Genomic DNA, 72,089 nt, shown 5'->3' on the forward strand with positions numbered 1-72,089 from the left:
AGGACATCATCTCAGAGTGAGGGGAACACCCATTTATGGCAGAGATGAGGAGGAATTCTTTCTCTTGGAGGGGAGCGAATCTGCGGGATTCTTTACCACAGAGAGCTGGAACATGAAGTATATTCAAAACTAAGATGGACAGATTTTTCATGAGTAATGGAATCAAGGAAAGTGAAGTTGAGGATTATCACGTCAGCCACGATCGAACTGAAATGTCAGACCCCTCTTCCCATTAAAAACAAGGCTGCAAAGCAGCTGGGGGTGGTCTCGGTGAGAATGGGACCTCTGCTCCTCAGCAGCGCCACACCTCAGTAAGGACCACTGCCAGGACTGCAACAAAGTGCATGGTTGAAGAAGACATGGGTCTTAGAGCGAGGCAACACGAAGGTGTTGGAAATTGGTGGGGGTTGGAGGGGAGGGGGAGAGTCACAGAGGTGGGGCTTTGGAGGAGAGGTGGTAAGGACAGTGGATAGGTATTATCCTGGTTGGGGGTAAGGTGGACCCCCCGATTACAGAGGACACTCTCCCCAAACAATGATCCTCCACTTTCTTTGAAACAGTGCAATTTAAAAAAAACACTCAATCCTGCCCATGTGCCCGTGCCCATGCATTGTGGTGTGGGCAACAATTGATTCACTCATTTGACTTGGTAACAAATCTATTCACCATTTCTCATTAATGTAAAATTGGTGGGCGGACAGTCGATTTCATGTTACGGGGGCATCTGTTGGGAGGGAGTGGAAGGGAAGGGGGTGATGTTGCCAACTCCCGTATCTTACTTGTCAGTGGAGAACTGGAGATGACACAGATATTATTCCCAGTGGTGGATGGGTCGGGGAAGAGGAGGAGGTGACAGGAGATCTGGCAGAGGTGGAAGTAGGCAGTTTGTGTGATTGAGTGGGAAGTTCACCCAGGATTGAGCCTGGTTCAGTCTCTGTGGGGGGGCTGGAGCGACACTAAGGGAGCCTTGGTAATGAACTTGAAGCAGAGGTACTTAAACACCCTCATCATGATGATGAGCTGATCTTTGTTGGAAGTAGACACAGCAGACAAGAATGACTCAGACAATATTGGGTGGAACAGTAATATCTGTCTCTGAATTCTTAATGTTTTTAGAACTTCACAATGATCAAAAGAGGGGAACATTGGTGAGGTAAAACAACCATTTCAAAAGAAAAAGTGAATTACAATTTTAAAAGTTCTGAATGAAATATGGCAATTTAGTGCCTAAGCCTTCTGCAAGGGTACAGGGGTTGTCAGAAAACATAGTGAGAAATTAAATGTCCTTTTGTAAAGTGACGCGAATGTTACTGAATAATTTGCCCAGGGCTTCATAAAAGGGGTCACAGAAGGTGTGAATGCAGAGAGAGTAGAGCCTACTGAAGCACTGCATTTCAATCACAAAACTCTTGAGGCAGGGCACAATGGTCCAGATGTGGCAGAAGGAGAGGCAGGCAAAGTAGAGACCCCAGCACACAGACAGGGGGACTCCACAGAGAGCAGAGAGTATCCGATAGCACCAGTATTTTGACACAGTGAAGGTTGTGACGCTGAATTTCCACACACCATCTAAGCTGTGAATTCCTTCGGGCTCCGCAATCACATCTTCAAAATCTATCTGCAGACACAATAAAAATCACATTTTCAGTGTTAAACTCTGAGCCTCCGTTCAATCTGTTTGGTCCAAGTTTAGTTTTAAAACAATGGACTGTTTTGGCCAGATGAGCATACACGTTTGGTTTGTTTAAGTACTTGAATGCATTTTGATGGCAATGAGAATCAAGCAAGTTGATTGAGGGAATTGGAGTAATTTTCTTATTTTATTACCAGTTAAGGCCAACTTTCCTGGGAAACAATGACCTGCTGATTAAATTATATTTCAAATTTTAAAGCATTTTAAATGTTAGAAGAGATGGATAGTTCTGTTTATTTTGCGGAGCCAACTACTTCTAGGTAATGACTGGGTCAGTGCTGTAATCAATTCTTTTTACATTGGTTTAAGGTTCTGTTTGGTTAAGAGACACAGAGGATTAGCCACTGGTGAGTCTTAATAAGAAGAGGCACTTGTCTTAACAAAGTGTAGTTTATTGCACTGGAGCAGTGGGTGGAAGTTGCATTGTCTAGTATGACAGATCCAGATCTGACCCCATCATGAGAGTTAATAGTAGAATAATTAATGTAGTAAGCACAACTAAGGACAACAGCCAGACCCCACTGTTGGCATTGCATTTGGTAGAAAAGAAACTTTACTTTGGTTAAACTCCCATTGACTGTAGCCATTGGGTGAATTTCCACGCTAGCACTTTATTGAACTGTGTTAAGTTTGCCTGTTTTCTGATGGACCTATTTGATTGGGTATGATAACCTTGCTTGAGCAGCTATCAAATAGTTTGGTCACCAGGGAAACGATGCTCCTTTTGCTAATTTACTCAAGTTACCTCTGAACTTGGTTTATGAAGTGTTCCAGAATCTTCCTGGGTTTGCAAAAGTACAATGAATTTGATTTCTTCCTTAACATGATGCTTCATTCTGTATTGAATTAAATACAATCATAGAATCCCTACAGTGCAAATAGAGGACATTCAGCCCATTGCATTGGTGCAGAAGAGCATACCATCCAGATCCAGCCCTCTCCACCCTGTCCGTTCTAAACCTGCATTTCCCATAACTAATCCACCTAGCCTGCACATCCCTGGACACTATGAGGCATCGCCAATCCACCTAACCTGCACATCCCTGGACACTATGAGGCATCGCCATTCCACCTGACCTGCACATCCCTGGACACTATGAGGCATCGCCATTCCACCTGACCTGCACATCCCTGGACACTATGAGGCATCGCCAATCCACCTGACCTGCACATCCCTGGACACTATGAGGCATCGCCAATCCACCTGACCTGCACATCCCTGGACACTATGAGGCATCGCCAATCCACCTAACCTGCACATCCCTGGACACTATGAGGCATCGCCAATCCACCTAACCTGCACATCCCTGGACACTATGAGGCATCGCCAATCCACCTGACCTGCACATCCCTGGACACTATGAGGCATCGCCAATCCACCTAACCTGCACATCCATGGACACTATGAGGCATCGCCAATCCACCTAACCTGCACATCCCTGGACACTATGAAGCATCGCCAATCCACCTAACCTGCACATCCCTGGACACTATGAGGCATCGCCAATCCACCTAGCCTGCACATCCCTGGACACTATGAGGCATCGCCAATCCACCTAGCCTGCACATCCCTGGACACTATGAGGCATCGCCAATCCACCTAACCTGCACATCCCTGGACACTATGAGGCATCGCCAATCCACCTAACCTGCACATCCATGGACACTATGAGGCATCGCCAATCCACCTAACCTGCACATCCCTGGACACTATGAAGCATCGCCAATCCACCTAACCTGCACATCCCTGGACACTATGAGGCATCGCCAATCCACCTAGCCTGCACATCCCTGGACACTATGAGGCATCGCCAATCCACCTAGCCTGCACATCCCTGGACACTATGAGGCATCGCCAATCCACCTAACCTGCATATCCCTGGACACTATGAGGCATCACCAATCCACCTAACCTGCACATCCCTGGACACTATGAGGCATCGCCAATCCACCTAACCTGCACATCCCTGGACACTATGAGGCATCGCCAATCCACCTAACCTGCATATCCCTGGACACTATGAGGCATCACCAATCCACCTAACCTGCACATCCCTGGACACTATGAGGCATCGCCAATCCACCTAACCTGCACATCCCTGGACACTATGAGGCATCACCAATCCACCTAACCTGCACATCCCTGGACACTATGAGGCATTGCCAATCCACCTAACCTGCACATCCATGGACACTATGAGGCATCGCCAATCCACCTAACCTGCACATCCCTGGACACTATGAGGCATCGCCAATCCATCTAACCTGCACATCCCTGGACACTATGAGGCATCGCCAATCCACCTAACCTGCACATCCATGGACACTATGAGGCATCGCCAATCCACCTAACCTGCACATCCCTGGACACTATGAAGCATCGCCAATCCACCTAACCTGCACATCCCTGGACACTATGAGGCATCGCCAATCCACCTAGCCTGCACATCCCTGGACACTATGAGGCATCGCCAATCCACCTAGCCTGCACATCCCTGGACACTATGAGGCATCGCCAATCCACCTAACCTGCATATCCCTGGACACTATGAGGCATCACCAATCCACCTAACCTGCACATCCCTGGACACTATGAGGCATCGCCAATCCACCTAACCTGCACATCCCTGGACACTATGAGGCATCGCCAATCCACCTAACCTGCATATCCCTGGACACTATGAGGCATCACCAATCCACCTAACCTGCACATCCCTGGACACTATGAGGCATCGCCAATCCACCTAACCTGCACATCCCTGGACACTATGAGGCATCACCAATCCACCTAACCTGCACATCCCTGGACACTATGAGGCATCACCAATCCACCTAACCTGCACATCTTTACAATGTGGGAGAAAACCACAGCATTCTGAGGAACCCACGCAGACAAGAGGAGAATGTGAAAACTCTACACAGTCACCCAAGGCTGGAATGGATCCTGGCTCCATGGCGTTGTAAGGCAACAGCGCTAACCACTGTCCCACTGTGCTACCCCAAATTTGCCTAAAATTTAGGGTATACCACCTCAAAGGAACTTTCACTCCTCAGTTCCTCTTTTTTCTCGACTGTTTGATTATAATTGAAGGCAAAACACATCTTCCTGCTCAAGATTGAGGTTTCCTGATAATGAATATGTATTCTATCTGAAATCCCTTTATGTTGTAATGTTAATATTGGTGCATATGTTTAATGTTGACAGTTATGCCATCTGTACCATGTAGCTTCATTTCTGTAGATTTCAATTCCTGTTTCTTCAACCATGGTTTTTGATATTCATCCTGTCAAACTCCAAATTTCCCCTAAGGATGACTCGGTAATCTTTTCTAATGTTATAGCTTCATCGGGATCTCCAGCACAGAAAAAGACCTTTTGGCCACTCCATCCACCTCGGTCAAAAACAACTGCCTAATTATTCTAATCCCGTTTTCCAACACTTGGCCCATAGCCGTGTATGCCTTGTCTTGCAAGTGTATGTCTAAATACTTCTTAAATGTTCTGAGAGTTGAGTGGTGATTGCTGTGCTGAATTGAGTTCTTTGCATATCTAGTCACCACCATTTTTGCTTCCCTGAAAGTGTGCCCTACGTCTGTTCATCTCCTAGGGGTGACCTATCATTTTACAGATGCTTTAGTCTTTTGTCATAACTGACCATTGCTTCTGCTGTGGGGACTGTTTGTGCCACAGTGCTGGCATTGACTCTTAGTATCTGCTGTTTGATCTATCTCTGTGTTGCCTTGTCACATGCATCCTCAGAGCTTTTGTACAGGTTCTGTTGGTTTCCTGGGAAAGGTTGTTATTTTTCCATTAGCATTTGTGTGTGAGTCTTCCTGGCTTTTGCATTCAGCACAACCTGAATAGCTTTCTGAGGAGTCAAATCTTTTTGGACCGTCGTATGTCTTACAAAGACTCATCAATAATTTCAACAACAACTGTTGAATCAACACTTATAAATTCTGACTTCAAACAGCCAGTTTTCCATCAATCTGTAGATGCCATCAATGAAATTCTTCAGATTTTGAACTCTCGTTTGTTCTGATTAAAGTAGTTACCAAAATCTTGAAGAATCTCTTCAAAAGCATCTGTGCCTTCATTTATGTGGTGCCATGTACCATCTACATCTATCTGAGGGTGCTGACAGGTCTTAGCTTAACAATTCATCCCAAGGACAGCATCTGTGACAGTACAGCACTCCTTCGGTATGTCACAGGAGTATCAGCATAGATTATAAACTCTATTCTCTCAGAGTGTGGTTTGAAACCACAATGCTCTCACTTAGCTATGAGAGTGCAAATACTGAGCCAAAGGTATCAACTTGAAGTACCAATTAGTTGCTTCAGAAGATACATTTAGTTTGAAATTCTAGCAGGCCCTAGTTTCTAATATCGGCTTCATGGACTCATAGAGTTGTACAGCAAGGAAATAGACCTTTCAGTCCAATTCATCCAAGCCAGCCTGACACCTTAAATTAATCTAGTCCCATTTGCCAGAAGTTGGTCCTTATCCCTGTAAACTATTCAGTTCAAATTAACCCTGTTGTGTTTCTCTGGGATCCTTAAACCATGGCACATGTTTCTTGCTCATCTTCTCTTTCAATGAACTCCTTGTCATGTCCCAATGATTTAAGCCCTGATACCGACTTGCTGGCTTCTTCAAAGACACTCCCTATTCTTTTGTATACAGTATCCCAAACGCGATACGGTGTTTCATTCTTCTCCCTACTAGTTCCCCTCCAATAGGTATTCTTCTGTATTGCTGAACTAGCAAGAATTTTTATTTAAAGGGGCTAAATTTGCACATTCTCCCCGTGTCTGTGTGGGTTTCCTCAGGGTGCTCTGGTTTCCTCCCACAGTCCAAAGATGTGCATGTTAGGTGGACTGGTCAAGCTAAATTATCCATACTGTCCAGGGATGTGCAGGCTAGATGGGTTAGCCATGGGAAATGCAGGATTACAGGGATGGGGGTGGATGTCTTTGGAGGATTGGTGATGACTCGATGGGCCAAATGGCTTGCTTCCGCGTGGTAGGAAGTCTATGAAATTAAACATAATCTTGGTGCAGTGGAGCTGAGACCCTGATGGAATGATAAAAATGCCAGCTCACGTCCGCAACTCCCCTTCCACCATCAATTCCCACCCTTCCAAGCAAGTCAATTCACTTTCAAAACTAAAAACAAACACTGCAACAAAAGCCATGTCTGATCTTTTTGAAAATTAGAAGCTTTAACCAAAGGGTGCACAGATCAATTCCAGAGGTAAGTAAATTCCAGAGACTTATACCAATCTCAGAATGATCTTGGACAGAGTTGTATAATTTGACCATTTATGCCTAAAGTTATGAATCAGGGATGACTACTTCCTTTGCCTGAAGGTGGAAGGAATCTAATTGTTATATGTACACAGCTTCACGATCACTTTTCCTGACAGTGATTCATTTCCAGAATATAAAGTGAATGAGACTATGTTGTAAGCAAGTGGTTTATAATGTTGCATGTTGCTAGGCGACCCAAACATCGGTGAAAGTGCTGAGCTCTGGCTCCAAAAACAGTAGGTTCACTGGGGTCACGCTGCGGCTCAGTGGCTCAGTCAATTCCACTTGCTCAGAACCTGTGTAATGCCATTGGGCACTGCAATGTGTGTGACTGAAACATTCCACCAGCTCATGAGAAAGCCCAATCCCTTGGCTGACAGTGAACTGTGCACCTGCATGCATTTGCCCTCACCCACCTCGCTGCACCCTCACCCCAAACCGCTTGACAGGAAATGACAAGCTGCCGGTGGATTACAGACTGGGGTCTAAGTGTATTTTTGTCCTTCCTGACGTCAGATGTTGCTGGGATATGATGTGCTAGCTGTGTTACAGGGTCAGCAGCTGATGAAAGTTTAAAGAGACTAATCCAATAAAATGAGAGTTCAAAACCTTCCTCCCTCAACACCACCTGATGGATGACAATCTAAATGCTGTTTTCAACAAGCATCTGGCAATTAAAGACCATAAAAGTGGCCAGAAGCTGCAAACAAAAAAACAACAGGTCCTGAAGAGGAGGGAACCCATGCCCATTAACCTTGTTTGGTCAATAGCCCTTGGGGGGAGAGGGAGGCTTGGTGATTGGTTCCACTGCCTCACAGTGTCAGGGACCCGGGTTTGATTCCAGCCTCGGGCAACTGTCTGTGTAGTATTTGATTCCAGCCTCGGGCGACTGTCTGTGTAGTGTTTGCATGTTCTCCCTGTGTCTGCTTGGGTTCACTTCAGGCGCTCCAGTTTCCTCTGACAGTCCAAAGTGCAGGTTAGCAGGACTGGCCGTGCTAAATTGCCCATAGTGTCCAGGGATGTGCAGGCTAAGTTGGTTAGCCGTAGGATATGCAGGGTTACAGGGATGGGGTGTGGCTGGGTGGGATATTCTTCAGAGAGTCAGTGTGGACTCAATGGGCCAAATGGCCTGCTTCTACACTGCAGGGATTCCATGATATGTGATTCCAGTCCCACACCAATGTGTTTGAGTGCTTCTGATATAGTCTAAGTAAGAAACTTTGTTGCACCACCATCTGCTCAGGGCGGCTCAGGATGGGGAATAGAGGTTGGCCGTACCAGTGACGCTCACGTACAGGGGAGGAAATTTTTGAAAATCAGATTTCTACACTGCCCCCTTATCTCTCCCAAATGATGACAGAATCATCGAATTAGAGAATTATACAACCAGAGGCCTTTTTATCTTATTGTGAATGTGCTGGCTCTTCAAGTCAGCTGTCATTTAGCCCCAGTCTCCCCCCTTTAGTCCTACATCTTGTCCCTTTTCAGGTAGATATTTAATCTGAAGATTAAATCAACGCCCAACACTTTTCAAACAGTGCGTTCCAGATCACAAAAACATGGCGGACAGATGGTGGTTTAGAGGTATCAATGCAAATGAAAACATGAAACAATATCAGAAATTGGTTGAAAGCTCCCACTTCGTTGTTTAAATTTTAGAATTATCTTTCCTGGCCCATTGCCAATCACAAATCACCATAATTTCAGGAAGGATTCAAATCAGCATTAACCAGGCCAGAATTCTTAGAAATCACATCCTTGTATTGTGTGGACCCTGTCATCAAACCAGAACAGCAGAGTGTCATGCCTGCCCAGCAGAAATTGAGAATTTGCTTAAAGTGGTGCAAATGGCTCCTCATTGATCTCACACATACCCACAGAAGTGGGCATTAATCTCCTAAAGTGAGCGCGAGAATAGGCTAACACATTGCAGCATGTACTGAATACTGCATTCAATTCTGGTCTCCCTGCAATAGAAAAGATGTTGTGAAACTTGAAAGGGTTTAGAGAAGATGTGCAAAGATGTTGCCAGGGTGGAAGGTTTGAGCTATAGAGAGAGGGACTGAACAGGCTGGAGCTATTTTCCCTGGAGCGTTGCAGGCTGAGGGGTGACCTTGTAGAAGTTTATAATCTAATGAGGGGCATGCACAGGGTGAATAGTCACGGTCTTTTCCCCAGGGTAGGGTTATTCAAAACTAGAAGTGTAAGGGGAAAGATTTAAAAAGAACCTAAGGAGCGACTTTTTCATGCGGAGGGTGGTGTATGAATGGAATGAACTGCCAGAGTAAGTGGTGAAGGCTGCTTCAGTTTGAAAGGCATCTGGATGGGTACATGAATAGGAAGGGTTTAGAGGGATATGGTCCAATTACCAGCAAATGGGACTAGATTGAGTTGGGATATCAGGTCAGCATGGACGGGTTGGACTGAATGGTCTGTTTCCGTGCTGTACATCTCTATGACTTTGGAAAGACATGGTTTGACTAGGAATAGTCAACATGAATTTGTGCATGGGAGATCATGCCTCACAAATTTATCAGAGTTCTTTGATGAAGTGACCAGGAAGGTTGATGAAGGCAGGGCAGTAGGTGTAGTCTACATGGATTTCAGTAAGGTCTCTGATAAAGTTCCACATGGTAGGCTGCTCAGGAAGGTTAATTCGCATGGAATCGAGGGGGAGCTGGCAAACTGGATACACAATTGAGAAAATGCTAGAAAATCTCAACAGGTCTGGCAGCATCTGTAAGGAGAGAAAAGAGCTGACGTTTTCAGTCAAACTGATCCTTTGTCAAAGCCCTTTTCTCAGGTAGGGTCCTGACATTGTTACAGAGACAGGGAAGTATTTCAGGTCTGGACGGGGTTACACAGATCGGGACAGCTCAGTGGACTGAAGAATTTTTCACAGATAAGGAAAGGTTGTAGGAGCTGGAGACGTTTACCCAGATAGGGATGGATAGAGAGGTTAAAGGGGAAAAAAAGAAACAGTAATTTGCTTTTATCCAGTGGATAATTGGCTTAATGGCAGGAAGCAGAGTCTAATAGTGCAAGGATGCTTGTCGGACTGGAGGCCTGTGACTAGTGGAGTGGCTCATGGGTCAGTGCTGGACCCATTGCTGTTTGTTATCTATATCAATGATTTGGATGAGACTGTACAATGCATGGAGAAAGGTTGCAGATGACACTAAAATAGGCAGGATTGTGGACAGTGAGGAAAATTATCAGAAATTGCAGCTGGGGAAGTTGGTCAAGAAATGGCAAATGCAGTTTAATATAGGTAAGTGTGAGGTCTTGCATTTTGGAAAGTCAAATCAAGGTAGGAGTTTCATGGTGAATGGTGGGGCCTTAAAGAGTGTCACGGAATGGAGGAACCTTGGAGTTCAGGTGCACGGTTCTCTGAAAGTGGAGTCACAGGTTGACAGGGCAGTGAAGAAGGATTTTGGCACATTGGCCTTCATCAGTCAGGGCACTGAATACAGAAGTTGGGAAATTATATTGCAATTGTGCAGGACATTCATGACACTGCTGTTGGAGCATTGTGTACAGTTTTGGTCACCTTGCTATTGGAAGGATGTTATTAAACTGGAAAGAGTACAGAAGAAATTCACAAGGGTGTTGCCAGGACTCAACGGTCTGAGCTACAGGGAGAAGTTGGACAAGCTAGGACATTTTTCTTCAGAACATAAGAGACAGAGGCACAATTTCTTATACAAATGTATAAGATGATGATGTGGATCGGGTGAATGGACTCAGTCTTTTTTCCCAAGGTTGGGGAATTGAGGAGTAGAGGTAACCAATTTAAGGTTAGAGGGAAAGAATAAAAGGGAACCTGAGGGACAACTTTTTTACACAGAGGGTGGTACGCATATGGAATGAGTTGCCAGTGGAAGTGGTTGCGGTGGGTACATTAACAACATTTAAAAGGCATTTGGACAAATACATGGATAAGAAACGTTTAGAAGGATATGGGCCAAGTGCAGGGAAATGGGGTTAGCGTGGATGGGCATTTTGGTCGGCACGGAACAGTTTGGGCCAAAGGGCCTGTCTCTGTGCTGTAGAACTCTATGACTCTATAACACAAAATATAATCTTAAACTGAGCCCTTAATGGACCTATCAAAAGGTCAATCCTCACATAGCCTTCCCCTCGTTCATGCCTTTTGAAGAAGTTAACTATAACTCCTGCACCTCACTGCATCAGTCTGCTAAAAAGATAGTTTGGCCGACTAATCTGAAAATTCCCAAACTTTCCTGGTCTCAGAATCTAAGCAGACTCAGACCTTGGAAAGACTTGGATGAGTCCTGGGTATACCAGGGCAATAGGTTTGGGGCCCTCTTGTGCACAGTAGTGATGTCCCTACCTCAGGACTGAGAGGCTAGGGAGTTGGAATCCCACCTGTTTTAGAGGTGTATAATTACACGTCTGAAAAGGTTGGTTTGGATAAATAGGTTAAATTATAATTAAAGGTTGCCTGCAGTTAACAACACTGCCTGCAAGACCCTCAACCGAGAAACCAGACTCTGGGCTGAAGTTCTGACGAAGAGTCACTGAACTCAAAACATTCCTCTCTGCACAGATGCTGTTAAGTTTCTCTGCCAGTTTCTGTTTTTGTTTGTTTCAGATTCCAACCTTCAGGTTCCAACCCCTTCAAACCCCACCAGTTTGAATGTATGAGTAAGCCAAATTTCAGTCTTTGTTGCAGGTCACTTGAAGAAAATGGATTTGACAGAAAGAGATTAGGTGGAAATACAACACAAGCTTCTTTCAAGAGGGAAGCGGTATAAGATAAACTAAAAACACCTCTGCTTATTGGCAGGAGAGGTACAAAATAAAATAATTTAAGCCACCTCTTCTTCTTGTCTGTAACATGGTAAAGTCACTGGACTCATAATTCAGAGACCCAGACCAATGCTAGATTGGACCAATGATTTCAAATAGCACTGTGGCATTCGGCGGATGTTAAGTTCAATTAGTAAGTCGAGAGAAAAAGCTAGTTTCAATTATGGTCTTAACTATCATCATTTATTGTTAAAAAAAAATCTAGTTCATCAATGTCCTTTAGAGAAGGAAATCTGCCATCCTTACCTGACGCAATTTACATGTGTTTACCAATCCACCTTTTTCTGAAATGTCTTAGAAGGGATAATTAGAATCAATAACAAATACTAACAGCAACATCTACAGCCCATGAAAGAACAAAGAAAACATAACCAGGCATGTGAGACTGGATAGCACTCCAAGGATAATAAATGGATCTTGCCGTCATCTGTTACCAATAATGGATTCTGGAAAGGGATACTTTGTAGGAACCCTGGCAAGACTCTATAGTATAGTGGCTCAGTGATCAATACTGCTGCCTCACAGCACCAGGGATCCAGGTTCAGTTTCAGCCTATAGTGTCCAGGGATGTGCACGCTAAGTAGGTTAGCCACAGGAAATGCAGGGTTACAGGGATTGGGTAGGGATGTTGCTTTTGAGTGGGATGCTCTTCGGAAGGTCAGTGTTGACTTGATTGTCCAAATGGCCTACTTCCACACAGTAGGGATTGTGTGGTTCATGCCTCAGCCAGTGAAAGCACACTATGGACCCACAGCTAACATGGTTCTGTACCAAACCATGTGGTGCCTTTGTCCAGTGAACTTACTGGTTGGATTAGAACTCTGAACGTTGAGGGTGCTTGTGTTGTTCTTTCCAGCCCAAGGAGAGAGCAGCATGTGAGCAAAGACCAAGTGCAAACTCGCTGTACAAAAGTAATAAAATGTTAACACCCAATGGGTTTGGGGTAAGCAGGGTAGGATGGAATTGGAGGAGAGGTTGGGGAGAAGTGGGGTCGAGCACCAAGTGCTCTTACTAATTCAGACCGGTGTCACGAAGTACATTAACTCTGAGCGTTCAAGGGCACACTGTTGTTCTAATGGCTCATGGAATGAGCAGAAAGTGGCAGCCAGTAGAAAGGAGTAAAGGTTTAGATGGTAAAGACACTGCTGGTTAGCAACAGAGGAACACATGCAAGGACATAATATGCCACTGGAAGAGAGTTTCAGGAAACCTATGGAGTAGGTTAGCAGAGTGCAGGATATAGAAGTCACAGCATTCCTCATGGGATTCGGTAGAGGAAATTTTGAATTTCCTGTCCTTAGAAAGGAGGGATTTTCCACTTATCCTGCAGGGCTTTTTCTGTTGACAGGTCAGCTGCAGACCTGTTTCAGGCTGTAAAGAGGATTACAGGAACATGAGTAGGCCATTCAGCCCATCAAGCCTGCTTTGCCATTCAAGGGGAACATGGGTAATCTGTATCTCAGCTTTGTTTACCTATCTAGATTGTGTAACAACTAAGACCCATACCTAATAAAAATCTGAAGAATGTTGAGGCAGATTCCTTACTTAGGGCTCAGGTAAAACAGAATCAGGGTCCCATGGATACATTAGAACTTGGACTTACACAATCTCATGAAGCCACTAGCTGCTTTATTTGGGCAACTCATCCAAATTAAAACAAACAACATCAGGAAAGAGTTGACTACTAGCTAACAATCAAGCCCACAGTTCTTGAAATGTTTGAAAGCCATGCCCAATATGTTTTAATCAAAATGGTGAAAGGTATAATTGCAGACACAGAGGGTAAACCCACTAGAAATACTCCATAGATCAGATGGCATTAGCAAAGAAACAGCAAGTCATGTCCATCAAACATTTCAGACCTCATATGCTTTCCTCAGGACTCATGTTTCACCTATTGTCCCCAACCAGAGTGGATGTTCAGTCGTATTTCACTGGTCTTTGGCTCCTTCATGACTATTCAGTGTTAGCTTATTGGATTGTGTACTCAGATCAGTTACATGAGAGGTCATTTCTAAATAGTTGATGAATACAATTGGCAAAACACAAAGAAATTTTCAGGCTCTCTACAATTTGTTGAGTAATCATTGGCTTGACAACATTCCATTCTCTACAATACCATAAGAGATAGGAGCAGAATTAGACCATTTGGCCCATTGAATCTGCTCCACCATTCAATCATGGATGCTATGTTTTCTCAACCTTATTCTCTTGTCTTCTCCCAATAACCCTTGATGCTTTTACCAAGGAAGAACCTATCTATCTCTGTCTTAAATGCACTCAATAACTTTGTTCCACAGCTTTCTACAGCAATGAGTTCCACAGATTAACCACCCTCTGGCTGAAGAAATTCATTCTCATTCAGTTCTAAAGGGTCGTCCCTTCACTCTGAGGCTGTGCCCTGAGGTCCTGGTCTCTCCTACTAATGCATACATCTTCTCCCACGCCCATTCTATCCAGGCCTCTCAGTATTCTGTAAGTGTCAAACAGATCCCTCCTTCTAACTCCATCGAGTACAAAACCAGAGTCCTCAACCGCTCCTCAAATGCAATCCTTTGTCCCTGGGATTGTGCTTGTAAACCTCCTCTCGATCTCCTCCAAGGCTAGCAAGTCCTTCCTTAAATATGGGGCCCAAAATAATTCACAAAATTTCAAAAGCACTCTGCCAAGAGCCTTATACAGCCTCAGCAATACATCTTTGCTCTTGTTTTCTAGCCCTTTTAAAATGAATGTGAACATTATACTTACTTCCTAACTGCCAACCGAACCAGCATGTTAACCCTTAGAAATTCCTGAACTAGGACTCCCAAGTGCTTCAGCTTCCCAAAAGCCTTTCCCTATTTAAAGTGTAGTCTACACCTTCCTTCTTGCCAAAGTGCATAACCTCATACTTTCCGACATTACATCCTGTCTGCCACAATTATGCACTCTCTCCTAGCCCATCCAAGTCCTTCTGCAGCCTCCTCAATTCCTCAACACTACCAGTCTCTCCATGTGTCTTAGTGAGATCCGCAAATATAGTAACAATGCCATCAGTTCCTTCACCCAGATTGTTAATGCAGCCTCTAACTCATCCTTAAGATGATCAATTTCTTGAATCAAGAATGTTGCACAGACTTTAGCTTATTGCTGACTCTACTCTAAGTCGTCGTCATTCTTGAGTTGCTGACAATCTCAAAGCCTCCTTCTTGGTGCGATTATAAAGTATTTGTTTGGTCAGCCTGTTTGGACACGTTATTAAATACCTCCAGGTGGGTAGGAATTAAACATTGACCGTCTAGCTTAAAGGTAGGCACACTACCACTGGGCTACAGACTTCTGTTGTGTGGTTATACAGTGTATTCTGTACACTGATATGCATAAGTGGGACTGGGACACTAAGGCTAGACTAGAAGCTAGACAGTTGTGGATTCAGGCTCCCATCTAGAGTTTAAAAAACAGCTAGAGATATCTGTGGTGAAACATGGACACTGGAGGAAAACCTGCATTCTGAGATCATTTCTCTGAAAAATGTCAAACTGAGACCCCTATGTTCCTCCAGGTAAATTTGAAAAGATCCCACAGCTCTAAGGCAAGCAAGTTAAAGGGCGCTCTCCCTGGTGCCTAACACCATAGCACTGGAACAGATAATCCACGTGTCATCAATACATTGTCATTGTATGCAAATCGATTCTGAATTTTCCCATATTACAACTTCAACAAAGAACGGACTCAAATGCATGGAAAAGCTTGGAGACATCCTGTGTTTGTGACAATTAGTAGGTACAAATGCAGGAAAGAAAGCTGATTTTTATTTTGTGACCTTTTTCAAAAAAAACTGCCCTGCAACTATTTCTGAAAAAGAAGCTCCATTCAGCCTTCAGCTCAAAGCAACTCGTACAGATAGGATGTTCAAAGGCGTTTTGATTTAACAACTGTGTGACCACTATCAAAGCGTCGACAGTGAGTACAATGCAATGCAGAGCCTGTACATTCATAACACAGCGCAGAGCCTGTACATTCATAACACAGCACACAGCCGGGTAAATATAGAGCGGTTGTCAACACCTCAGGCTCGGGATATTTAAAGCAGACACACATTTCACCTTACCTCCCAAAATAAATAAATTGGAGTGGATTGGATATTAAAAGGGGTTAACCAATTGGGCAGCGTGGATTTCTTTTTTTTTAAAAAAAGTATTTTTGGAAAGGATTTAAACCAAACTTCAGCTATTTTTTAAGTGAGCAAATTCAAGGGACTTTATTGGACTTTGTGCATTCTAAGGATAGTTGTGCTGCCAAAGTCAAGGACTGGTTGCACTATATGCACGTTGCAAGATAAAAAGAGAAGGGAAATGTTTTACCTTAACCACATCCTCGTTGATTTGTTTGGGATCCCGGTTGACCAGATCGATTTCTTTAGTGATTCCGTTCTTGAACTTGGGGGAAGAATCAGTCCCAGTCTCAGTCATGGCCTGCAGGGGAAGGGGTGGGGGAGGAGAATTAAAAAAAAGCTTACAACTCAAATGGCTTGAGCGTTCTGCTGCAATCTGCCAAAGTGAACGGGAAATGTCTTGGGTTTGTGGGTGGGGCAGGTGAGAGAGAGAGGAGTCTGTGTGACAGAAGTGGACGGGCTTTCTCAACTCTCATAGCTCCACCCTGGATGTCAGGCTGACATTAGAGCAGCCCCCCACCCCACCTCACACTGCTCTGAGAAGACACTGACAATCCGCTGCTCGCTCGCTGTTACCACCAGCCCGTGGCATTCCTTCCAGAGTCCCAGTGTCTATTGCACAGGGAGAGGGACATCACCGACCCCTCACACTATACAATAGCACACTCCCCGCCGCTGCTTTGATAATAACACTGGAGTCCCAAAACAGTACTGCACCCGTGATTTTTTATTTCCATAATTCCCGAAAAACAAACTAGGATATAGCCAGCAAACTACCTCGATTAATTAAACTCGGACGGGGAAATTCTCGGAGACCGATTGCTGGTAATCGATACAGGGTATTTGGTATTGGATATTGGTATCTGAGATTGGGTTTAGCGTTAGGACGGGATTGGAGTATTGGTTAGACGGTGTGGGATACGAGGCAGTGTTTTGGGTAATGGATGTGGGGTTGTGGGCTTGGGTACAGTGGGATTGGATATTGGATTAGACACGCTGGGATTGGACATAAAATGTTTGGTATTGGATGTAGGATGTTGGGATTGGATTTAGGGTGTTGAGTATTGGATGTAGGTGTTGGGTATTGAATGTAGCGTGCTGGGTATTGAATGTAGCGTGCTGGGTATTGGATGTAGGGTGTTGGGTATTGGATATAGGGTGTTCGGATTGGATTAGGGTGTTGGGTATTGGATATAGGGTAAAAACAATGACTGCAGATGCTGGAAACCAGATTCTGAATCAGTGGTGCTGGAAGAGCACAGCAGTTCAGGCAGCATCCAACGAGCAGCAAAATCGACGTTTCGGGCAAAAGCCCTTCATCAGGAATAAAGGCAGTGAGCTGGAAGCGTGGAGAGATAAGCTGGAGGAGGGTAGGGAGGGGAGAGAGTAGCATAGGGTACAATAGGTGAGTGGGGGAGGGGATGAAGGTGATAGGTCGGGGAGGAGAGGGTGGAGTGGATAGGTGGAAAAGAAGATAAGCAGGTCGGACAAGTCCGGACAAGTCATGGGGACAGTGCTGAACTGGAAGTTTGAAACTAGGGTGAGGTGGGGGAAGGGGAAATGAGGAAGCTGTTGAAGTCCACATTGATGCCCTGGGGCTGAAGTGTTCCGAGGTGGAAGATGAGGCGTTCTTCCTCCAGGCGTCTGGTGGTGAGGGAGCGGCGGTGAAGGAGGCCCAGGACCTCCATGTCCTCGGTAGAGTGCGAGGGGGAGTTGAAATGTTGGGCCATGGGGCGGTGTGGTTGATTGGTATTTCGGAGATGTTCCCTTAAGCGCTCTGCTAGGAGGCGCCCAGTCTCCCCAATGTAGAGGAGACCGCATCGGGAGCAACGGATACAATAAATGATATTAGTGAGTGTGCAGGTAAAACTTTGATGGATGTGGAAGGCTCCTTTAGGGCCTTGGATAGAGGTGAGGGATATAGGGTGGATATTGGATATAGGATGTTGAGATTGGATATAGGGTGTTGGTTATTGGATATAGGGTGTTGGGATTCGATGTAGGGTGTTGGGTATTGGATATAGGGTGTTGGGATTGGATTAGGGTGTTGGGTATTGGATATAGGGTGTTCAGATTGGAAATAGGGTGTTGGTATTGGATGTAGGGTGTTGCGTATTGGATATAGGGTGTTGAGATTGGATGTAGGGTGCTGGTTATTGGATATAGGGTGCTGGGAATGGATGTAGGGTGTTGGGTATTGGATATAGGGTGTTGAGATTGGATGTAGGGTATTGGGTATTGGATATAGGGTGCTGGGATTGGATGTAGGGTGCTGGGTATTGGATGTAGGATGCAAGAGAAGCAGTTCAGCCCATCAAGTCTGCTCCACCATTCTAGGTCATGGCTTATCATTTGACTAAATGCCAGAATTCTATGCTATCCACATATCCTTTGATGTCATTGTTCATCTGAAATCTGTCAAGCTCTGTGTTGAACTACCTTAATGACTGAGCTTCCACAGCCCTCTCCAAAGATTCACCAGTTCTGATTGAAGTAGGTCCTCACCACCTCAGTCATAAATGTTGTGCATTTTATTCTGAAACTGTGTCTCCTGGATCTAGACCCCACAGCAAGGGGAAACATCTTTTCTGCATCCACTCTATCTATCCCTTTAAGAACATTAGAAGTGTCTATGAGATCTCCTTCTTCTAAACTTCGGAGAATACAGGGCCAATCCCACCATCCCAGGAATCAGTCTGGTGAACATCTGCTGCACTCCCTCTGTGGCAAGTACAGGCGCTGCCTCGGTTGCAAACAGGTCCCATTCTGGAGACCATTTGCAAATTGACTTGTTTCAGAACACGATGCAGGACAATGTAAAGCAGCTGTTCGTAATTCAGGGAAATATTTGCATGTCAGGACTTTAACATTAAATCCCTGTATGGGACTGTGTTCCTCAGTATAAGTAGTCCTAAATCAGACGTTCGTAAATAGGGGACCAGAACCACAAAACTCCAGGTCCAGTCTCATTAGTGTTCCAAACAGTTGGAGCAAAATGTCCTTAATCCTGTACTCAAATGCTCTTGTGTTAAAGGCTAACACACCATTTCCCTTCCAGGCTGCTTGCTGTACTTGCATGTTTGCTTTCAGTGACTTTTGATCAAGGACACCTATTTTGATATCAACATTTGGACATCAATAGTTTTAGAACTCTGAATCATTTATGAAATATACTGGGTCTTTGTTCCTCCTGCCAATATGGATAACCTCACACTTCTTCACACTGAAAGTGTCATACAGTGGGCCACTCACTCAGCCTGACAAAATGCACGTGAAGTTTCTTTACATCTTCCTCACAACTCACATTCCTGTCAGGTTTTGGATCATCTGCAAACCTAGAAATATTACAATTGATTCCCACATCCAAATGTGATGAAGCTGCTCCATTAACAAGATTATCCAACCCTTGGTTTTTTTTCAGAGAGGTTGTAAACGACACACACTCCGAAAAATCTGGAGGTTGGAGGGTTTTAGGGCCGATTTGATAATAGCTAACAGATACTATCTCAGGCAGGAGGCTTTCAAGTTAAAAAATAAACACGTGTACATTGAAAGGGGTGTGGCCAGTTTTCCCGGCTGATCTTTTCTCTGGTTTGGTTTTGTTTCAGTAGAGTAGTGTGGTAAAGCTGCTGAACCCAGAAGCAGGTCCAGCCTGGCATTCTCTCTCTGACTTCTATCCTGGAAGAACTTGGGTTTGATTGTGTCAAAGGGTGTTTATGGGGATTGTTGCATGTATTTAGAACAGCACTATTAAGTAGGAATAGTCTATTGTGTTTTCAGATAGGTTAAGTTATTCGGTATTCTGCTTTCTGTTCTTCATGTTTCATTTAGCAATCTTGTAAATAAATTCTGTTTTGTTTAAAACCAAGTGGTTTGAGCAGCTGATTCTCTCCTGGAATATCCACTTTACACCTGCCGAAAACAACTAGCAAATTTAGGGTCTGGGCTACGTTCTTGAAATGCTTTGAGGGGGGCATGGTCTGGTCCGTAACACAAATCATTAATATAGATTGTGAACAGCTGGGGTTCAAGCAGTAATCCTTGCAGAGCCCCACTGGTCACAGCCTGTCAATCCAAGGACAAACCATTTATACCTACTCACTGCGTTCAATTCTGATCTCCTTACTATAGGAAAGATTTGTGAAACTTGAAAGGGTTCAGAAAAGATTGACAAGGATGTTGCCGGGATTGGAGGTTTTGTGTTATAAGGGTGGCTGAATAGAGTTATTTTCCCTGGAGCGTCGGAAGCTGAGGGATGACTTTATAGAGGTTTAAGAAATCATGAGGGGCATGGATAGGGTGTACACACAAGGTCTTGTCCCTGGGGTGGGGGAGTCCAGAACTAGAAGGCATTGGTTCAAGGTGAGAGGGGAAAGGGATGTAAGGGGCAACGTTTTCATGCAGAGGGTGGTGCATGTATGGAATGAGCTGCCAGAGGATGTGGTGTAGGCTGGTGCGATTACAACATTTAAGCGATATCTGATGGGTATATGAATAGGGAGGTTTTCAAGGAATATGGGCAAATGAGACTAGATTAATTTAGGATATCTGGTTGGCATGGACAAGTTGGACCAAAGAGTCTGTTCCATGCTTATATCTCTATGACTCTATGACTCTGTTTTCAACCTGTTAATCAATCCTCAAACCATCATGTACCTAGCACATAGGGAAATGGTTGTGGCTGTCGGAGGTCAGTCATCTTAGATCCAGGAATTCTTCAGTGTAGTGTCCTAGGCCCATCTTCAGCTGCTTCATCAATGACCTTCCACCCATCATAAGGTCACAAGTGGGGATATTCGCCGATGATTGCACATTGTTCAGCACCATTCGTGACTCCTCAGATACTGAAGCATTCTGTTTCCAAATGCATCAATGCCCAGGCTTGGGCTGAAAAGTGGCAAGTAACATTCACACTTTACAGATATCAGACAATGACCATCCCAAATAAAACACAATCTCACAAACACTCCTTGCCATTCAAAGGCATTACCATCAATGAATTGAAATAACTCCACAGAGGCCAGTATCCTGTCACCAAATCACCCTTTATTTATAGTGGAAAGCTTTTGACACTTATCCATCTCCCTCAGATGTCTGAAACTCCTTTCTTTTTACTTAACCCCCACACTACCGCCTAACTGCGGTAGTGCTTTTTTTTCCCCAGCACCCATGGTGTATGTGTGCAGATGTGAGACACAGTGAGAGACACAAAGTGCATGAATCTTTATTCAATTTCCATCACCAGGAAGATAGGAAAACACCCGAGTGGCCAGTGACAAGCAGTGCCCTTCACATCAAAGGGCAATGCTGTGTGATCAAACAGTGAAGGGGAGGGCAGGGACTAAATCAAAATAGAGTTGGTGGGGGAAATAATGCACTTCACTCCCTGCGGCGCCCACCTCTCCCTGAACAACTCCAGGGTGTTGGTGGACACCGTGTGTTCCTTCTCCAAGGACACCCGGGCTCTAATGTAACCGCGGAAGAGGGGCAGGCAGTCGGCCCTCATGACCCCCTCCATGACCCGCTGCCTGGACCTGTTTATGGCCAGTTTGGCCAGGCCCAGGAGCAGACCCACGAGGAGGTCTTCAGACCTGCCCTCCCTCCTCCGTACCGGGCGCCCGAAGATCAGGAGCGTGGGACTGAAGTGCAACCAAAAGCAGAGGAGGAGGTTTTTGAGAAAATTAAAAAGGGAGTGCAGACTCCCACACCCAATATACCCATGGTCCATGGACTCCACAGCGCCACAGAACAAGCAGTTGGGCTGGGAGTCCGTGAACCATGCAGTCTGCAGTTGCAGGGGACTGCTGCGTGCAGCACCCTCCACCCCAGATCCCCGAGAGAAAGGGGGAGGACTCCCGAGTAGAGAGCCCTCCACTGGGGATCCCCACCGCCCGGTGGCAAATGGGGAAACTCTCCTTTTTTTTTCTATCTTTTTTTTCTTTTTTTTTAACCCCAGCACCCATGGTGTGTGTGCGCAGGTGTGAGACACAGTGAGAGACAAGGTATACAAATCTTTATTCAATTTCCACCACCAGGAAAAGTAGGAAAACACCCGAGTGGCCTGTGACAAGCAGTGCCCTTCACATCAAAGGGCAATGCTGTGTGATCAAAACAGTGAAGGGGAGGGCAAGGACCAAATTAAAATAGCGTTGGAGGGGGAAATGATGCACTCCACTCCCTGCGGCGCCCACGAAACTCTCCTTTTTATCTGTCAGCCGGGGGTCCCTGATTGGATCAGATTAATGGAGATTCAATAATTAGAGGAATAGACAGGAGATTCTGTGGTCGCAAACGTGAGTCCCAGATGATATGTTGCCTCCTGGGTGCCAGGGTCAGAGATGTCTTGGATCGAGTCTACAAGATTCTTAGGGGGGAGGGTGAGCAGCCAGAAGTCGTGGAACACATCGGTACCAATGACATTGCTAAGAAAAGGGATAAGGACCTGAAAAGTGAATATAGGGCATTAGGTTGGAAGCTAAAAGGCAGGATGAGCAGAGTAATCTCAGGATTGCTACCACTGCCACAGGCTAGTAAGGCTAGGAACAGAGAGTGAGTGCAACTGAACATGTGGCTGTAGGAGGGAGGGCTTCAGATATATGGATCATTGGGATACCTTCTGGGGAAGATGAGACCTGGACAAGGAGGATGGGTCGCACCTGAACTAGAGGGGCATCGATATCCTGGGCGGAAGATTTGCTAGAGCTCTTCGAAGGGTTTAAACTGGTTTAGTAGGGGGATGGGAACGGGAGATATGGATCAGAGGATAGGGTAGGTGATGAACAGGCAGATACAGTTTGCAGAGAGTCTGTGAGGAAGGATGGACAGTTGATAGGTCCAAGTTGCAGTCAGTGTGGTGGTTGCGGTGTGTGTATTTTAAGGCAAGATGTGTTAGGAATAAGGGTGATGAACTTAGAGCATGGATCAGTACTTGGAACTACGATGTTGTGGCCATTATGGAGACATGGATGTCACAGGGGCAGGAATGTTTATTGGATGTTCCCAGCAGTTAGATAGAGTCATAGAGATGTTCAGCATGGAAACAGACAGTCCAACCCGTCCATGCCGACCAGATATCCCAACCTAATCTAGTCCCACCTGCCAGCCCTACCCAGCCCATAGCCCTCCAAACCCTTCCTATTCATATACCCATCCAAATACCTCTTAAATGTTGCAATTGTACCAGCCTCCATCACTTTGTCTGGCAGTTCATTCCATACACATACCACCCTCCGCGTGAAAAAGTTTTCCATAGCACCCTCCCTCACCTCCCCCCCCCAACCAATAGCAACAGAGATGGGGGGGAGAAGGGGAGCAGATTGGGAGACAGATTTTGGAAAGGTGCAGAAGTAACAGGGTTGTTGTCATGAGTGACTTCAACTTCCCTAATATTGATTGGAACCTTCTTCATGCAAATAGTTTGGATGGAGCAGCCTTTGTCAGGTGTGTCCAGGAAGGGTTCCTGATTCAAAATGTAGATAGACCGACTAAGGGGAGGCCATTTGGACTTGGTGCTTGGCAACGAACCAGGTCAGGTGTCAGATATCTCGGTGGGAGAACATTTCAATGATAGTCATTACAACTCCCTGTCATTTACTATAGTCATGGAGAGGGATAGGAGCAGAGGTATGGGAAAGTATTTAATTGGGGGATGTGGAATTACAAAACTATTAGGCAGGAACTGTGGAGCATAAATTGGGAACAGATATTCTCAGGGAAATGCACGACAGAAATGTGGAGGTTGTTTCGGGAGCACTTGTTGTGAGTGCTGATAGGTTTGCCCCACTGAGGCAAAGAAAGGATGGTAGGGTGAAGGAACCGTGGGTGACAAGGGATGTGGAACATCTAGTCAAGAGGAAGAAGAAAAGTTACTTAAGGTTGAGGAAGCAAGGATCAGACAGGACTCGAGAGGGTAACAAGGTAGCCAGGAAGGAACTGAAGAATGGACTTAGGAGAGGTAGAAGGGGGCATGTAAAAGCTTTGGTGGGTAAGACTAAGGAAAACCCCAAGGCTTTATACACTTATGTGAGGAACAAGAGGATGGCCAGAGTGAGGATAGAGGCGATTAGGGATAGTGGAGGGAACTTGTGCCTGGAATCAGAGGAGGTACTGGAGGTCCTTAATGAATATGCTTCAGTATTCACTAGTGAGAGGGACCTTGTCATTTGTGAGGACAGCGTGAAACAGGATGATACGTTTGTTGGGTTGATGTTAAGAAGGAGAAGGTGCTGGAAATTTTGAAAAACATGAGTATAGATAAGTCCCCTGGGCCAGACGGAATATATCCAAGGTTACTATGGAAGCGATGGAAGAGATTGCTGCGCCTTTGGCAATGATCTTTGCATCCTCACTGTCCACTGGAATAGTACCAGATGATTGGAGGGTGTTCAAGAAGGGAATAGAGATAACCCTGGGAATTACAGACCAGTCAGTGTTACGTTGGTGGCGGGCAAATTATTGGAGAGGATTCTAAAAGACAGGATTCATGATTATTTGAAAAAGCAAAGCTTGATTAGAAATAGTCAGCATGGCTTTGTGATTGGCAGATCATGCCTCATGAGCCTTATTGAATATTTTGACAAAACACGTTGATGAAGGTAGAGCAGTGGATGTGGTGTATATAGAATTTAGCAAGCCGTTAGATAAGGTTCCCCATGGTAGGCTCAGTCAGTAAGAAAGGAGGTATAGGATACAGGGAAACCTGTCTGTCTGGGTACAGAATTGGCTAGCCCATAGAAGACAAAGGGTGGTGGTAGATGGAAATTATTCACTCTGGAGCTCGGTGACCAGTAGCGTCCCACAGGGACCTGTTCTGGGACCCCTGGTCTTTGTGATTTTTATAAATGACTTGAATGAGGAAGTGGAAATGTGGGTTAGTAAGTTTGCCGATGACACAAAGGTTGGTGGAGTTGTGGGTAGGAGTGTTGGAGAGCTGTTGTAGGTTACAATGGGACATTGACAGGATGCAGAGCTGGGCTGAGAAGTGGCAGATGGAGTTCAACCTGGAAAAGTGTGAAGTGATTTATTTTGGAAGGTTGAATTTGAATGCAGATTACAGGGTTAAGGAGGTGGCAGTGTGGAGGAACAGAGGGATCTTGGGGTCCATGTCCATAGATCCCTCAAAGTTGCTACCCAAGTTAATAGAGTTGTTAAGATGGTGTAAGGGGTGTTGGCTTTCATCAGCAGGCAGATTGAGTTTAAGAGCCACAAGGTTATGCTGCAGCTCTATAAAGCCTGGTTACACTTGAAATATTGTGTTGAGTTCTGGTCACCTCATTATAGGAAGGATGTAGAAGCTTTAGAGAGGGTGCAGAGGAGATTTACCAGGATGCTGCCTGGACTGGAGGGTATGTCTATGAAGAAAGGTTGAGGGAGCGAGGGCTTTTCTCATTGGAGCGAAGACGGATGAGAGGTGACTTGATAGAGGTGTACAAGGTGATGACAGGCATAGATAGAACGGATAGACGGAGACTTTTTCTCAGGGCGGAAATGGCTGTCATGAGGGGGCATAATTTGAAGGTGATTGGAGGAAGGGTTAGGGGAGATGTCAGAGGTAGGTCCTTCACCCAGAGAGTGGCAGGTGCGTGGAATGCACTGCCAGCTGTGATAGCAGAGTCAGATACATTAGGGACATTTAAGTGACTCTTGATAGGCACATGGATGATAGTAAAATGTAGGCTATGCAGGTTAGTTTGATGTTAGAGTAGGATAAAAGGTCATCACAACATCAAGGGTCGAAGGGCCTGTACTGTGCTGTACTGTTCTATGTTCTTAATAGCCCCAGTGAAGGAACTCATGTTCTATAGGGTCCACCAGGCTGACTTCAGTACAATCACTAGATTCCTCCCTCTCTGAGTCGGAGGACATTGACTGGTTCTTTTTTTCCCAGCTCCTCTTGGGGTGTTTTAGCACTGGGCCATGCTCCTCCAACTCTGCCTCGGATAAGGGCAGCTTGTAATGCACAATAGTTTGTGTCTTGCACCCAGTAAGTCTCGGAAGAAATAATTCTCTTCTTCAGGAGGCAAAGGCATCAAGGTGGCGACATCTGCCATGTCCTTCTCAGATTCCAAGGTCTCTTCAATGCTTGTCAGAGAGGGAGAAAACATGGGTTCCACCAACCTTTCCAACCTTTCCAGGGCACTGGGCACATCCTGTCCCTGCCTGGTTTGCCAATTTGCAGCTTTCATATGATCTGTTGCATCTACCTGGACTTTATACGTCACTGGATCTGACCTTGTGTTGACCATGCCCTTGCCCATGCAAGGACATACCTATGGGGTCTTATCCTGAAGTAAACTGTCTCTCTTCCTCAGCGAGGTTTTGTGTCAGGCATCAGTGTTTCTGATGCTATCTCATCCTCCGCAGATCCAGGAAGATCAGATTTAACCTGGTACAGAGCCTTCTCCCCATTAGTAACTTTGCTGGAGTTTCTCTGTAGTTGTATGAGGGATGATCCTACAATCAAATAGGAACCCGGATGGTTTGGTATCGAGTGAAGCTGTAGGGTGTTTCTTTAAGCCTGCCTTCAAAGTGTGGACAGCTCCTTCTGCCACACGACTGGATGATGGATGGTATGGGGCTGTCCTTATATGTTGAATGCCATTCGACTTTAGGAAACACTCAAATTCCCTGCTGAAAAATGATGGTCTGTTATCTCTGACCAACACGTCTGGGAGTCTTTTCATTGCAATAGATTCATGCAGTTTTTCTATTATCGTCCTGGTGTTTGATGAATTAATTCTTTGCATGTCTGACCACTTTGAGTGGACGTCCATAATGACTAAGAGCATTGAACCCATGAAACAGCCTGCATAGTCGTCTTGCAACTGACTCCAGTGTTTACCCGACCGTTCCCACAAAGTTGCAGTAATTTTTGTCCTTGTTCGCACTCTGGGCACTGCCACACCAATGCAGCTATGTCTGCTTCCTGACCTCAAGACATGACATCTCACCAACATCTTCATCTTGGAAATACTTGATGAGCCTGGTGAGTATATAGCGACGACCTATGCTCAGGATAGCCACTGTTGCTCTCCATAGTAATATGCCATCCTCTACAGCAATCTGGTCTCTGATATTGAGCCAATTTAGGTAAATCTTTCACCCCATCAAGGTTGGGCCCAAGCCTTTTACTACTATCAGTGGCAACTGAACAAGCTAGTCATCATAAGAGATCACAATCAAAGTTGTACCCTTAATCTATAAAGGGTCCCCTGTAGAAGTTCTTAGTCTAGCTAAGGTCTTGCGCAAACTTAAGGGTTGGAGTCCACTGTGAATTTTGACAAAGACTGGTTCTGCAACCATTCCGAAATAGCTGTGCCAGTGTCGACCTCCACTGGAACTGGGTGACCATTTAACCAGATGTTTATTTTGATTGGTTCCAATTTGGAAGTTGCTAAGCAAACTAGATATAGGTGGACCTTCCTGGGTGTGCACTGTCCTGGATACCAACCTATGAATTCTCTTACTCACATTAGGTAATGCAGGGCTCTTTTGCTGTCTCGAGTCTGTATACTGGCAGCAACTACAATGGCTTGCCGGACCGGATCTTGAAGAAAGTTTTAATCATTTGGCCAAGGCTTTGCATCGTTTTGGGGCTTTGTGTGGGCTGACCTAGTGTCCCTCTGTTCAGGATATAAATGAGGCTATGAATTACCTTCACTCAAGCGGTGTTCCCCAGGTTCGGTCAGACTGGTGAGGGTGTTCACTTCCATTGGAATACCGTGCCAGTCATATTTTCCACTTGCCACATATTCCAAGGATCAAGCCAGTTGTTTGTTGTTTGAAGTCTACTTAGGCTTCAGCTAGTAGGCACTTTTACATGATCACATTAATCCCACACAATAAACGGTCTCTCAGCATCTCATGAAGGCTTGAACCAAAGTCACATGCCTCTGCCAATCATCTTAACCAATCAAAAATCCTGAAATGAATTCCCTGGTTCTTGAATTGCCAATTAAAAACCTCAGTGTCTCAGAATTACAGGAGGCTTGGGATCATAATATTTCTTAACTAAATCCATCAACTCTTGAAAGATTTTAATATCGAGTGCCTCAGGGAAAGTTAAGACCTGATAACTGAGAAAAAAAAATGCAAGTCCACAAGCTGTCAGGAGAATTACTTGTTGCTTTTCATCTGCCCACCCAGAAAAGATAATGCATTCTTTCCACAAACCAGGCCCAGTCTTTGACAGCAGGATCAAATAAGTCAAGCTTCCCAAATATTGGCATGATGCCCAGAAATGCTTATCCCAACTCAACAACAACTGTTGCAACAATTTTCTTCAGAAGCATGCTTTGCTCTCATCGCCACTGAAATAACTCCACAGAGGCTGTGAGCTTACAAGAAGTCACCCTTTATTTAGATGTAGAAACTCCTCGACACTGATCCGGCCCTCAGAGCCAGCTCAGAGTGAACAGGCTGTCTGACACTCCTGTTATATCTGTCAGCCAGGGCTCCCTGATTGGACCAGGTTAACAACCCCAGTCAGAAAAGTCATATTATATGAGGTCCACCTAGCTGGCCTTGTTACAATTACTATAGAACACCCCACTATCAACTGTTACCATTAACCCAACACTCAACCAGACTCACCATATACAGTGCTGAAAATGTGTTGCTGGTTAAAGCACAGCAGGTTAGGCAGCATCCAAGGAACAGGAAATTCGATGTTTCGGGCCAGAGCCCTTCATCAGGAATCAGTTTCCTGATGAAGGGCTCTGGCCCGAAACGTCGAATTTCCTGTTCCTTGGATGCTGCCTAATCTGCTGTGCTTTAACCAGCAACACATTTTCAGCTCTGATCTCCAGCATTTGCAGACCTCACTTTTTACTCACCATATACAGTGGCTACAACAGCAGGTCAGATGCTAGGGGTACACAGTGAGCAGCTCATCTCACTCCCTGTCCACTAACCATAAGGCACAAGTCAGGAGTGTGATGGAATACTCCCCACTTGCCCAGACAGGTGCAACTCCAACAAGCTTGATAGCATTCAGGACAAAGCAGCCCCCTTGATTGGCACCACATCCACAAACATCCACTCTCTCCATCACCAATGCTCAGTCACAGCAGTGTGTACTATCTACAAGATGCATTGCAGAAATTCACCAAATGTTCTTAGACAGCACCTTCCAAACCCACATCCACTTCCATCTAGAAGGACAAGGGCAGTAGATACATAGGAACACTACATCATGCAAGTTCCCCCCAAGCACTTCACCCAGCTTGGAAATGTCTCACTGTTCTTTCATTGTTGCTTGTCAAAATCCTGGAATTCTCTCCCTGATGGCATTGTGGGTCAACCCACAGAATATGTACTGCAGCAGTTCAAGAAGGCAGCTCACCACCACCTTCTCAAGGGCAACTAGGGACGGGCAATAAATTATGGCCACCCAGCAACGCCCATTTCCCATAAGTGAATAAAACAATCCTTGCTCGTATATTACCCCCAGTTGCTGCAATAGCTGGGCTTTACTTGTAATTTTAATCCATGCACTTTAATTTTGTTTCCTAAACTCCTTTGTCAAAAGTCTTTGAAAAATCTCAATCCACCACATTTTCCTTATCGACTCTGGTTGTAATATCCTGGAAAAATCTCTTATAAAATTTTGGTTTCCCCACTAATCTATAATGGCCCAGCCCTATCAGAAAATGATTTTTTTTTCAATATCCTGTAATTACATCTTTTACAATAGATTCTCATATTTTCTCTACTGTTGATGTCAGGCTATCAGATCTGTAGTTCCCTTTTCTTTCTCTGTAACAGTGCTTTCCAGTCTGCATGTGTTGTTACAAAACTAACAGAATGTTGGAAGATGATTACCAATAGATCCACTGCCTCCATAGTCATCTCTTAAGATGAAGATTGGTGAGTCTTGGGAAGGTGCCAACTTTCAGTTCCATTGATTTCTCCAAGACTACTTTCTTACTAATACTGATTATTTCAGTTCCACTCTCTCACTGTACCTTGTATCGTAATTATTTCAGCGATACAGGGACACTTATGTCTTCCTCTAGAAAGACTTGTACTTATTTAGCATCTTTGCCATTTCTCCATTTTCTATTATAAATTGTCCCTTGTCTGCCTGTAGTTGACCTATATTTAGCTTTGCTGTTCTTTTATTGCAAATGCTTATAGATGTTTTTGCAATCAGATTTTTTATTTCTTATAATTTTACATTCATGTTGTATTTGCTCTTTCTTTCATCAATTTCATGATTCCCCCTTAGCATTAGACTGTCAGTTCCACATTTCCCTCCAGGAATGATTCTATGTGCAGAAGCCAACTCCCACACTGGAGTGGAAAGCAACTCCTTTTCATAGATACAAGTAAGCACCACCAACAAATTGAGGAAAAACCCAATTTTAGGCAGGTTTTGGCAGTTGACAGTCATAGGTCAGATGAAATGTATTACAGGGGAGTCAAGTGATGCATTTCCTCAGACTAATGACACAAGAGAGAGGTAAAGAAATAAAGAGTGCAACTCTAAACAACAGAAAGGGCTGGGGGGGGTAATCCCTGAATGTGGCAGCACAGGCTGAGAAAACAGTTAATAAGGAATATGGGTTCCTGGGACTGATGGACAGAGGTGTCAAGTACAAAGGCAAGGAGGCTGTGGTTAACCTGGTTAAAACACAAGTTTGATCTCATCTGGAATATTGTGTCCAATTCTGGGCCCTGCAATTTAGGAAGGAGGTGAAGGCTGCTGAGGAGTGTGCAGGAAATATTTACCAGGAGAAAGTGAGCACTGCAGATGCTGGAGATCAGAGCTGAAAGTCTGGTGCTGGAAAAGCACAGCAGGTCAGGCAGCATCTGGGGGACAGGAGAATCAACGTTTCAGGCATAAGTCCTTCATCAGGAATGAGGCTTGTGGGTCAAGGGGGGCTGAGAGATAAATGGAAAGGGGTGCCAGGAGCAATTGGAATAGGTTATGTGGATTGAATTGGCAAAGCTGAGGCCTTTCTTCTTACAGGAGGGCAGGTTGAGAGGAGATTTGATAGACTGCCCCAACTCTGAGCCAGGATGGTCAGGTTCAAGTCCCATCCTTTCCAGAGGTGTGTAATAACATCGTTGAACAGATTGATGAGAAAATACCTTCTGCACAGAGTGATTGGAGGGAAACTGTTCCTATGGTTGAGAACCTTGGTGGATTGGAGAGATGGTGGCATTGGTTTAAGGTCAATGACAGAAGAAGGAATGGTGACTCACTTCGGCAGTGGGGTGGGGGTTGGGGGTCGGGCTGTAGTATTTGACCTGACAGTCAGTCGTGGCTATTAAAAGGGAATTTGATAATCACCTGAAAGGAAAGAAGTTGCTGGGTTACGAGGAAAGGGTTGCAAGTACAAGCAGAACAGGCTGACTGGCCTGCTTCCCTGCTGTAACCATTGTAGGTGCAGGTCACAGTGGTCCCCGAAGAATCTACAGAGGCAAGGGCTTCTCTCTCTCTCTCTCTCTCTCTCTCTCTCTCTCTCTCTCAGCAAACAGCTCATTCTCTCTACTGCTCCAAACCCCTCTGTTGCTGCAGCTCCATGACAATAACCTCCCATTAGCTGTACCCGGAGGTCATTCAGTTACATCCAGTAGCACCCTGACACCTGGCAGCACTGCTGCCAACACTTTACCAGCATTTCAGAACTCCTGCGATAACCCAGTCCTCCCCAAGACACTGCACAAGCCAGCTGATAATAACATGCAGCTAAACTGCAGGTCAGAGGTCAATTTGACCAGGTCTGCAGTGTTCCCTTCTGCGTCCAACTTTAAAGTAAGGGCGTTTACTGGATCATGAAGGAAGTTTGTTATTCACCAAATCCAAGCCCCAACATCATCCTGTTGAGGAATCTAGAAACAGTTTAAAGATGCGGTGACCCCCAACCGAGGTGTGCAGCAATGTCTTCTCTCAGTGGGCCATTCATTTTGAAATTCTCTCCTGCAGAGAGCAGTGGGTTGCTGTTATGGAATATGTTCAAGGCAAGTTTTTGAAAAAATCAAATGGAAAGTGGGGGGTCTGCCGGGGGCTCACTGACTTTCGAATTAGCCACAATCCTAACGAATGGCTGAGCAGCCTCAAGTGGTCAAAAGGCCTACTCCTACCATTGAGTGAAGCTACCCATTCTGTCTGGTCCCAGTGCCCACATGCTATCAGACTGAGCAATACGCTAATAGGCAGGAATGCAGCAGACATGGTCCAGAGTATTGTCATCAGTTGTCACTTTAACCAGCCCTCTCGTAATGGCAAACCTATCAGCGGCGCAGAGCTGGACTCCAGAATCTAGACCTTGGTCACCATTTATCTACTGAGTGAAACATCCCTGGACCCATCTGTTTTCCCTCAATGCGCTCACACCAAACACTCACCGGCACATTCTTCTCCATCGTGGCTGTTTTAAGGGTCCCGGAGATATATTCGTTCCCACCTTAATTCCGGACGGGTGGGGGAGAGAGGTAGTTTACGGCCTGCCTACGTCCTGTTTGGATCACGGTGGGTGAGGCAGGGTGTCGTTTGGATCAACGCATCTGAACGAATTTAACTGGGTAAACCCTGGGCCTTGTGTGCTGGTCTCCTCCTCTCTAGGCTGCCAGCATGTTTCAGCACATGCTGTAGGTTTGTCAGCGCACTGCAGCTCATGCCCAGCAACATTGTTTCCCAATCACATGGTACAAGCAGCCCTGCCATTTCTTAAAGGCAGTAAGCCTCTTAAAGGCAAGTTAGAAACGAGGTTTACCAAAATATTAAAAACCCTGCAACATGAGCAACGGGCTGCACATTGGGATGGAAAGAGAGGTTTGCATTTATATAGGCGGTTTTAACTATAGCTCGAATTCCTCGCATCAATTTGAGAGAAGATGGAATTAAAGGTAATGTATTACAGTTGAATAAAGGCAACTACAGAGGCACGAGGGAGGAGCTGGGGAGAATTGACTGGGAGAGGAGCCTAGCAGGAAAGACAGTGGGACAGCAATGGCAGGAGTTTCTGGGAGTAATTCTGGAGACACAGCAGAGATTCATTCCGAGGAAAAAGCAGCATGGTACAGGGAGGATGAGGCAACCATGGCTGACTAGGGAATGTCAGGGATAGCATAAAAGCAAAAGAGAAAGCATTTAATGTGGCGAAGGGCAGTGGGAAACCAGAGGATTGGGAAGCTTACAAACACCAACAGAGAGCAACAAAAAAAGAAATAAAGAGGGAGAAAATTAAATATGAGGGTGAGCTAGCCAGTAATATACAGGAAGACTGCAAGAGTTTCTTTCAATATATAAAGAGCAAAAGAGAGGCAAAAGTGGACATTGGGCCACTGGAAAATGAATATGGAGAGATAGTAGTGGGGAACAAAGATATGGCTGAGGAACTGAATAATTGCTTTGTGTCTGTCTTCACAGTGGAAGACACAAATAATATCCCAAAAATTCAAGAGAGTGAGGGGGCAGAGCTGAGTGTGGTGGCCATCACCAAGGAGAAGGTGCTAGAAAAACTGAATAGCCTGTAGGTGGATCAGATGGACTACACCCCAAAATTCTAAGGAAGATAGTTGAAGAGATAGCGGAGACATTAGTGGTGATTTTTCAGGAATTGCTAGCATCAAGGAGGGTCCCAGAGGACTGGAAAATAACAACACCCCTGTTTAAAAAGGGAGTAAGGCAAAAGATGGAAAATTACAGACTGATTAGTCTAACCTCGGTTGTGGGTAAGATCCTGGAATCCATTTTGAAGGATGAGATTTCTGAATACTTGGAAGTGTATGGTAAAATAGGGCAAAGTCAGCATGGTTTCATTATGGGGAGGTCATGCCTGACAAATCTGCTAGGATTATTTGAGGAGGTAACGAGCAGGTTAGACCAAGGAGAGCCAATGGATATTTATCTACCTTGACTTCAAGAAGGCCTTTGACAAGGTGCTGCACAGGAAGCTACTGAGTAAGATAAGGGCCCATGGTGTCAGAGGCAAGGTGCTAGCATGGATAGAAATTTGGCTGTCTAGCAGAAAGTGGGGATAAAAAGGTCATTCTCAGGATGAGAGCCAGTGACAAGTGGTGTTCTTCAAAGCTCAGTTTTGGGACCACAACTTTTCACTTTATACTAGATGAAGGAAGTGAAGGCATTCTGGCTAAGGTTGCTGATGATACCAAGATAGATAGATGGACAGGTAACATTGAGGAGGCAGAGAGGCTGCAGAAGGGTTTGGGCAGGTTAGGAGAGTGGGCAAAGAAGTGGCAGATGGAGTACAACATGGCAAAGTGTGAGGTCATGCACTTGGGTAGGAAGAATAGAGGCAAGGACTATTTTCTAAATGGGGAGAAAATTCAGAAGCCTGAAGTGCAAAGAGACTTGGAAGTTCTAGTCCAGGATTCCCTCAAGGTAAACTTGCAGGTTGTGTCAGTAGTTAGGAAGGCAAATGCAATGATCGCATTTATTTTGAACATAAAAGCAGGGATGTATTTCTGATTCTCTATAAGGCTCTTGTTAGACCACATTTTCAGTATTGTGCACAGTTTTGGGCCCCATACCCCATTGGGGCATGTTCAGAGGTTCACAAGAATGGTCCGAGGAATGCAAAGCTTAGTTTATGAGGAATGTTTACGCACTCTGGGTTTATACTCGATGGAGTTTAGAAGGATGAGGGGGGATCTAATTGAAACGTACAGAATACTGAATGGCCTGGACAGAGTGGATGTTGGGAAGATGTTTCCATTGGTAGGAGAGACCAGGACCCGAGGGCAAGGCCTTAGAGTAAAGGGAAGACATTTTAGAACAGAGATAAGGAGAAACATCTCCAGTCATAGAGTGGTGAATCTATGGAATTCATTGCTACTGTAGAGGCCAGGTCACTGAGTATATTTTAAACTGAGATAGATACGTTCTGGAGGATCAAGGGTTACAGGGAGAAAGCAGGAGACTAGGGTTGAGGAACATCTCAGTCATGATTGAGCGGCAGAGCAGAATTGATGGGCAGAATGGCCTAATTTCCGTGCCTGTGTCTTATGGTCTTATAGTGAGTCATTGAGCATGAGTGGGGAACAGCCTGAGCTGGGGTAAGGCAAGCTTCCCTTGTCACCTCACTGCCCCAGGGGAGTCAGCGAGAAACCCTGACAGGTATTCTATATGGAGGAGATCATTAATGGGCGAACTGCACCCATCGCTGCCAAGGAGCATGGAAGGGTCCAGCTCCAGATGGCATTCGCAGAGAGCTTGCTTTCTCTGCAGCCCCTGCTCCCCATTGAGCTATGGACCCCGAGGCAATGCCACAGCTGGCCTTGAAGTGGGCAAGCTCTGTGAGGATGTGGCAAGTACGCCCAAACCATCTCCAAATAAACAAACACTCGCAGATTCTTGGTGGTGTAGGACTCTGTGTATCGTTCACAAAGCTGCAGTGTGGGTGTCTTCCCCTTCAAATGGCAGCAGCTCCCACCTCACCTTCTCCCTCTCCTTTCTAAACAGAGTGGAAGGCGCGGGCAGGTTTTGTCCAACGAGAGTATCCTGGCCTGGATTTCACACGGCATCACACTGCTCACCGCAGCAGTTGAAAGGCCAGAGCACAGCTCACCCATCTAAAACACTGCCTGCAGTATTCAACTGGGTGGCAACAGCCTTGGATTTCTCAGAGAAGTTGGGCATGGGATGTGGGGGGGGGGGGGGGCGAGAAAGAGTGGAGGGAGGAGGGGGGGTGCTGTCATTGCCCCACCAGCCGATGACAATGTGGGATGGGACGGGAGTCTTATTCTCCCCCTCCAAACTATATGGACAGAATGGGGTTGGGGAATTTCATTACCCACCCCCAAAGGTGATTTCAATTGGTTCCATTACCCTGTGACCCAATAGTCAATATCAGCTGGATATCAGCACTGTACAACCAGGACAGTGCTTTTTTCACACAGTTGGTTGTGTGCAAGAATCAGATGCAGCTCCTCAGGACTGCATAAATGACAAGCAGCACACTCCCACCACCGAGCTAACCGTCACAGGTAACCACCAAGGCTAACCACCAGAGGTAACCGCGAAGGGTAACCACCACAGGTAACCACCATGGGGAACCTCCACAGGTAACCACCATGGGGAACCTCCACAGGTAACCACTAAGGGTAACCACCACAGGTAACCACCATGGGTAACCTCCGCAGGTAACCATCATGGGTAACCACCATGCGTAACCACTGCAGGTAACCACCATGGGTAACTTCTACAGGTAACCACCATGGGTAACCTCCACAGGTAACCACTGCAGATAACCTCCACCAGTAACTACCAAGGGTAACCACCACAGTTAACCACTGCAGATAACTTCCACCGGTAACCACCAAGGCTAACCACCAGAGGTAACCGCGAAGGGTACCCACCACAGGTAACCACCATGGGTAACCTCCGCAGGTAACCACCATGAGTAACCTCCACAGGTAACCACTGCAGATAACCTCCACTAGTAACTACCAAGGGTAACCACCACAGGTAACCATCATGGGTAACCTTCACAGGTAACCACCATGGGTAGCCACCACAGGTAATCACCATGGGTAACCTCTGCAGGTAACCACCATGGGTAATCTCCAAAGGTAACCACCATGGGTAATCACCACAGGTAACCACTGCAGATAACCTCCACCAGTAAATACCATGGGTAACCTCCACAGGTAGCCACCATGGGTAACCTCCACAGGTAACCACTGCAGATAACCTCCACCAGTAACTACCAAGGGTAACCACCACAGGTAACCATCATGGGTAACCTTCGCAGGTAACCACCATGGGTAGCCACCACAGGTAAGCACCAAGGGTAACCTCCGCAGGTAACCACCATGGGTAACCTCCACAGGTAACAACCACAGGTAACCACCATGGGTAACCCTCACAGGTAACCACCATGGGGAACTTCCATAGGTAACCACTGCAGGTAATTACTACAGGTATTAATTCAGATAACCATCATAGGTAATCACCAAGGGTAACCTCCACAGGTAACCACCATGAGTAACCTCCACAGGTAACCACTGCAGGTAATCACTACAGGTAATAACACAGATAACCATCACAGGTAACCATCATGGGTAGCCACTAAAGGTAACCACCACATGTAATCACTAGAGGTAACCTCTACAGGGTAACCACCATGGAGAACTACCACATGGGTAGCCACTACGGATAACAGAGATAATCACCGCATATAACCACCACATGTAACCACCACAAGTGAGAGATAGTGAGGACTGCGAATGCTGGAGCGTCAGAGTTGGTAAAGTGTGATGCTGGAAAAAGCACAGCAGGTCAGACAGCACTCAAGGAGCAGGAGAGTCAATGTTTCGGGCATCAGTCCAGCTGAAGGGCTTATGTCCGAAATATTGACTCACCTGCTCTTCAGATGCTGCCTGACCTGCTGTACTATTTCCAGCAGCACACTTTATCATCACCGCAGGTAACAACACAGGTAACTACCACAGGTAACAATACAGGTAATCACCACAGGTAACCACCACAGGTAACAACACGGGTAATCACCACTGGTGATTTTTTGAGATGACCAAACAGGTGGATGAGAGTAAAGATGTTGATGAGCTGTATATGGATTTCAGTAAGACCTTTAGAGTCATAGAGTCATAGAGATGTACAGCATGGAAACAGACCCTTTGGTCCAACCCGTCCATGCCAACCAGATATCCCAAGCCAATCTAGTCACACCTGCCAGCACCCAGTCCATATCCCTCCAAACTCTTCCTATTCATATACCCATCCAGATGCCTTTTAAATGTTGCAATTGTACCAGCCTCCACCACTTCCTCTGGCAGCTCATTCCATACACGGACCACCCTCTGTATGAAAAAGTTGCCCCTTAGGTCTCTTGTATATCTTTCCCCTCTCACCCTAAACCTATGCCCTTTAGTTCTGGACTCCCTCACCCAGGGAAAAGACTTTGCCTATTTATCCTATATAAGCAGGAGTGTCTTTCCCCCTCCAACTCTATTTTGATTTAATCCCTGCCCTCCCCTTCACTGTTTGATCACGCAGCATTGCCCCTTTGATGTGAAGGGCACTGCTTGTCACAGGCCACTCGGGTGTTTTTTTGCTTCCTGGTGGTGGAAACTGAATAAAGATTTGTACACCTTGTGTCTCTCACTGTGTCTCACACCCGCACACCCACAACATGGGTGCTGGGGAAAGTATAAGCACTACCGCAGTTAGACGGTAGTGTGGGGGTTGCAAAAGAAAATGTAAAAATAAATAAATAAGCGGGAGTGTCAGGGATTCTCTTCACACTGAGTGCTGGTGAAAAAAATAAACAGGAGTGTCTGCCCATTTGCCACCAGGCAGTGGGGATCCCCAGTGGAGGACTCTCCACGCAGGGGTCCTTCCCCCTTTCTCTCGGGGATCTGGGGTGGAGGGTGCTGCACACAGCGGTCCCTTCAACCGCAGATTGCGGTGGTTCACGGACTCCCAACCCAACCGCTTGTTCTGTGGTGCTGTGGAGTCCACGGACCATGTATATATTGGGTGTGGACATTTGCACTCCCTTTTTGATTTTCTTAAAAACCTTCTTCTCTGTCTTTAGTTGCATTTCAGTCCAACACTCCTGATCTTCAGGCACCCGGTACAGAGGGGCGGAGGGTAGGTCTGAGGACCTCCTCATGGGTCTACTCCTGGGCCTGGCCAAACTGGCCATAAACAGGTCCAGGCAGCGGGCCGTGGAGGGGGTCATGAGGGCCGACTGCCTGCCCCTCTTCAGTGGTTACGTTAGAACCTGGGTGTCTGTGAAGAGGAAGCATGCTGTGTCTACCAACGCCTTTGAGCTGTTTAGGGAGAGGTGGGTTCCGCAGGGAGTGGAGTGTATGATTTCCACCTCCAACTCTATTTTGATTTAATCCCTGCCCTCCCCTTCACTGTTTGATCACACAGTATTGCCCCTTTGATGTGAAGGGCACTGCTTGTCACTGGCCACTCGGGTGTTTTCCTATCTTCCAGGTGGTAAAAATTGAATAAAGATTTATGCACTTGTTTGTTCTTCACTGTGTCCTACACCTGCACTCACGTGATATGGGTGGTGGAGAAAAATAAGCACTACTGCTGTTAGGCAGTGATGTGGGAAGAAAAAAGAAAAACAAAATAAACAGGTCAGAGGTTCGGTTGACTCTGAGAGCTGGCTCTGTACTGGCTGGGTCAATGTGATGTAATGTACATGTGTAAATAAACTTGGTGATTGGATATTGGCATTCATGGAGTTACTTCAAAAGTGTCCCTGTTTCAAAATTGTTTCTTGTTACATTCTTTGTTACTCGGTACTCTTACCGGGGGTTATCTTGGTTTATAACTTCTTGGCATTCTCATCTTCATGTTGATGGAGAAAGAAGTTTCTTTAAGGGTGTTTATCGAAACTAGTCTTTGCATCCAAGGCTAATTGTGTTCAGAAATGTAATTCCCCAATATGTAATGTATTTAAAGTTCTATTCTTGTATGAATATGTCTCTACGCTAATATGTAATTATAATTATTTAAAAAGCCTCATCTCAGGTCAGTCACATTTTCCCTATTTCATATAAAAAATTGGAAATCTCTCATCAGGTGGTTTTCACCTGAACTTCCTTATCAGAGTGTAACTGTTTGCATTCTAGTCCCATCTTACTAGGCCTCAGGCATTTTGTTATCTGGCTGTGAAGGCCATGATTTGAGCGAAATGAAATGCTGCGTGAGCTAAAATTCCCTTTGATTGTCTGTTAAAAAGAAAACCCCTAATAGCCATTTTAGTGCTGCAGCCCTCACAGCACCAGGGACCCAGGTTTGATTCCAGCCTCAGGCAACTGTGTAAAATTTTCACATTCTCCCCGTGTCTGCATGGGTTTCCTCCGGGTGGTCCAGTGTCCTCCCACAGTCCAAAGATCTGCAGGTTAGGAACCCCACCCCTCTAACTGCACCCTCCCACAGTCCTCACCTTCCATTCCACTAATCTCCAGATACAGCACATTATCCTCAGTTATTTCCACAACCTATGGACAGACCCCACCAGCAAGAATATATTTCCCTCCCCATCCCTATGTGCATTCCACAGAAACCATTCCCTCTGTGACTCCCTCATTAGGTCAACACAACCACCAATCCACCCTCCATACCCAGCACCTTCCACTGCCATCACAAGAGTTGTAAAGCCTGTGCCCACACCTCCCCCCTCACCTCCAACCTAGGCCCCAAATGATCCTTCCACATCCGGCAGAGATTTTCTGGCACATCCACCTACCTCATCTACTGTGCCCATTGCTCTCAATGTGGTCTCCTTCAGTCGGGGAGACTGGGGGGGGGTGCCAACTTATGGAACGTTTCAGGGAACATCTCTGGGACACATGCACCAAACAACCCCACCACTTCAACTCCCCCAGTGACATGCAAATCCTGGGTGGTCTCTACCACCAAATCAAAACCACCCGCAAACTGGGGGAAGAACACCTCATCTTCCACTTTGGGACCCTTCAACCACATGGAATCAACATCAATTTCACCAGTTTCCTTATCTCCTCTCTCCCCACCTCATCCCGGATCCAACCATCCAACTCGGCACCGCCTTCTTAACCTGTCCTACCTATCCATCTTCCTTCCCACCTATCTGCTCCATCCTCTCCACCGACCAATCACAATTACCCCTCCACCTGCTCCCACCTATCACCATCCCCCCTCCCCCACCCCCACCCCTACTTCCCTATTTATCTCTCAGTTCCCTTCACCTTCCACATTCCTGATGAAGGACTTATGCACAAAACATCAACTCTCCTGCTCCTCAGATGCTGCCTGACTTGCTGTGCTTTTCCAGCACCACCCTTTATGACTCTGATTTCCCCAGCATCTGCAATCCTCACTTTCTCCTGCATGCTAAACTGCCCATAATGTCCAGGGGTGTGCAGGCTAGGTAAATTAGCCATGGGAAATGCAGGGATAGGGTACAGAGGTGGGTCTGGGTTGGATGATCTTCGGAGGGTCATTGTGGACTCAGTGGGTCAGAAGACTTGTTTCCAGGCAGTAGGGATTCTATGATTTGAAGGTAACCTCCACAGATAAAAACACAGGTAATCTTCACAGATAACAAAAGGTAACAAAAAAATAATTGCTGGAAATTCTCAGCAGGTCTGGCAGCATTCTGTGGAGAGAAATCGGTCAAAGTTTCATTCCAGTGACCCTCTCTCAGAACTCACGGTAACTGGGAAAAAGTTAATATTTATATAGGAGATGGGGTGGGGGTAGGTGGAGGAGTAAACGATAGGTGGAGGTATAAACCAAAGAAGGAAAAACGCAGTTGAAGAAAGGAGTGGTTAAAGATCTATTAGGGGAATGAATAGCTGTAATGAAGGCTATTGGTAGCTGCCAATAGGTTGTGTGTGGTAGCAGACCACGTGATAACAAGGTCTGGTGTGTGGAGGTTGGAGTAAGACCATGGGAGAAAATTCTCAAGCGCTAAAATTTTAGAACTCAATATTACATCCAGAAGGCTGCATTGCTTCTAGCTTGCATTGAGTTTCTCTGGAGCACTGCAGCCAGCTGAGACAGAGGGCCTGGCCAGGGAATAAGGTGGCATGTTGAAGTCGAAATATATGACACTGGAAAAGCACAGCAGGTCAGGCAGCATCCGACAAGCAGGAGAGTCGATGTTTCAGACATAAGCCTTTCATCAGGAATGTTGGGGGGGTGGGGTTGAGGTGAGAGACAAATAGGAGGGTGGGGGGTGGGGCGGGGGGGAAGGTAGCTGGGAAGGCGATAGGTGGATACAACTGAGGGGTGGTAGTGATAGGTTGGTTGGAGCAGATGGGTGGGAAGGAAGATGGGCAGATGGGACAGGTCAAGACGGGGTGGTGAAAGGTAGGCAAATGGAAGCTCAGGGTCTTTTTTTGCAGACACTTTTCCTGTAAAGTGGTCACGCATTCTGCACTTCGTGTCCCCAGTGTTGAGGCGGTCACATTGTGAGCTGTGAATGCACAGATCAGATTGAGTGAAGTGCAGGTAAATTGTTGATTCACCTGGAAGCTATATATATGGACCCTTGGTTACTGAGGAGGGAGGAAGTAACTGGGCCGGTGTTACAACTACTGCAGTTGCAGGGAAAAGTGCCGTGAGGCTGTTGGGAGTGTTGAGAGTGAAGGAAGAGTGGACCAGGGTGTCCCCAGGGGGAACGGTCCCTGCAGAAAGCTGACAAGAGAGGGGAGGGGAATATGTGTCAAGTGGTGGGATCCTGCTGGAGGTGGCGGAAATGACGGCTAATGATGCTCTGGATGTGGATGCTGGTGAGGTGGTAATTGAGAACAAGTGGGACCCTATCACTGTTGCGGAGAGGAAGAGAGGGAGTGAGGTCTGAACTGTGGGAGTTGGGTCAGATCTGGCTGAGGGCCCAGGTGGACATTTCGAAGGCTCCCTTGTCGATGTTGGCATCATTGGAACAGATGGGACGAAGACAGAAATGGAGATGGAGAAACTGGGAAAATGGAATAGAGCCTTTACAAGAAGTACGCTGTGAGGATGTATGGTCAAAGTAATTGTGGGAGTCAGTGGATTCATAACGGATATCAGAGGTCAGCCAATCCCCAGAAATGGAAACAGGGATGTCAAGGAAAGGCAAGGAGGAATCAGACAGCAGAAGGCTACGCAGGTAACAAGACAGGCAACCACCATGGGTAACAACACAGATAATTATCACAGGTAACCACTACTGGTTACTACCACAGGTAACAATACAGGTAGGTTCCACAGGTAACAAGAATAGTAACCGCCACTGTAATAACACAGGCAATACATGGTAACCACCACTGGTTACAACCACAAGTAACAACACACATAACCTCCACAAGTAACAGCACAGATAATCGCCGCAGGTAACCACCATAGGTAAAAATACAGGTAACCACCAATAGTAGCTGCCAAAGATAATGACACAACATGCTCTAAAGTACATAAGACATAGGACAGAGGGCCATTCGGCCCATCGAATCCACTCCGCCATTCAGCCATGGCTGATGGGCATTTCAACGCCACTTACCCGTACTCTCCTCGTATCGCTTAATTCCTTGTGAGATTAAGAATTTATTAATCTCTGCTTTGAAGACATGTAACGTCCCAGCTTCCACTGTACTCCCTGGCAATGAATTCCACAGGCCCACCAATCTCTGGCTGAAGAAATGACTCCTCATTTCCGTTCTAAATTGATCCCCTCTAATTCTAAGGCTGTGCCACCAAGTCATAGTATCCCCACCTGACGGAAACAAATTCCCAGCATCCACCCTTTCTAAGCCATACATTATCTTTTAAGTTTCCATTAGATCTCCCCTCAACCTTCTAAACTCTAATGAATACAATCCCAGGATCCTTAACCATTTATTGTATGTTAGGCCTACCATTCTAGGGATCATCAGCGTGAATCTCCGCTGGACGTACTCCAGTGCCAGTATGTCCTTCCTGAGGTGTGGGGCCCAAAATTGGACACAGTACTCCAAATGGGGCCTAATCAGAGCTTTATAAAGCCTTGGTAGCCCATCGCTGCTTTTACATTCCAACCCTCTTGAGATAAATGACAAGTACAGAGCTAAGTCTGCTGCAGTGAGGTGAAACCAAGTTTCATATCCATCCCCTTGTTTTAAATGCAGCTACAGATCTGTTAAAGCTAATGAGCGAGCAATGTACTAGGGAACCTAAAATCTTAAAATGAACTGAAGGCTAAATCAGATCTGAAGTGCCATTCAGTTCAAAGGAGTCAGTGAATACCATACTGAAGCAGAATGGAAATGAAATGTGCTCCGCTTGCTATAGTAATTGGAGAATGGGTGGGGAGTATGCTCGGTATGTCTTATTCATTCAACTTAAATAGATTAGGGGGTGGGGCACTAACATAGCTGAAGAAGTTAAATTATCAAGCTGTGAAATGTAGTCCCTTCTGTACCACCCCCACAACCATTTGAGCATCTAATTAAAATCACCAGATGAGAATGTCCCAAGATGCTACCAGAATAAAGAAGTAAACTAGTCAATTAATATTGAGGCACAGTGGGAACCCAAGAGGATCTCTGTTTAATTTAAAATAGTTGTCTGAATTATTCCTTGCCAATGTAGATCTCTATAATAAAGTTTCTTTCCCAAAGGATCCTCAGCCGTTTTGATGGAAGTTCCTCACAGCCTATCTCCCCAGACACTGCCTGACCAGCTGGGTATTTCTGGCATGCTTTTTTTTCTCATTTTTTTTCTCAAGGCTTTTCTCAGATAGAGTCATAAAGTCATAGAGATGTACAGCAGGGAGACAGACCCTTTGGTCCAACCCGTCCATGCCGACCAGATATCCTAACCCAATCTCATCCCACCTGCCAGCACCCGGCCCATATCCTTCCAAACCCTTCCTATTCATATACCCATCCAAATGCCTCTTAAATGTTGAAATTGTACCAGCCTCCACCACTTCCTCTGTCAGCTCATTCCATACACGCGCCACCCTCTGTGTGAAAAAGTTGCCCCTTATGTCTCTTTTATATCTTTCCCCTCTCATTCTAAACCTATGTCCTCTAGTTCTGGACACCCCAACTCAGGGAAAAGACTTCGTCTATTTATCCTATCCATGTCCCTCATGATTTTATAAACCTCTATAAGGTCATCCCTCCGCCTCAGATGCTCCAGGGAAAACAGCCCCAGCCTGTTCAGCCTCTCCCTATAGCTCAGCTCCTCCAACCCTTGTAAACCTTTTCTGAACCCTTTCAAGTTTCGCAACATCTTTCTGATAGGAAGGAGACCAGAATTGCATGCAATATTACAAAAGTGGCCTAACCAATGTCCTGTACAGCCGCAACATGACCTCCCAACTGCTGTACTCAATACTCTGATCAATAAAGGAAAGCATACCAAACCCCACCTTCACTATCCTATCTATCTGCGACTCCACTTTCAAGGAGCTATGAACCTGCACTCCAAAGTCTCTTTGTTCAGCAACACTCCCTAGGACCTTACCATTAAGTGTATAAGTCCTGCTGAGGTTTGCTTTCCCAACATGCAGCACTTTGCATTTATCTGAATTAAACTCCATCTGCCACTTCTCAGCCCATTGGCCCATCTGATCAAGATCCTGTTGTAATCTGAGGTAACCTTCTTCACTGTCCATTACACCTCCAATTTTGGTGTCATCTGCAAACTTACTAACTATACCTCTTATGCTCGCATCCAAATCATTTATGTAAATGATAAAAAGTAGAGGACCCAGCACCGATCCTTGTGGCACTCCACTGGTCAGAGGCCTCTAGTCTGAAAAAAAACCCTCCACCACCACCCTCTGTCTTCTACCTTTGAGCCATGCCAATACTAAGGATCAACCACATGGCTCCTCACAGCACAGCCCACAAGGTTTGAGTCTCACATCATAGAAACCAGAGGTGAACTCAGCGTTCAAGCTGGGCATAGAGGAGAGTAAGTATGGCCACAACATCAGGAGCACAATTTTGTAGATGCTGGAAACCTGAACCACAAAGACAAAATTCTGGAAGCTCTAGGAATGGAAGCTCTCAAAAGATGGATAGGTAAGGTTTAGAAGGATATGGGGTCAAGTGCAGGGAAATGGGGTTAGCATTGATGGACATTTTGGTCAGCACGGACCAGTTTGGACCAAAAAGCCTGTCTCCATGCTGTAGGGGCCTATGACTCTCAGCAAGTCTGGCCACATTTGCAGGGAGGAAAACAGAGGCCAGCATTTCCTGGGCCTTTTGAGAATAGGTTCAGAAACAGAAAATGGGGGATGGCACAGTTGTGTAACATCAAGATGAAAGCAGTCAAATGGACACTTCAAGAAAGCACAACAACGTCTCTACTTCCTCAGGAGGTTAAGGAAATTCCGCATGTCCACAACCGCTCTTACCAATTTTTAAAGATGCATAATAGAAAGCATCCTGTCTGAATGCATCACGGTATGGTTTGGCAAATGTTCTTTTCAAGACAATAAGAAACTACAGAGAGTTGTGAACGCAGCTCAGTCTATCACGCAAATGAGCCTTCCATTCATTGACTCCATCCTCACTTCTCTCTGCCTCGGAACCCCTCCCACCCCAGTTACACTCTCTTCCATCCTCTTCTGTTGGGCAGAAGATATAAAAGTTTGAATACACATGCTAACAGATTCAAGAACAGCTTCTTCCCTACCGTTATTAGACTTTCTGAGTGGACCTCTCGAACGTTAATTCTGATCTCTATCTCTTTGCACTTACTCTGTAACTGTATTCTGCACTCTGTTCTGCTACCCTGACGCACTTTGTGTGGTAAAATCTGCCTGTGTAGCATGCAAAACAACACTTTTCACTCTATCTTAGTACATGTGATGAAATAAAAACAATCAATCAATCAAAATGCAATGGGCAAAGAACAAAGCCAATGATTTGGCTAATTGAGATGAGTTCTGCGTGGCTTGCTTTGAATGTTTTTGAACAGGGCACAGGAGCCAGTGGGCTTGCAGGAGGGAGCCAGAAAAATCGAATGAGAGTTTGTGAGGGCCAATGTGGATGACCAGGGTGGGCACTGGCAATCGAAAGCAGGACGCTAGGAAAGGATGCAACAATGTGGGCAGTGATCATCAGGATCCTATCATGATGGTGCCATTGGAGCACAAAGGATAGACCATGAGAAAAGGGTGTGTGGAGCTTAGAAATGAGGCCTCCAGGTTTGGAGCTCATTCACCCAGGCTTCAGGAAGCTTGGTTACAGAGAAGGAGAGAGGTTCAGGTGTCAGCACCGATGGCTAGCTGGAGACGCTGCCTCAGTGTGAGGTCTGACAGAGCAAGCGCAGAGAGCCAGAGGACCAACCCCCTTCAGTCAGAAGAAACTACCACCCCCACTGTCCAAGGATCAACTACACACAAATATCCAAATGGCTGTGTCTCCACATGCTGACCTCTCCAAGGAGGTCCTCACTGTTCTGTGTGCTAAGATGGAAGACAGGCTGAGCCTCGTGGGAGCTGGTGGTCAAACAATGCCAGTGGCACTGAAGCTCACATGATGCCAGTGGCACTGAAGCTCACATGATGCCAGTGGCACTGAAGCTAACAAAATGTCAGTAACACTGAAGGTCACTATAGCACTGATTTTCTACACATCCAAGAGTTGTGAGGCTTCAATTTGGCACTCCACAAACCCAAGTGTAGTTGGGTACTCTTGTTAGAAATTTCTTATGTTTACTGGATGTCGCACTTCATTATGGATGTGAACACTATGGAAAATGGTTCCAAGGATGAGAAATATCCACATTGCAGATGGCACTAAAATAGGTGGTAGCATTGACAGTGAGAAAAGTTATCAGAAATTGCAGCTGGACCTTGATCAGCTGGAGAAGTGGGTCAAGAAATGGCAAATAGAGTTCAATATAGAAAAGTGTGAGGTCTTGCATTTTGGAAAGTCAAATCAAGGTAGGAGTTTCATGGTGAATGGTGGGGCCTTGATGAGTGTTAGTGGAACAGAGGGACCTTGGAGTTCAGGTGCACGGTTCTCTGAAAGTGGAGTCACAGATGAAGGAGGCTTTTGGCATACTGGCCTTCATCAGTCAGGGAGTTCAATCATTAAGTAGAGAGGATGGGAAGTTATGTTGCAGTTGTACAGGACGTTGGTGAGGCTGCATTTGGAGTATGTGTTCAGTTTTGGTCACCTTGCTATAGGAAAGATGGTGACTGAAAATGTGTTGCTGGAAAAGCGCAGCAGGTCAGGCAGCATCTTAGGAACAGGAGATTTGACGTTTTGGGCATAAGCCCTTCTTCAGGAATGAGGAAAGTGGGAGGAAGAGATCTTCTTCAAGGAAGGCATCCTTGCAAGAGGATTCGCAGTAGGTTAAAATCTTCGAGGAGAAAGTGAGGTCTGCAGATGCTGGAAATCATCTCCAGCATCTGCAGACCTCACTTTCTCCTATAGGAAAGATGTTATTAAACTGGAAAGAGTGCAGAAAAAATTTGCAAGGGTGTTGCCAGGACTCAAGGTCCAGGATACAAATGCTACAGGAAGGATGGAAAGGGAGGCAAGAGAGGAGGGGGAGTAGCATTTTTGATAAGGGATAGCATTACAGCTGTGCTGAGGGAGGATATTCCCAGAAATACATCCAGGGAAGTTATTTGGGTGGAACTGAGAAATAAGAAAGGGATGATCACTTTATTGAGATTGTATTATAGACCCCCCAATAGTCAGAGGGAAATTGAGAAACAAATCTGTAAGGGGATCTCAATTATCAGTAAAAATAATAAGTTAGTTATGGTAGGGGATTTTAACTTCCCAAACATCGACTGGGACTGCCATAGTGTTAAAGGTTTAGTTGGAGAGGAATTTCTTAAATGTGTACAAGACAATTTTCTGATTCAGTATGTGGCTGTACCTACTAGAGAAGGTGCAAAACTTGACCTACTCTTGGGAAATAAGGCAGGGCAGGTGACTGAGGTAGGGGAGCACTTTGGGGCCAGTGACCATAATTCTATTCGTTTTAAAATAGTGATGGAAAAGGATAGACCAGATCTAAAAGTTGAAGTTCTAAATTGGAGAAGGGCCAATTTTGATGGTATTAGGCAAGAACTTTCGAAAGCTGATTGGAGGCAGATGTTCGCAGGTAAAGGGACAGCTGGAAAATGGGAAGCCTTCAGAAATTAGGTAACAAGAATCCAGAGAAAGTATATTCCTGTCAGGATGAAAGGGAAGGCTGGTAGGTATAGGGAATGCTGGATGACTAAAGAAATTGAAGGTTTGGTTTAGAAAAAGAAGGAAGCATGTGTCAGGTATAGACAGGATAGATCGTGTGAATCTTTAGAAGAGTATAAAGAAAGTAGGAGTATACTTAAGAGGGCAAAAAGGGGACATGAGATAGCTTTGGCAAATAGAGTTAAGGAGAATCCAAAGAGTTTTTACAAATACACTAAGGACAAAAGGATAGCCAGGGAGACAATAGAGACCCTCAATGATCAGCAAGGCGGCCTTTGTGTGGAGTCACAGAAAATGAGGGAGATACTAAATGAATATTTTGCAACAGTATTTACTGGGGAAAAAGATATGGAAGATATAGACTGTACGGAAATAGACGGTGACATCTTGCAAAATGTCCAGATTACAGAGGAGGAAGTGCTGATGTCTCGAAACGGGTAAAGGTGGATAAATCCGCAGGACCTGATCAGGTGTACCCGCGAACTCTGTGGGAAGCTAGGGAAGTGATTGCTGGGCCCCTTACTGAGGTATTTCTAACACTGATAGTCACAGGTGAGGTGCTGGAAGACTGGAGGTTGGCAAACGTAGTGCCACTGTTTAAGAAGGGCGGTAAAGACAAGCCAGGGAACTATAGACCAGTGAGCCTGACCTCAGTGGTGGGTATATTGTTGGAGGGAATCCTGAGGGACAGGATGTACATGTATTTGGAAAGGCAAGGACTGATTTGGGATAGTCATCCTGGCTTTGTGCGTGAGAAATCATGTCTCACAAACTTGATTGAGTTTTTTAAAGAAGTAACAAAGAGGATTGATGAGGGCAAAGCAGTAGACGTGATCTATACAGACTTCAGTAAGGCGTTCAACAAGGTTCCCCATGGGAAACTGATTAGCAAGGTTGGATCTCATGGAATACAGGGAGAAACAGCCATTTGGATACAAAACTGGCTCAAAGGTAGAAGACAGAAGGTGGTGGTGGAGAGTTGTTTCTCAGACTGGAGGCCTGTGACCAGTGGAGTGCCACAAAGATCGGTGCTGGGTCCTCTACGTTTTGTTATTTACATAAATGATTTGGATGCAAGCATAAGAGGTATAGTTAGTATGTTTGCAGATGATACCAATATTGGAGGTGTAATGGACAGCGAAGAGAGTTACCTCAGATTACAACAGGATCGGGACCAGATGGGCCAAGGGGCTGAGAAGTGGCAGATGGAGGTAATTCAGATAAATGCGAGGTGATGCATTTTGGGAAAGCAAATCTTAGCAGAACTTATACACTTAATGGTAAGGTCCTAGGGAGTGTTGCTGAACAAAGAGACCTTGGAGTGCAGGTTCATAGCTCCTTGAAAGTGGAGTCACAGGTAGCTAAGATAGGATAGTGAAGAAGGCGTTTGGTATGCTTTCCTTTATTGGTCAGAGTATTGAGTACAGGAGTTGAGAGGTCATTTTGCAGCTGTACAGGACATTGATTAGGCCACTGTTGGAATATTGTGTGCAATTCTGCTCTCCTTCCTATCAGAAAGATGTTGTGAAACTTGAAAGGGTTCAGAAAAGATTTACAAGGTTGTTGCCAGGGTTGGAGGATCTGAGCTACAGGGAGAGGCTGAACAGGCTGGGGCTGTTTTCCCTGGAGAGTCGGAGGCTGAGTGGTGACCTTATAGAGGTTTACAAAATTGTGAGGGGCATGGATAGGATAAATAGACAAAGTCTTTTCCCTGGGATGAGGGAGTCCAGAACTAGAGGGCATAGGTTTAGGGTGAGAGAGGAAAGATATAAAAGAGACCTAAGGGGCAACTTTTTCATGCAGAGGGTGGTACGTGTATGGAATGAGTTGCCAGAGGATGTGGTGGAGGCTGGTACAATTGCAACATTTAAGAGGCATTTGGGTGGATATATGAATAGGAAGGGATTGGAGGGATATGGGCCGGGTGTTGGCAGGTGGGACTAGATTGGGTTGGGATATCTGGTTGGCGTGGCCGGGTTGGACCGAAGGGTCTGTTTCCGTGCTGTACATCTCTATGACTCTATGACCTATAGGCAGAGGCTGGACAAGGTAGAAAGTAAAAGATTGAGAGGGGATCTTATAGAAATGTATAAGATCATGAAAGGCAAGGATAGGGTGAATGCAATCAGTCTTTTTCCCAGGGTGGGGAATCGAGGATTAGAAGGCATCAGTTTAAGGTTAGAGAGGAAAGAATAAAAGGGAACCTGAGGGACAACTTTTTTACACAGAGGGTGGTACGCATATGGAATGAGTTGTCAATGGAAGTGGTTGAGGCGGGTACATTAACAACATTTAAAAGGCATTTGGATAAGTACGTGGATAGGAAATGTTTAGAAGGATATGGACCAAGTGCAGGAAATGGGATTAGCATTGACGGACATTTTGGTCGGCATGTAGGAGTTTGGACCAAAGGGCCTGTCTCTGTGCTGTAGGACTCTATGGCTCTATAGCTGTATTGGAGAGGTTGGGATTATTTTATTTGGAGGAGAGGCAATGAGGAGTGTGGTTGAAGTTTGTGTGGTCATGAGAAGTTTGGACAAAGTAGTCAGGGAGAAACTGTGCCTAAAGTTTGTGCGAAGATTTGTAGCTCGGGTGCTTATTGTAGTGGTTCTGTTCGCCGAGCTGGGAGTTTTAGTTGCAAACGTTTCGTCCCCTGGCTAGGAGACATCATCAGTGCTGTGGAGCCTCCTGCGAAGTGCTTCTTTGATGTTTCTTCCGGTATTTATAGTGGTCTGTCCTTGCCACTTCCGGGTGTCAGTTTCAGTTGTCCGCTGTAGTGGTTGGTATATTGGGTCCAGGTCGATGTGTTTGTTGAAACTGTGCCTAGCTGTGAGGGGATCAAGGTCAGGTTTGACGTGCTTTGCAAAAGAAGTCAATATGATGGTAGAAAAAACCATTTCCATGCAGTGACTGCCTTGAGCATGGAATGCATTGCCTGGGGATGAGTTTGAGGCAGGTACAGTCAAGGATTTCAAGAGAGCATTGGATGATTATTTAAACAGAGACAGCGTGGGAGTTATGGGGAAGGGAAGAATGGCACTAAATCACGATGCTCCATCAGAGGCCTGGCGTAGATGTGTTGGGCCGAATGGCCTTCTTCCGCACCATAACCATTTTGTGATTCTGTGACTCCTGTCTAGTTGTTTCCTCTTTATTAGGAGCTGAATTGGAGTCAAGCTCATGGCTTGGTGTGATCTTGACAGCCATCCCGTGGCTGATTGCCAGAGGACCACACACCGAGGGGCACCAAAAGTGGGTACAGAAGCCTCCGTTGTCACTTCTGCTGGAGGCCCTGGCATCACTGGCAGAGGGTTGAGGAGCTGCTGCCAACACTGGGAGCGCCCTGGAAGGACCCTCCAAATCATAGAATCCCTCCAGTATGGAAGCTGGCCACTTGGCCCATCATGTTCACGCCTAGCATCCAAACAGCATCCCACCCACACTCAGCCCCTTACCCAATCCCTGTAACCTTGCATTCCCCATGGCTAACCCACTTAGTCTTAGACGCTATGGGCAATTTAGCATGGCCAATCCACTTTATCTGCTCACCTTTGGACTATGAATGGGAAAGCTACCATTCTTCTTCCCTCACAGGTCAACTGCATACAGGTCAGCCCTGTTGACCTGAGAAGGATGGGTTTCTGGCAGAGACACTAAATGCTTTGTCCCCCTCTTGGCTTGCCACTGCTGCATGGTCAAGATTCTGCCGTACATCTCCTATCTCCATTGAGTGTCCATTGGGTCATCCTATGCACAAAGGTCAGCAATTTCTCGACACAGTTGACTTATCTGAGACACGGCGGCACTCAAGACCTGGAGGAACTGTTCCACTTTCTGCATATGGCTGCTTGTCAATTTGGAGATCCTCCTATATTCCCCTTGGCTCTCACCACGGCTGTAGCACACACTTTGTTGAAGCCAACTCCAAAGGCACATAATTAGAGTGGGCCTCAGCATGGGCCTAGCCTCCCACTGTCTACTCCCCCCACCACCAACCCCATCCTCTCCTAAACATCAGTGCCATCTCCCTCAACGTCAAGGGCAGCTACTTGGGCAAGTCCGTGGTGTTCTTACCAAGTTGTGGACCCAAACCTAAAGACCAACATTAACCACTGAGGGCATAGGAGCCAAAGGCTTCCTTCTGCATAAATCTGTGAGATATTCCATAAATCTGTGAGAGTTTCTTGTGGGTGGTGTGAGGGAATATTGCGACATTGCTCCCTCTGAGAATCCCTGTTTCTCTATAGAGTTGGATGGCTAGCTTTTCTTCAGCCTGACCCTTCATGAGAGATCAGATTGTCTGATGGCTTCCCATTGTGACCTTCCAGCTGCCCCCTAGTGTGGTGTTCTGTGTCTCTGGTGGTGGTCCAGACGCTCCGGTGGGCTTTGCGCTGACTTGCTCTGGGTCAGCAATCCTGCCTCGAGCTCTGTGGTGGAGCAACTTCCATACTGTCCATCCAGTTCCTCTGCCAGAGAGCTCAGGATGGACAGGATTGGCATTCCTTCACTGGTCTCGGCCCATTCCTTGATTTCATGGCTGTCTCCTGCTGCCAGCACAAAGCTGTTAGTTACTCCATGAACACAAGCACGCAGCTATACTGGAGGGAGTCCAATTGTCTAGGGTAAGCGCCCGTGTAGCTTTTCTTGAAAAGACTTTGCTGGAGTCAGCATTAGTAGAGGACAATAAAGAATTTCTCTCTCTCTCTCTCTCACACACACACACACACTCTGCCTCTTTCTCTCTCAAACACACCCTCGCCCTCTCCTTCTGCCTCTCTCTCTCTCTCTGTCTGTCTGTCTCTCTCTCTTCTTGGTAAAGTGAGTTGTGTGGTTAACAGACAAGAATATACAGGTTAAACCTCAAAGCTTAACTCACAATTTCTACCTGTGAAGTGGTTATCGCACTTTTACAAATGAATGGGCTCTTGTTCGAAACCATGCAGGAAATTTCTTTAGGGCTCTTTTAGCACTGCGGTAGTGTGCCTACCTCAGGGCCAGGAGGCCTGAGTTCAAGTCTCTCCTGCACCAGAGGTGCACTACAACATCTCTAAACAGGTTAATGAAAAATACCCCAAAACGTAGCATGAAAAAAATTAATTAGCAGAAGTGAGAGAGCATATGTGGGCGGCACGGTGGCACAGTGGTTAGCACTGCTGCCTCACAGCGCCTGAAGACCCGGGTTCAATTCCCGACTCAGGCGATTGACTGTGTGGAGTTTGCACGTTCTCCCCGTGTCTGCGTGGGTTTCCTCCGGGTGCTCCGGTTTCCTCCCACAGTCCAAAGATGTGCGGGTCAGGTGAATTGGCCATGCTAAATTGCCCGTAGTGTTAGGTAAGGGGTAATGTAGGGGTATGGGTGGGTTTCGCTTCGGCGGGTCGGTGTGGACTTGTTGGGCCGAAGGGCCTGTTTCCACACTGTAAGTCTAATCTAAGTCTAATCTAATCTATATATGGAGTTAGTTTTCATTACTTTCCATAAGTAAAAAGCACAGGAATACTTAGATTAGATTGCTTACAGTGTGGAAACAGGCCCTTCGGCCCAACAAGTCCACACCGACCTGCTGAAGTGCAACCCACCCATACCCCTTACCTAACACTATGGGCAATTTAGCATGGCCAATTCACCTGACCTGCACATCTTTGGACTGTGGGAGGAAACTGGAGGAAACCCATGCAGACATGGGGAGAATGTGCAAACTCCACACAGTCAGTTGCCTGAGTCAGGAATTGAACCCAGGTCTCAGGTGCTGTGAGGCAGCAGTGCTAACCACTGTGCCACCGTGCCGCCCCTTAGGGCTGTGAAATTCTGTAGAGTTCACCTTCCCTATCGGTACAACAGGATTCAAGAAGAAACTCTACCAAAGGCCTTTCTGTTACTGATTTGCTCAAAAGACATGATTTTTTTTTGTCAAAAGTAGCCTGTGGATTATGTATTGTTGAGGGTAACTGCTCATGTGGAATTCTGATATAAGTGCAGCTAATACATAGTCCAGGTACAAAATCTCATCTGAAGCATGAAGGACAAAATATGAACAGAAAACTGTTCATCCAAAAGAGCTGTTGTGTGCCAATAGTCTGCAAGAAGTACTTTTCTAATAAAAGACTATTTTAACACTCTGTAGTTTTGCTAATTCACTCGCTTAATGTTGAGTCAAATTTTATCTTAACAAATCTCTGCTTTTGTTTATATAGGGGAACCTTGATTATCCGAATGTCAGTTATCCCAATATCGGATTATCCGAAGGGTATCTCAAGGTACCCATAGAAACATTGCGTCAAAGAGCTGTTTCAACCCTGATTGGGTCTTTTGCTACAGGTACAGTGAACTCTCTCACTGAAATACTGCCGAGAACAGTCCTGGACAGTCCAGGCACCATCTCTAAATGACTGCCTCCCACCCTCTCTCTCTCCGCCTTCCCCCCCCCACCTCCTCACACTTTCCCTGGAGCTCTACACAGGGGTGAACCCTAAACCCCACACTTTCCCAGATACCCTTTCTAACATTGTCCTGTAGAGGGCAGAGGTAGAAACAGTCACAAAGGTGTGTGTGTGTGTGTGTGTGTGTGTGTGTATACGCATGCGATTTGGAGATTTACCCCACAAAGGCAGCAGCAATCTTACTGTTGGTGTACAGTCCGTCTGCCTCAGAGGGTGTGGGGGTAGTGGGGAGCGGATGGAGGGCTGATGGGGGTCGGACGGTGGGTGGGGGTGGACAGGTGAGCGGGGTTGGGGGCGGGCAGGGGGTGGATGGGAGGGAGGGGTCTCACGCGCAGTGTGCTTTTGCCTAGTCTCCTGAACGGGGAGCAGACCTCACAGAAATCTCCAAGCCCCAAGGAAACAATTAACTGAATAATCAATTATCCGAATAATCAATTAACTGAATAATCAATTATCCGAATAATCAATTAACTGAAGAATCAATTATCCAAACGAAATAGTGCCCACCCATCTCGTTCGGATAATCGAGGTTCCTCTGTAAACTTATCTGTGAACAAACCTGAATAAATAGTTTAATCTGCATTTTTAAGGTAATATTTTTCTGCATTCTCACAAGTAGGTGAACAAGGCTGAGTTGCCATATATTCTGCAGTAGGTAACTTACTGCAAGTGGTAGGATTCAGGTTTTCACAACCTTTGCACAGCAGAAAATGATACATTAAATTTACGTTTACTCTATTGAATTTGCTGCTCACCATATGCATTCCTCCATGTTGGGGAGATTGGATACAGACTGTGCGACCATTCAGTAGAAAACCTTAATTCAGCTGCCAGGTGTAACCACAGCTTTGACACTCCTGTCATTTTAGTTCTCCCCTCCATTCCCACTCAAACCTCTCTGCTGTCAATCACCTACACTGTTCACTGAACCTCAATGCAAGCTTGACAACCATCACCGCCTCTTTCAATTTCACCATCTGCAGATTTTTTTTCTTGTTCACTCATGAGATTTGGGTCATTTATTGACCGTCCCTAGTTGCTCTTGATAAGGTAATGATGAGCTGCCTTCTTGAAACGCTACAATCCATATGTCATAGGTAGACCCACAATGCAATTAGGGAGGGAATTTCAGGATTTTGTCCCAGCTACAGAGAAGGAATGCCAATATATTTCCAAATCAGGATGATGAATGGCTTGGAGGGGAACCTGCTGGTGCTGATGCTCCCATGTATCTTCTGCCCTTGTCCTTCTCGATAGAAGTGATCATGGGTTTAAAAGATGCTGTCTATGGATCTTGGGTGAATTTCTACTGTGCATTTAAAAGGAATCTGGATGGGTATCTGAATAGGAAAGGTTGATAGGGATATGGGTCAAATGCTGGCAAATAGGACTAGATTAGGTTGGGATATCTGGTCGGCATGGACAAGTTGGACTGAAGAGTCTGTTTCCGTGCTGTACATCTCTATGGCTCTAAGTAACTCACCTCCTGACTCCCAAAGCTTGCCCACCATCTACAAGGCACAAGTGCTTTAATTGCTTAGATCTTTGAGTACAGGAGTTGGGATGTCAAGTTGAGGTTGTGCAGGATGTTGGTGAGGCCTCTTCTGGAGGATTGTGTCAATTCTGGTCACCATATTATGGGAAGGATATTATTAAGCTAGAGATGGTTCAGAAGAGATTCACCAGGTTGTCGCTGGGAATGGAGGGTTTGAGTTATCAGGAGAGGCTGGAAAGGCTGGTTTTTCATTGGAGCATAGGGGGTTGAGGGGTGATGTCATAGAGGTTTATAAAGTCACCAGGGGCATAGATAAGGTGAATGGCACATGTCTTTTCCCTACAGTGGGGGATTTCAAGACCAGCAAGATATTTTTAGGAGAAAGGAAAGAGATTTAAAGAAGACATGAGGGGCAACTTTCTTACACAGAGAGTGATTTGTGTGTGGAATGAACTTCCAGAGGAAATGATGGATGCGTTGTACAATTGCAACATTTAAAAGACATTTTGATAAGTACATGAACAGAAATGGTTCGAATGGGTATGGGCCACGTGCAAGCAGATGAAACTAGTTTAGTTTGGGAAAATGGATTGTATCAAAGGGTCTGTTTCTGTGCTGTATGACTGTAGGTGATCTTGTAAGTGAACAATTAGAAGCTTCGAAGGAAAACAAAACATGGTTCAGGGTAAAAAGCAAGAACCATTATTTATTAAAAACAATTGAACTAAAGAATCATACAGCGTGGATGGATGCCCATTCCACCATTCCTGGCTCAGTTGGATGAAAATGGCTACCTTTACCAGCAGAGTAGTACAGAGTTGAAAGGGATCACTTAAAAATGTCGCTGGATGCTTCCATAAACAGCCAGGCACCCAACAGCTGGGATACTGTTACAGTATTTAAAGCAGCCAATGGGTTTAGGTTCCTCCCTGAGAAGCTTTAAGGACATTAAAAAGTTATAGATAGTTACTTAATCCAAAACAACAGCAAGCATTAAAGGAACTCTGGCTGAACAGGGTTGAGAGCTGCTGCAGCATTTCCACTCAAAATAAAAATCACAACTTAACAAGCGCACTTTTGAGTTTATTTCAGAACGTACAATGACTTATGATACAGCTGGACGCATTCCTTAATATTTATTCCAGCTTTGCCTGCAATAACGTTTGCAGCAGTTAATACAAAAGAATTTCAAAGCTGCCATGGAAACCGAGCACTTTAAAATGGCTGACCCAGTTTGCGTATTGTGCACCTGTTCGAAATAAGTCACGGCTTTGAATTTACAGCTCTGTACGAGTTCCTGTACAGCAATGGCACTGCGGTCAGAATGCTGATGTAGTATCCAGATTGTCAAATCAATTGGATCCAGCTACTCGCAATGAGGTGGAACTTTAATCGCGGGAAATGTGTAGGTTGATGCCACTGAAACATCTCCCCATACTCTCACAGCAAGGGGAAATGATCAGGTCCACAATACTCCCCCAGATGGTCTGAATGGAAGGCATGTTCATCATGAAGTTCTTGATACAGGGCATGACACACCTGGAACATAGTGACAAAATGCCAATATTATCATCAGAATATTAACAACTTGTGTTCATTACAGCAACAATTTGCAGTAATAAGGATAGAAATTGCTGAAAAAGCTCAGCAGGTCTGGCAGTATCTGTGGAGAGAAATCAGAGTTCGTGTTTTGGGACCCTTCCTCAGAAGTATCATTCGCGGCACACAAATGCCAGGCTATGACCATCGCCAATAAGAGACAATCTAACCATCGCTCCTGGACATTCAATGGTGTTACCATCACTGAATCCCCACTATCAACATCCTGGGAGTTATCATTGATCAGAAACTCATCAGGACTCACCGCAAAAATGCAATGGCTACAACAGCAGGTCAGAGGCTAGGAATACTGTGGCGAGGAATTCACCTCCTGACTCTCCAAAAACTGTCCAACATCTACAAGGCACAAGTTAGGAGTGTGCCAGAATATTCCCCACTTGCCCTGGATGAGTGCAACCCCAACAACACTCAAGATGCTTGACACCATCCAGGACAAAGCAGCCCACTTGATTGGTACTACATCCTCAAAAGTCCACTCCCTCCACCATCGACACTCAGTAGCAGCAGTGTGTACTATCTACAAGATGCACTGCAGAAATTCACCAAAGATTCTCAGACAGCACCTTCTAAACCAACTTCCATCTAGAAGGACAAGGGCACCAGCAATATGGGAACATCACCACCTTCATATTCCCCTCCAAGCCAGTCACCGTCCTGACTCGGAAATATATTAGCGTTCCTTCACTGTCGCTGGATCAAAGTCCTGGAATTCCCTCCCTGATGGCATTGTGGGTCAACCCACAGCAGATGGACTGCAGAGGTTCAAGAAGCAGCTCACCACCACCTTCTCAAAGTCAACTGGGGACAGGCAATCAATGCTGGTCGGCCAGCATCCCACAAGATGAATAAAACAAAACAAAACTAAAGAAGTTTTCAGTTGTAATGTGGAGCAGTCGGTGTTGGATGGGGTGGACAAAGCTAAAAATCACACAACACCAGGTTATAGTCCAACAGGTTTATTTGGAAGCACTTGCTTTTAAAGCGCTGCTCCTTCATTCACCTGACAAAGGAACAGCGTTCCGAAAGCTAGAGCTTCCAAATAAACCAGTTGGACTCTAACCTGCTGTTGTGTGATTTTTAACCTTTTTCGGTTATATATCTCTTAAGTAGTGAGTTACCCTTCAAGATACTTCACAGTAGAATTATCAAAGAAGATTTGATGTCATGCCACATCACTGAGACAGGTGATCAAATGTAAGTGAAACAGCCTTGAAACTGGAAGAGAGAGAGAGAGAGATATCAAGCAGCAAAGTTTTTTTTAAAGGAGGGAATTCCAGAATTTCTGAGCAACTGAGGCATGGCTGCCAATAGGGGAGTGATTCAATTCGGGGATGAGTGCAGGACCAGGGTGGAGATCTCAGGTGGTTATACAGCTGAAGGACGTTATACAGATAGGGAGGTTTATGCGATAGAGGGATTTGAAGATAAGGATGTGAGTTTGATATTTGAGGCATTGCTGAACACTGAATGTCAGTGACCACAGAGGTGAGGGACAAACAGAATTTGATAATTGTTGGGATGTAGAGTTTTGGATGAGCTCAAGTGTCTGAAGGGTGGAAGCTAGGGGACTATCTGAGAGTGAAATAGTAAAGTTTAAAGGGAGCAAAAACATGGATGAGGGTTTCAGCAGCAAATAACCTGAGGTAAGAACAGTCCCTGATTTGGGAGATAGAGGTGATATCGAGTCGGAAGCTAATCTCAGGGTCAAATACGATGACAATACTGAGCATGATTTATCTCGTAATCAACATTACTAATCCATTTATCGGGACATTAGCACAATGCTGTTTATGGGATGTGCACAAATTGGCTGTTACGTTTCCTACTACAAGAGGGCTACAAGAAGTTTGAGAAAGAATAGCTTATCAAGGTCTCAATCACACAATGTGCTCACCTCTGCTTCCAAAACTCTCTATGGCCTTAGCCCCTCCCTAACTCAGGAATTTCCTCCAGTCATCTGCCCTGTGCTCTTCTCCCATTCTCGCCTCTTTAGAATCTCCAATTTTAATCATTGTGCCAAGGTACTTTTTCACTCCATTATCTCAAGCACCACCTTAAAATCCATCCCTTTGACCACTAGAGTAGAATCAGAGGGCAGTGAACACTAAGGAGAGGAGGCAGAGTGAGTTGAAATGTACATTGAAATCCCAAGAAATGATGACATCGTGAATTGACAGTGCCATTTTGAGTGACAGCATTGAAGCATTTTGACACATGCAGGTTCTAAAAATGGCATTCAATCTCAAAACCATGGTGTGTAGTCCTGTGTCCCACCTCCCTTACGTTCCCTTGTATTTCATGGTATCTAATTCTGTTCGATAACACTCCTGTGAAATCTAAGTGGGAGAGATTCAAACAGGGAGATCCAGGAAACGTAGGCATTATCTGGAAGAAAATAACACATTTCAGAGATTTTGAGGAGGGAAAGAAGATTGAACACAGGGCTGTAAATTTTCAGAGACAGGGAGAGGTTAAGGATGGGGTTCTTGAGGGGAGGTGAAGGAGGAAGTACATCACTGGATGGGAGATAATAACCATGAGAGGCAAGGGAGGGCAACTGACTGGTCAATATTTAGTGGATAGGATTGAGAGAGCTGAAGGTGAGTCATGTGAACAAGGTGAACTCAGGGGATCCCAGAAGGCAGATAAGAGCGGATTGAGAGAAGGATGCAAGATCAGGCTGGGCTCAGAGAAATTAAAAGGAAGCTTGGTTTAGTTAGAAAGGGAAAGAATGGAAGCGGCTGAGGTAACTGATTGGATGGCCTCAATTTTAATGACAAAAACGAAAGGTGAATGTCACACACTAGTTATTGGGGGATGAGAGTACAGGAGACAGGAAAGCAGTTTGTAGTGGTGGACAGAAGTCAGAAATTATCTGCACTTTACAGGTTGTTTACCAGAGGGCAGAAAGATAGAACAGTCACTTATTTGGCCTGTCTGTTCCAAGTGACCTAGGGCAGACATTTTTCCAGGAAGGGACATTAGAAGGAATCATGGTTGAGCATGGTGGGATGGGAGATGTGAGTGACAGTGAATTGCATCAAGATTACCATATCCAATTGACACAGTAGAAGTAGACAGCCTACATGAGATGGCCAGGTGGAGGGAGTGGCCATGGACACAGGGTAGGGGAGTTCATATGGAAGATGGGACTTAGAGTGGTCATTGCTGGGGGTGGGGCAGTGGACATGAAGTGGATGAATTAAGATGAATCACACAGAGTAATCACATTTTGAACTGAAAGTGCCATTTGAATGAAGGCCTTTGAGCATCTGGAACCAGTTTCCTCATTTCCCCTTCCCCCACCTCACCCCAGCTCCAAACCTCCAACTCAGCACTGTCCCCATGACTTGTCCTAATGCCCATCTTCCTTCCCACCTATCCACTCCACCCTTCTACTTTCTCCCCACCTCCACCCTCCTCTCATTTATCTCTCCACCCTGCAGGCACTCTGTCTCTATTCCTGATGAAGGGCTTTTCCTTCTCCTTGGATGCTGCCTGAACTGCTGTGCTTTTCCAGCACCACTCTAATCTAAAATATACAGAACTCTGAGCCCTTATGTATGATCCTGTACCGATTATGCATATGATGAAAAATTTACAACAACAGAAACTGATCACTTTGCCCAGTTAGTCTGCGCTGACATTTATCCTTCACATCAATCTCCTACGATACCTCATCCAACCCTTCAGTGTACGTTTCGATCACTTCTCCCTAATGAATATATCTAGCTTCCTTTTGATAGTGCCATGCTTCCACCCCTTAGCTGACCATTGGGTTACATTATACAGGCCAATACAGTTCCCACTTCCAAGCGACCCCCATATTATTCAGAACTTCCCTATGGTGCTGTGTAGAAATGCAGTGTGGGGAGAAGTGTGAATTGCCTTGAGGCAATCTGCTATCTCATGAGTAAGCCCATATGGAGCCTTTCTGCCAGCCAATTAGATGGCCGGAAACTCCACGGTGGTTGTAGCACCATCCAGCTTCAGTGGCCACTACTGGAACTACAGGCAGTATTCAGCACTGAGGAAGCCAGTTAAATCCAGAATCAGACAGCTCTTCAAGAAGTCAGGAGCAGGAGTGGGGCAATGGGATTGAAGGTTTTAAGAGGCCGGGGAATGATTGCTCAAGGGAAACAACAACAGGGGAGGGGACTGAGAGGTTAACACTTTGCCTGACACCAGCCTGCTTAGCTAAAGCTTCCCATATCATATGGCAGGGGTAGAATTCTGGGCAGTGATGTGATGAGGCCCTTAGGCTGCCACCAATTGTCCAGCTAAGGACCTCAATAGGCTCCACTGTAGGTGGGGCCTCCTGATGCCTGACCCATCCCATAAAATTTCACACACTTTGAATGGTTAAGTGAAGCAAGGCCACCTTGTAGATGTCATTTCATGTCAGTGAAGGAGCTTATTAAATCCAGCCTATGATAAAGAGGATACACCTGACCTTCATAATGGATTTGTCCATGACTAACTTATGTTTATGTCTCTTAGTTTTGAACTCACTCACAAGAGGAAACATCTTTTCAACTACCATATCACTTTTGTTTTAATATCCATTCATTGGATGTGAGAATCATTGGTCAGGCTATCATCTATTGTCTGTGGTGGTCGTGGTGGTGAGGGTGAAGGAAAGTGATGGCAATTGCCTTCTTGAACTGCTGCATTCCATGTGCTGTAGCTACACCGACAATTCTGTTAAGGAGGGAATTTGAGGATGTTGACCCAATGACAGCGAATGAACGGCAACATATTTTCAAGTCAAGATGGGGAGTGGCTTGGAGGGGAACTTACAGATGGTGGTGTTCTCATGTATCTGCTGCCTTTGTCCTTCTAGATGGAAGTGGTCATGGATTTGGAAGGTGCCAACTTAGGTTAATTTCTGGGGAATTTTGTCATGAATTTCTGAGTGCATTGTGTAGATGGTACACTGCAGAGGGAATGAGTGTTTGTGGACAGGGTACCAATCAAGCAAGCTGCTTTATCCTGGATGGTGTAATGCTTATTGGAGCTGCACTCATTTAGCAAATGGGGAATATTCTATCACATTTCTAATCTGTGCCTTGCAGATGGTGGACGGGCTTTGGGGAGATAGGAGGTGAGTTACTCACTGCAAGATTGTTAGTCCCTGCAGGGGACTATTGTTAGCCACAGTATTTAAATGGCTAAACCAATTCAGTTTTTGGTCAGTGGTAACTCCAGGATGTTGATAGAAGGGAATTCAGTGACAGTAATACCATTGAATATTAAGGATCCAGATTTTCCCTTTTGGAGATGGTCATTACTTGACACTTGTGTGGTGTGAATATTACTTGCCACTTGTCAATTTAAAGCTGGATATAAGGTTACCATGAAGGTTGCATTTCTCAATTCACCTGAGGCTTAGTGACCCTCAGGTTAAACCATCACTAGGCATTCCTCTTTAATGAGAGGGCAGCTCTATGGTCCTCTGGGACTATAGCGACTTTAGATTATCTTACCCATTGTCCTTACAATGTGACTCTTAAACAAAAAGCAAAGAAGCAATCAACAAGCTATGACCTTATACGTGCTGATCCTGTAGAAATAATTAGTAGTTCATCTCCTACTAGCTAAACAGTTGACATCATTTTTCACCTATAACCAACTATTTTGGTGACATGAGATTGCAGTGATCTTGACTGTGTGGAAATGGAATTCTCTCTATTTCTCTCCTCATTGTCTGTAAATACCGTCCTTTGTACTTTCATGTACAACAGCAAGACTATCCAGGGAGATTCCCTGCCCATGACTGGGAACCCTGACTGATTTTGCTGTTCCCCCTTCCCTGATTACAGTGACCATGACCAACCTCATCAAGATCAATTAAATTATAGGGATGGACCTGACATTCAATAATGCTATGGGATACTTTATTTTAAATAGACCAATTTTCTAAGAGGTAAAGAATTAAAGGTGAACAGACATGGTTTGGAGAAATGGATGAATTCAGGAGAGAAATGATGAAGTACTTTTTCAGACAGAAGGGAATAGAGATTTGGAATTCTCACCCCTACAGAGCAGTAAATGCTAAGTCAAGAGAGATTTTTAAAATTTAGTATTAAGGAGAAGTATTTAGTATTAAGTAAAATTTAGTATTAAGTAAAAAATATTAAGGAGAAGATACTTGCTCATCAGGCTGTTATGACACACTTCTGGAGCAAGTGGGATTTGAACCTGGGCCTCCTGGCTCAGAGGGAGGAACATTCCAACTGTGCTGCAACAGCCCTATTAAGGGATGTAGACATAGCATCTCACATACAAAGTGAGGATGGCACTTTGGCCACATGATCCGGTCTTACATATTTTTAATCAACCTGTTCAGATATATTATGACACACCTCTGGAAGACCTAAACTGATGCCTCCTGGTCCAGAGATGGAGCCACCACCATTCACTAGCCCTATCAAGAGATGTGGGGGTAATGATGTTCAATTGTTGATCTAACAGAATCAAGCACCTTTGATAGATTATAATGACTCTAGACAGAGTAGATAAAGAGAAACTGGTGGTGAGTTTGTGACCAGAGGACACCATTTTAAAGTAATCCACGGAAGAACTAACAACACCATCAGGAAATTCTTTCTCATGCAGGAAGTTGTTAGGATGCAGATTGCACTGGTGATGGAATGGTCAATCATATATCAAAATATGTATTAAATGAAGAGAAAGATTTTATGAAAAGGAGAGGATGGGGCCGTGAAATGTGTCAAGGGTGCTATGTTAATGCAGATCATTACTGTGATGCTCAGTGCCAAAACTCTTATGGGGGGAATGGCTACCTGATAGATGTACTGTTAACTCACTGCCTACTTCACTCTCCGTCAGAGGTCAACACCTTCAGAAGAGGAGGGGAAGGAAATGGAAGGTGCCCATAAATAAATTTGCAGAGTTGAATCTGTGCTCAATATTTGCAACTTGAAACAGCTGTTGAATGGGAAAGTGTAAAATGTCACACTGACAACGTTCAATTTTGATTTGTACTCACCAGATATGCAGGCAGCTTAAAAGAGCGAAAATGAGTCCAGAGATTAAAGACACTGGCACAGCAAATATAAGTGAGATGATTCGATAGCACCATAACTTAGATACTTCAAACAATGCATCACTCCAAATCCAGACTTTGTCAAAACTATGCACCGAATCAGGCTCTGCAATCACATCTTCAAAGTTTACCTGTAAAGGAACAAAAATAAAGCGTGGGTTCATTGAGGATCTACCTATAGCAAGGTAGAAATATACCTTCCGTTCAGGCACTTGTCACTGATTCAAATCTTCTCCCACATTTCAGCTGTCCGTACTCTCATGATATTATCTTGGCCAGACCTTAGGAAGATAGGGCCTCAGAGTAGGAATACACCATTTAGTCCTTCAAATCTGCTCATTTATTCAATAAAATCATGATTGATCTGGTTGTAGTCTCACCTCCACTTTCCTGCCTGCATGCCAAAACCCTGAACTCCTTTGCCTCTCAAGAATCTATTTCGTTCAGCCTTGTAGAAATTCTGTGAGCAAACTTCGCTGATTTCTGGGATCCACAGACCAAAGACCCTCTGAGAGAACAGTGTTTCTCCTCATCTCAGTCTTAAATGGGAGATTCCCTGCGGTTAAATGTCTCCCCTCATTGTTGTTCTTCCTCCAGGAGAAACAACCTCTCAGAATCCACCCTGTCAAGTAGTCCCAGGATCTATTACAATAAAATCACCTCTCATTCTTCTAAACCCTCCTGCCCTCCTCCACCCCCCCCCCCCAAAAGGTATAGGGCTAACCCGGGTAGAGGGCTAATCTGTGCAGTCTTTTTCCTGACCCCATGTGCTCCCTAACACCAACACTGCCTATATTCATCTCATTAATATTGTTTACTTACACCCTTCTGGTTAATGTTGTAATCTTCATGCACATCTTTTATATCTCTATTTTCAACAACTAATATTCATCCTTGACTGTATTGCATCCTTCACCCTCATGGAACCACAATTTATCCAACACTCTTCAGATCATCGCTTTGCACCAAATCTTACTCCACTGATCCTTCCCACATTCTCTGATCTGCATTAGCTTCCAATTTCCCAATACTTCAAAATAACATTTCAGTTCTCGGGTTTCAATCCATCTGAAGATTTCCTTATCTACTAACTTATTCCATGCCGACACCCCTTTCAGCCTCTCTGTTCCCTCTGGTCACGGCTCTTTTGTATATTGCTCGTTCGTTTGCCCAAGCATTGGATATTTATCAAAACCTAACACTCTCATTCTCCCTCCATTAACCCTTTAGCCTCATCATCTTAACCCCTGCAGCTCATGACTAAAGATTCAGCCATCACTTTGAATATCACCTTCTTTGGTGAGCAAGTATTTTACCTTAATCCTTTGTGAGACTGGGACCTTTTTAAGTCAGTAAATGTGTTACATGAACATAAACTGTTGTGTTATTAAGAAAAGGGTGTGGAGGCATTGGAAGGGTGGAGCGATGATTAATAAGGATGGCACCAGAATGTGTGAGTATGTTTATCAGGAGAGGAGTGATGGGATTAGGGAGGTCTTTAAGATTCTGAAAATTCTGACAATGAGCATATCTTTCTGGGGGGGGAGACCATAATTTCTTTCATCTCCTTCCCTCTTATAGTGTTTTAGCTAGATAGTGTACTTGCTTACATCTTCAAGGAATATTACTGCACACCAAATACAGCTGACCAGGATAGTCTGCTGCCCTTACTGTTTGCTGTCAGCATACCAGAAGGATGTGCAGGCTGACAATCAAATTGTTGGCCACTTTTAAAATATATCATCAAGTTCTAAAGGGGTCTTGAACCCAAAGTTTCTGGCTCAGAGGTATCACCGTGTCCCAAGACTTCCAGGCCACAACTGAAAGGCCATAAATACAGGCCAGTCACCAGAAAATCCAATCAGAAATTCAAAATGAACCTGAAAAGTGAAAAGAATGTGGAAATCACTAATACTGGGAGTAGTTGAAGAGAATAGTACAGATACACTTAAGGGGAAGCTTGGCAAACAACTAAGAGAGAGGGGAATCAAGGTTTATGAAGGCAGATAAAAGTGAGAAAAGGTAAGGGGAGAGGAGTGCAATATAAACACTATCTTGGACTGATTGAGCCAAAAACGTTGTTCTTGTGCCATGTATAATGTCATGGAATCCCATGCAAGAGGCTACAGCATGAACTGTCCTTTCAGAGCTGCAGCACTGATTACATGGTGAGTGTCCATTCACCCATGGGAATGTATCATGACCAATCCATAAATTATCACTCGCTGCTAATGTGCTCAGATGGCCTTCCAGGGTCTGCTATTTTCAAGGGAAGCATTACCCCTTATAAAATACATGCTTTGCTGCTGTATTAAAATAGCATGCAGAGAAATGTCACGCGAGCCTGTTATGTATCAATTCTGTAGTATCACCAAAACCAACTTCCACCTCAAGTCTTCGACTTTCTGTATGCTCTGAGTGGAAAGACTAAATATTCTGCTTAGAGGGAATGGGCAAAATGCTGCTGTAATCCCATATGATGGACAAAACCCCACAGTGTTTTGGCATGTGTCACTGCTTTGATGGTATTTTCTATCTCCCAAGCAGAAAGCATTTCTGTTCACTTTTTGTAAGGTGCAGTAGGAGTGAGAAGGGTTAAATACATATTTTTTATTAATTCATGGAATATGGCAGTCACTAGCTAGGCCAGCATTAATTGCACATCCCTAATTGATCTTGAGAATATAGTGGTGGGCTGCCTTCTTAAACTGCTGCAGTACTTAAGGTGGAAGGACACCCACAATTCCATTAGGAAGTAAGATCCAGGATTTTGACCCAGAGGCAGTGAGGGAATGGTGATATATTTACACACATCAAGATGGTGGGTGGCTGGGAGGGGAAGTTGTGGTGTTCCCATGTATCAGCTGCCCTTATCATTCTGCATAGTTAAGATTGCAAGTTTGGAAGGAAGTGTTGGAGGAGCGTCGGTGAGTTACTGTGGTGTAGTGTTTCTTGTAGATGGTACACACTGCTACCACAATGCCTTAGTGGTTAAGGAAGAGAATGTTGAAGGTGGTGGATGTGGTGCCAATCAAGTGACCTGGTTTGACGTGGATGGCGTCAAGCTTCTCGAGTGTTATCAGATCTGCATCCATCCAGGCAAGTGGGGAGCTTGATATCACACTCCTGATTTATTTTTATATAACCATGAGATGAAGGCATTGCTGGCTGGGCCATCACTTACTACCCATCAGTAGTTACACTTGAGAAGGTGGTGGGAGCTGTTTTCCTGAACACTACAGTCTATTTAGTACAAGTAGATCCATAATGCTATAATGGAGGGATTTAAGACCTTAGACCAAAATTTGGCCATTGAACTCATCAAGTCTACTCTACCACTCAATCATGACTAATGTGTTTCTTAATCTCATTCACCTGCCTCTCCTCATAACCCTTGATCCCCTGACCAATCAAGAACCTATCTATCTCTGTCTTAAATACACTCAATGACTTGGCCTCCACAGCCCTCAGTGTCAATGAATTCCACAGATTAACCACTCTCTGACTGAAGAAATTCCTCCTAAACTCTGAGACTGCGCTCAGGCCCTAGTCTCTCCTACCTGTGGAAACATCTTTTACATATCTACTCTATCCAGGCCTCTCAGTATTCTATAGGTTTTAATCAGATTCCCCCTCATTCTTCTAAAGTCCATTGAGTATACACCTCAAGTCCTTTTCTGCTCCTCATATAACAAGCCTTTCATCCCTGTGATCATTCTTGTAAACCTACTCTGGACACCCTCCAATGCCAGAACACTCTTCTTTAGATTCGGAGCCCAAAACTGCTAAAAAATAATCCAAATACAGTCTGACCAGAACCTGAAACAGTCTCAGCAATACATCTCTGTTCTTGGATTCTAGCCCACTTGAAATGAATGGAAATATTACATTTATCTTCCTAACTGCCTAACCTGCATGTTAGAGGAGAGGGTAGAGTTGAGGAAATGTGAAGTAAAAAAAGATTCTGTTGGGAATTATGTACAAGTCTCCTAACAGTAAAAGAATCCTGAACTAGTACTACCAAGTCTCTTTATGCTTCAGATTTCTGAAGCCTTTTCCCATTTAGAAACTAGCCTACATTTCTATTCTTCCTACCAACAAACATAACCTCACACCTGCCCACACTTCTTTGTCAATTGTCCTGGCCTGTTTAAGTCCTTCTGCAGCCTCCCCACCTCCTCAACACTACCTGGTCCTCCACCCTCCTTTGTTTCATCCACAAACTTAGCAACAATGCCCTCAGTTCCTTCATCCAGATCGTGACTGGAAATGTGAACAGTTGCGGTCTCAACACTGACTCCTATGGAACTCCACTAGTCACTGGCTGCCATCATGAAAAAGACCAACCTTAGCCCTGCTCTCTGCCTTCTGCCAGTCAGCTAATCCTTTATCCATGCCAGTACCTTGCTCTTAGCACCATGGGTTCTTATCTTATTTAGCAGCCTCCTGTGCGGCACAGCGTCAAAGGCCTTATGGAAATCCAAATAACTCACATCCACTGGCTCCTTGCTCATTTGTCTAACTTGCTCATTACCTCCTCGAAGAATTCTAACAGATTATTCAGGCATGACCTCCCCTTGGCAAAGCTTTGCTGACTCAGCACTATTTTACTATGCACTTACAAGTACTCTGCAATCTCATCCTTAATAATGGGTGCAAAAATCTTACCAATTGATGTCAAGCTAACCAATCTATAACATCTTGTCTTCTACTTCCTGCCCTTTTTTAAACAGGGGTGTTATATTACCCATTTTCTAGTCCTCTGGGACTCTCCTTAACTCCAATGATTCCTGAAAGATCATCACTGATGCCTCTATGACGTCCTGGACTATCACCTTTGGAACTCCGGAGTGTAGTCCATCTGGTCCAGGTGATTTATCCACCTTTAGACCTTTCAGCTTCCACAACACCTTCTCCTTAGTGATGGCCGCTGGATCACCTCTGCTCGCTGACTGTCTTGAAGTTCTGGTACGCTGCTGGTATCTTCCATCATGAAGACTGATGCAAAATACCTATTCAGTTCCTCCTCCATTTCTTTGTTCCCTATTACTACTTCTCCAGCTTCATCTAAGGTTGATTTTGCTTTTTGCGCACCTCCCTTGCAACCGTGGCCTTATATTCCTCGCTCTGGTCAATCACCCTATGATCTGCCTATACGGAAAGCAAAACAAAGTTTTTCACTTTACAAGAGGAACCTCAATTATCCGAAGGACACAGGCGGGGTGTATTTCGTTCGGTTAGTCGAATTCCGCATAATCGAAGGCCAGATAACATTGTTTAGCCAAGCATCGGCACCTTACGATCTTGCCAGATAACCTGATATTTGAGGTTCCTCTGTACTTAGATCTTAGTGACAATAACAAATTATATCAAACCAAATCATATTTTGGCAGTCTAATGTCCACTCTTGCCTTTCTCTTAACTTTTATAAATCGAAAAATATTCATGCAATCTTCTTTTATACTAATAGCTAGCTTACCCTCACATTTCATCTTCTTCCCCTTTATTGCTTTGTTAGTTATCATCTGCTGGTTACTAAAGGCTTCCCACTGATCTTCATCACATTGTATCCTTTATCTTTTGCTTATATGCTGATCCTCCTTTCCCTTGTCAGCCACGGTTGCCTCAACCTCTCCTTAATATGTTTCCTTCTTCCTTGGGAGGAATTTCTGTTGTGCCTCCCAAATTATCCCAAAAAAACTCCTGCCATTGCTGCTTCACTGCCTTCCCTGCTCGGGTCCCCTTCCAATCAACTCTGGCCAACTCCTCCCTCATGTCTTTGTACTTACCATTCCTCAATTGTAATACATTTACATCTTCAGCTTCTCCCCCTGAAACTGCAGGATGAGTTCTGTCATATTATGTTCACTACCCCCTAGGGGTTCCTTCACCTTAACCTCCCAATTAACTCTGCCTCATTGCACACCACCAAATCCAGAACTGCCTATTCCCTAGTGGGCTCCACCACAAGCTACTCCAAAGAAACCATCTTGCAGACATTCCATAACTTCCTTTTCTTGGGATCCACTACCAACCAGATTTTCCCAGTCGAGAGTGTAGTGCTGGAAAAGCACAGCAAGTCAGGCAGCATCCAAGGAGCAGGAGATTCGATTTTTCAGGCATAAGCCCTTCATCATGAATGATGTAGTGTTTCCTGATGAAGGGCTAATGCCCGAAATGTTGATTGTCCTGCTCCTCTGATGCTGCCTGACCTGCGGTGCTTTTCCAGCACCTCACTCTTGACTCTGATCTCCAGCATCTGCAGTGCTCATTTTCTCCTAGTTGATTTTTCCAGTCCCCCTGTATATAGAAGATCCCCATGATTACCATAATAGTGCCTTTCTTACATGCCTTTTCTATCTCTTGAATCGTTTCTGCCCAACATCCTAACTACTGCTAGGAGGCCTGTACAGCAGCATTCTTATTGCTTCAAGGTTCCTCAAGTCGACACACATAGATTCTACACTTTCTGACTCCATATCACTCCCTGTAATCGATTTAAATTCATTTCTTACTAAAAGGTCCACCCCCTCTGTCTATCGGTCTGTCCTTTCCATAGAATGCATACCCTTGGATATTTATTTCCCAGCCTTGAACCCCTTTCAGCTATGTATCTGTGATACCCCCAACATCAACATCAATTTCAATGTGAACCACAACGTTGTTCCGTATACTGTGTGCATTTAAGTACAACACCCATGCATCGACTGCAACCCTTCTCATAGGTGTCCCCTTAACTGCTGTGCCTGAAATTAGATTTCTGAGCCTTTACTCATCCTTTGTCCTTTTACTTGTTCTGGAAACTTTAAAAAAAAACCTCTGCTTAGCCGTCCCCCTGCAACA

General features: G+C 45.2%; 2 protein-coding genes across 3 annotated transcripts in view; both read right to left on the reverse strand.

Moving 5' to 3' along the window:
* Nucleotides 1–1,083: 1,083 nt before the first annotated feature.
* Nucleotides 1,084–43,572, reverse strand: LOC132822163 (caveolin-3-like). Of its 2 annotated transcripts, none has more exons than XM_060835235.1 (3): nucleotides 43,331–43,572; nucleotides 16,182–16,292; nucleotides 1,084–1,618 (listed from the first exon to the last, which is right to left on the reverse strand). In XM_060835235.1, exons 1-3 carry the CDS (start codon nucleotides 43,343–43,345, stop codon nucleotides 1,277–1,279), a joined length of 468 nt encoding a protein of 155 aa, XP_060691218.1. In that variant the 5' UTR covers nucleotides 43,346–43,572; the 3' UTR covers nucleotides 1,084–1,276. The 2 variants fall into 2 exon arrangements, with proteins under 2 accessions (XP_060691218.1, XP_060691217.1); XM_060835234.1 differs by lacking the exon at nucleotides 43,331–43,572 and adding an exon at nucleotides 32,345–32,441.
* A 13,664-nt stretch (nucleotides 43,573–57,236) lies between these two features.
* The window catches only part of LOC132822164 (caveolin-2-like), a 19,126-nt gene continuing 4,273 nt past the window's right edge, over nucleotides 57,237–72,089 (reverse strand). The window contains exons 2-3 of the mRNA XM_060835237.1: nucleotides 65,190–65,377; nucleotides 57,237–58,096 (exon numbers count right to left, since the gene is read on the reverse strand). Of these exons, the coding sequence (XP_060691220.1) occupies nucleotides 57,946–58,096; nucleotides 65,190–65,377 (339 nt within the window). The 3' untranslated portion in view covers nucleotides 57,237–57,945. The remainder of the gene's footprint in view (nucleotides 58,097–65,189; nucleotides 65,378–72,089) is intronic.

Source organism: Hemiscyllium ocellatum, chromosome 14, assembly GCF_020745735.1.
Source record: "Hemiscyllium ocellatum isolate sHemOce1 chromosome 14, sHemOce1.pat.X.cur, whole genome shotgun sequence".
NCBI classification, from domain to species: domain Eukaryota; kingdom Metazoa; phylum Chordata; class Chondrichthyes; order Orectolobiformes; family Hemiscylliidae; genus Hemiscyllium; species Hemiscyllium ocellatum.

Excerpts from the sequence above, each read along its gene's own strand:
- LOC132822163 (XM_060835234.1), bottom strand. Across the intron at positions 1,619-16,181 it reads TCAACGAGGATGTGGTTAAG|ATAGATTTTGAAGATGTGAT; the intron begins GTAAAACATTTC and ends TTGTGTCTGCAG.